General features: G+C 36.9%; 1 protein-coding gene across 2 annotated transcripts; it reads right to left on the minus strand.

Moving 5' to 3' along the window:
- Window positions 2,764-45,258, minus strand: LOC109822646 (putative nitric oxide synthase). Of its 2 annotated transcripts, XM_020388880.1 has the most exons (13): window positions 44,840-45,250; window positions 42,841-43,026; window positions 39,464-39,550; window positions 39,279-39,358; window positions 38,160-38,241; window positions 37,026-37,046; window positions 35,941-35,986; window positions 24,672-24,790; window positions 19,938-20,051; window positions 19,738-19,836; window positions 19,574-19,663; window positions 18,501-18,607; window positions 2,764-3,232 (listed from the first exon to the last, which is right to left on the minus strand). In XM_020388880.1, the coding sequence occupies exons 1-13, from the start codon at window positions 44,939-44,941 to the stop codon at window positions 2,989-2,991; spliced, it is 1,377 nt and encodes a 458-aa protein (XP_020244469.1). In that variant the 5' UTR covers window positions 44,942-45,250; the 3' UTR covers window positions 2,764-2,988. The 2 variants fall into 2 exon arrangements, with proteins under 2 accessions (XP_020244469.1, XP_020244474.1); XM_020388885.1 differs by lacking the exon at window positions 18,501-18,607 and having other exon boundaries at window positions 3,089-3,232; window positions 44,840-45,258.

Genomic DNA, 72,089 nt, shown 5'->3' on the forward strand with positions numbered 1-72,089 from the left:
TTATCGGAATCATCGCCTTTCGCAACATTCACCTCATTGGCCTTCGGACCCTTTTTCTTGCCATTATCCTTCTCCTTGAGCTTCGGGCAGTGTCTCTTCCAATGTCCCTGTTCCTTGCAGAATGCACATTGGTTCTTTGCGAACTGGTGACGACCTCTAGACTTTGACATTCCTCTATTACCACCTTTCGGATATGGACTTCTACCTCTCGTCGACAAGGCCTCACCTGAAGTACTAGCACAAGAAGTCTCCTTGTCCTTTCTCCTTAAATCATAATTCGCCAATGCATTAGTAACTTTACTAAAGCTGATAGAAGATCTCCCGTTCAACAAAGTGAGCACAAATGTGTCATACTCCTCATCCAGTAAGGAGCCTAATAAGATAATAGTCTTTTACTCATCTGATATCTTCTCATCAACATTCGCCAAGTCCGACAAAAACTTCGTATAGTTGTTCACATGAGCCGCAAGCGAGGTACCTTTGGATATCTAAAATCTGAATAATCTTTGCAGCAAATGCAATCTGTTCTCAACACTTTTTGTAAGATACTTGTTGTTGAGAATTTCACACATCTTCATTGCAGACGTCACCCCAATCACATCATATTTTAGCTCCTGTTCCAAACAGGACCTGATCACCCCACAAGTGTTCCTATTCATCTTTTCCCATATCTCCTCTTCATATTTTGGTGGTCTCTTGTGGACCATGATGGTTTCCTCCAAGTTTTGAGCATTGAGCGCATCTTGTATGTCGCTCATCCACAAACCAAAGTTGATTTTACCGTCATATTTCACCACACTAATTTTGGTGTTCTGAAAACCAACTTAAACTGTACTCGCCATTAACTTGCTGCTTTCACCTTCTTCTCCCACTGCAAACTAACTCTAAGTTGTAGAGAAAGAATCAAACTTTGATAGAAATTAAGAATTACCCAACTGAACCCTAGATCGGATTCCAAATAGATCTCCTGTCCACACGAGGAAAGCGAAATCTCCAACGGTAACTCCTAATGCTATCTCCACTAAAACCTAGAACTTCAAGAACCAAGCTTCACACAAGAATCTTCCTCCACCTAATTTCAAAACCCTAGCTCTGAAATCTAGGCTCTGATACCACTTATTACGCGCAGCGAAAATTTCGGCAGCACTTCAGCGGTACAACAAGAGAGTCAGGTCGTAATATGAATTCATGTTTCACCAAGAAAACAAGAACCTTAAGCAAAATATCTCAACCAAGTGAGATATCAGCTCTTCCTCTCATCAGTTCTAGGACTGACCTGTCGAGGAAACCTAAATAAGCTATTACAAATCACACAAATAGCGAGACAATCAATTTTACGTGGTTCGGTAAATTGCCTACGTCCACGGGGAGAGGATGGGGAGATTTTACTAAATCAAAGAGAATACAAAGGGTTACAATCTCACAAAACTCACAAACTAACCCTCAACCAAAGATCTCAACTTGCTCACAATATCTCCCTTTCAAAATGCTCAAAAGTCTCTCTAATCTCTGATTACAACTCTCCTCTGTCTTTTGATGATTGATTCTAATCTCCATATATATAGAAAACTAAAACCAAAACAGATTAGGAATCCTAAAACAAAAAAACAAAACAAATTAGGAATCCTAATAACCTCATGTTACCAAAATAAATTAGGAATCCTAATAACCTCATGTTACCAAAATAGATTAGGAATCCTAATAGATTAGGAATATTGCTATCTAACAATGACTTTTACTCAATTGACATGACGGACATGAAGAACATGAAGAGGTGTCATTACACTTATCGTAGCTTATATTAGCTTTATTAAAAGCTTTAAATACGATAGGCATAGATGCATGACTAAATCGGCGATGCTATATGGTTAAATTATCGACTGAAGCAAGCAGAGTCCTTAAAGGTGGACTGTGATGAGGTAAGAACTGCTATAAGCCATGATTAAGTACCATCCTATATTAAGGTCTTTAAAAATTTTATTTAAAATAAGTAAAAAACGTTTCTGGTGAAAATTCAGAATAACAAGATTATCTTTTGTGAACTTAGAAATGGAAAGTAAATTGCCAGAAATAGAAAGCACATAAAGAATATTTTCGAGAAGAAAGGGACTCGAGAGAGAGTTAAGAACAAATGAGCTAGTGCTTTTAATTGTCAGACCTGATCCGTCTCATATTGAAACTTGTTCGGTTTCAATACAAGTAGATGACATTTGTAGTTTAGATGGATCAGCTGTCCTGATGTGTCGCCCCGAAGTCAAGCAACCAATTATAATTAGTGACCGAAGCCATGTGAGCCAGAGGAGGAGATGGATTGAATCGATTGTAGGAAGCAACCGCCGAGTGCCTCACTTTGCCACAAACTTGGCATTTAAGGTGACGTCCCATCAAAGATCAGTTTGATGCAGAGCAAGATTAACAGTTGCTTGAAGAGATGACACGATGAGAGATCGGAAATAGACTTCTTGACCAAGAAGGAGAACATGCAACTCTTCTACATAGAGAAGAGGATCGGCACGAGTATAGATGGCTGTACAAAATTCCGCGCATTCCTAACCAATTCCACCAAGCACAAAAGTGAGTTGATTTGCAAGCAACTTTGGGTTTCCAGTTATTTTCACATAAGAGTACTCGAGTACCTTAATATCCAAAACATAATAGCTCAGAATAATCTGAACGGCCAGCACAAGGCACAATCTCAGAAGCAAAAAAAAAAAAAAAGGAGAAAAAGAAGCAAAATAATCATCTTATGTAGAATTTTTAGAATGCAAGTTCCCAAATATTGGACAACCCAAGAATAAGTTCTTTACAAATGTTCCGATCTTTTACATTACCCAGCTCTTCCTAATCAGTAAGTAGATGACTAGCTCACAGAATCACAATGGCGAACTTTCCGTAAAAGGTCTTTTTGAGTATATAATAGATGCTACTGAACAGTAAATAATCATAACAAAATTGGATGTACATTCAAGTGTAGAGCTAAAACAAGCACTAGTGATACCATTTAGGTCTCAATTCTTCCTCCTCCTCGGTCAATTCTTGATATTGGTACCACTCTAAACCTGCTTTACCAACAGGTAGTGGAGGCCGGACAAAGATCTCAACTGGCTTTGGCACATGCACTGCCAACTGCAGCTCCCCTATACATTCAGGATTACTTCCATCCAAGGTCTCAAGGCCAAAAGGCTCGATAGCTATCCAACCCAGCCCAGATATTGCGATGTCACAAGCTGGCCTGTTCATGAAGAAAAGGATTAAAAAAAAAGGATATACTTCGCAAAAGTACCACAAACCTAATTTTATTAGAGAAACAAACCAAAGTTTAAAATATTACATACTATCAGAAAATTTTATGATAGTTTTATGATAATACCCGGAAGTTTATCATAATTATCTGACAATAACATAAAGTTCATGGTAATCTAGTTACTCTAAATATTCCTGGAATTTGTAAAAATAAATGGTATTTAATTCATGGGTATTTTCTAAAAGTTTGTGTTATTGTTTACTGATTTAAAAGTTTATGATATTTTTTAAATAATATTTAATTCGTGGGCATTTATGGTATTTTGTCCAAAACTCATAATAGTAGTTCATGGTAGCTTTTGAAATTTACCCTAAAAAAGAAGCAACACATAAATTTCAATATTTATGTACTTTAATTCTTTATGACATTGTCCACATTTTTATTGTGATGTCAATTTTGTAATACTACTGCAGTAGGCTTCTCTTGATTTAACTAGAAGCATAATCCAGGAAAACAGCATATTATATGTGAATGCATATCATGACAAATATATGTTAGTTAAATTTTTATTTTTTAAAACGAATAATTTTACTTGGTTCACTTTTATAATTCCTTTTGACAAGAAAGCACCCTGAAGAATAATTCTGTAAGATATGTAAGATATTGAAATCGGTTGATTTGGCCCTTCTTCTTCAGGTCTACTCATCTACCTGATTTGACATTAACTTAGAATAACAACAACACAACATGTCAACAACCAATCGTTTACCCTAAATGTTTGGGTTTGGCTATAAATCATGTCCTGTGGATCTGACTATATTTTATGTTGTCTGTTGGCTACCTAACGCAACCCTTCACCTTTACCTTGACTTAGGACAGGAAGCACTAGCTATGAAGCGCTACATTGGCAAAGTTTGACATCAACTTAGAATACCATGAACAATTATAGCTAGCATGTGTGCTTTCCAACTCATCTTTGAGATAGAACTTCCATTTGGATTGTATAAAGATGATAAGCCTCTCAAGAATATCACTTTTTCACATTTTATTATTTTTCTGAGAAATGCGAGCTTTTGAAAAATAAAAGTCAAGTCAAATGTACATGGACCCTTACTTGTCACGTCTCGAGCTCACGAGCCTGTTGGCACAATGTAAGCCATGGGACCCACAAAGTGCAACACATAGTTTAGCTGCCAAAATTAGCTAGCCAATGTTACACTTAGTTCTCAAAACTCATCATTTAAACCATTCAATCACTCAATCAATGTCTGACGTGAGACTAAATCTTGGTGTATCACAATGACCCCACCTTAATTTCGTGATGTTCTCGCCGTGACATGACAATTGGTCAGCTCTGATATCACCATCAGGCAATGAGGACTCAAGAGGTGGCTCCTACTAGTTTCTAGAGGTGGCTCACACTGCACTCACGCGGTGTGACACTTAATCCCCCATAGCCCTTGGCCGCACATTTCAAGCTGGTTAACTATTTTGATACTATTTATCACCAACCATGTGTGCGTCCTTTCAACAGATAGATTGCATAAGACATTTTTTTTCTCCATCAGGATACTTCATATATGTGAAGATTTTTTCATCTTCATGATCCAGTCTTCAACTACCATAGGATCAACACTTCCTTCAAAGGTAGGCAGTGTCAGCGTCTTGAACTTCGCTATACCAGTTTGTAGACGATGATGATCATTGTCTTGAGGTTCTTGTTGTTGATTAATTTATTGTTGTTGATTTTGCATCATATTGGATATAGCATAGCATTAGCACCCATCTGATTCACCCCAAACCACGTCCATTCTTGCCTCTAACAATTGTCCTAATGTTTAGTTCAAATCACACTCCTATGTTCAGGGATTCCTAGTCATCTAGTCATAAACCAACAAACCATATATTAGTTATCACTAAAGACTTTTCTTAAAAAAACTTATTTCTAATCACTACTAAAGACTTCTAAACTAAGGACTTCTAAACCTTGGCTAAAACCACAACTTATCACTCTTCCAAATGCGCAACATAATTTGAGATGTATGACAATGGCAACATGTGCAAAAGCACATTCCAAGCCTATGGTGCAATTCTATATTTCAAATAAAATCATTTAAAGAAACTATGTTCATATAGATGTCTCATATCAAAGCTACATCATAACAAGGTCACTCTAACGTGTCAAAAGACTCTTATTACATAACATAAAAGCGACTAAGATAACAACTAGAAACTCTCTGCATTAAAAAACTCTAATAGATCCTTCTCATGTCTCCAAAACTCCAAGCTATAGATAAAATTGTCTAATTTTCATCTAAAAAAGATTAAAAATAACAGGGTGAGTTTATACCCAGTGAGTAGAGAACTCATCATTATTGGATTGGACAAGTTAAAAAAAATATCAATACTAACTTAAGTAAGCTACAATTAAGAATGATTTAAAAAGCATATAACATATTTCTCCAATTTTCATCTAAAAAAGATTTAAAATAACAGGATGAGTTTATACTCAGTGAGCAGAGAACTTATTGTTAGTGGATCAGACAAGTTTTAAAAAAATATCAATACTAACTTAAGTAAGCTACAATTAAGAATGATTTAAAAATCATAAAAGATATTTCACAAAAGAAGTTTTCATGTATTGCATAAGATAATAAGAAAAACAAGTTTAAGAAAAAATTACAAATTGAGTACTAAATACTTTTAAAATGTAAATATCAATCTAAATTTACATTTGTAAAACATCATCAGTTGTCACACTAAGGCTATGAAAATTATAGCCCAATAGCATGGAAATGCGCATTGATCACTATAAGTCAACCCATAAATAAAATGTATCTAGCACTACCATAGATTGTCTAAAGGTTACTTCACAGTTTGCCAAAAAGGTCACTTAACACAGGTCGGTACATTCAATACCATATGATAGACTTAAACAAATCACTTTCCTCCATAGTAGACATCTGAGGATTTTTAACATTTCAAACAAGGTTTTAAATATCGGCCGACATGTCCGACATGTCGGCCGACATATCGGCCGACATATCGGTTTGAGGGCTTGACCGACACGACATGGACGTTTTCAACTCGTATATCGGTTTTCAGGGCCAAGTCAGAAAAATCATGGTCATATCGGGCATATCGGCCTATTTTTTAGGTTTGAAAAATCGACCGATATGGTACTTTTTTTAAAAATCTGTTTTTTGTTATCGGGTTTGGGTTTAGTGATAAATACCCAAACTCGTTTGACTCGTTCTCATGTTTAAGGGTTCCTTATGAACCCAATAGAAAGAATTTATGAACCCAAATGGCCAAATCCATATATTATTTACTTTTTTATATATTTAGTCTATAGAATTTATAAAGTATGCTTATATTGAATTTATGAATGCTTAGATTACATTTAGGACATGATATTATACATAGGCGCACTACCCGATATGACAATCCGATATTTTTAGTCAATGTCCCCCGATATATCCCCGATTTCCGCTATCCGATATGGATTTTAGCCATCCGACATGAACCCGACATCCGATATTTAAAACTTTGATTTCAAAGAATTCAATAGGGAAGACATTCTCAATAAAACACTACACCTGCAATATTCATATTTTTTCAAGATTATCAATAGTGGATAGCGTCGCATAGCGGTGAGATACCGCTAAGGTTATTGGGGCTATTTCGGAAAAATAACAGCAAAAAACACAAACTCAAATAGCAATCTAATTTAAATATGTATAAATATTTTAAAAAAAGAAAAATTAAAGAAATTTTTAGGACATCTAGAAGTACATGTTTTGATGATTTAAAGAGATCATAAGCATGAAATAAACATGTACCCATCACACAATACCGAAAATAACTGGAGGGGTCGAAGAGTCATCTTTGAGATGAGATGAGCAGTTAAGAGGACTATAGGAGCTCACAGCGAGAGGAGGTAAGAGGTGTTGTGGCAGTGAAAGGAGGTGGTGAGGAAGGAGGCAGGGGCGACGGGAGGCGGCGGGTAGGATTTTTTTTAGAGTTAGATCGCAAGGAGACTCCGGAGAGAAAAAACATCGGGTAGGTTAATTTAATGACTTAAAACATCGGGTCTTTCGGGTGCGGGTAGGTTAATTTAAAAAAATAAACCTAAAACCGCTTTTAAATAGTACTCAAAAAACGGATTTTACCTGCAATCGCCCGTTATTCATTGCTATAGGATGCTATTGGCCACTTTTGTGAGCAAAAAGTGCACTCTCCCCAACACGTCACCACTATTAGGTGATAGTGTTGCGGAAGAGGTCGCTAACACACTAGCGGCGCTATGTATAACAGTGCATTTTTCTTATATTCACAAAAGAAATGTTAAAAGTGTAGATATAAGAATATCTACTAACAGAATGAACTTATCAAGAAATGACATTTGAACAATAACTTTTAAAAATATGTTTGAAAACGTATTTTTCAATAATCTGCATTTTTAATTAATATTTATCTTGTTAAAATAAATAACCATTAGTGCCACGTTCTTTTATCAATTTTTCCATATTATGACTTCCATCTTTGTTAAAATAAATAACCATTAGTGTCACATTCTTTTATCAATTTTATCCAATGGACTATTACCTGTATAATAGTTTGATATTAAGGGAAACATTCATGGCATCATCATATGTTGTTGTGGAGACCAAACTATATGAGGATGTTATTTCTTGATCTATAATGAAAGTGTGGAAGGCAATGTAGACGAGGAGCTTGAGTCCATACGGAAGAATGAAGTTATGGACATGGTGTATCTTCCAGTTGAATGCAAGACCATTGAAAATAAATAGATTTTCAAGGTCAACCAAGATGGGACAATCAAGTGATGCAGAGCTAGGTTGATGGCGAAAGACTACACTCTAAGTTCTAGGGTGGACTATAAGTAGACGCTTTCTCCAGTGGTGAGAAACGACTCTGTTCGCATAAAATCGACTCTTGTAGCGCATTGATCTTGAACTAGTTCAGATGGACACTAAAACAGCTTTTGTAAAAAACAACTCACCCTATTATCTCCTAAGTTAATGGCCATTAACCCACATTTAATGGCCACTAACTCTCTCTCTCTCTCTCACCCTATAAGAATAGTGGAGATTACTTATTTTTGGGAGCTTAATTTGAAGCTTGATCATCTTCATAATATAAGAGAGAGAGAGAGATCAGAGATAGGGTTTTGGCTAAACATCGACAAACTTAGAGCTTCGGCAATTCTCTAAAATCAACAGAAAGACTTATCGTCTTGGTCGGATCATCAACAGAGCACAAGAATGACACTTCATCAGCACACAAAAAAGAAAACTTCTTATAAATTTTTCTTTATTTCTAAAGTCTTGAGATTGTAGTCTTCTATTTTTGTTATCAATTTCAAAGACACAAAATAGGATGACGACTTTGCTGGGGACTTTTTTCTCTACCGAAAAGGAAATATTGTCGCTGTTCGACACTAAGACATTAGAGTCTATTGTTGAATCGCTGGTCAATGAATTTGACCAAGTGAAGTTTGAGGAATTCATTTTCTTTGAGAAATCACTTAAGCCCACTACTAGGAACTATTGTAAGATCCATCCTAACGCAAAGATGGACTCAGAACTGACCTCACCCACAGCAAGGTCAACTTCGCCGACAATAGTCTTGGCTTCACTAGAAACCAGACCGTCATATCAAATGAAGGTCGAGACGTTCATACGTCTCTTAATTTTGGACTTCAGTCGACAACTCCTCTTGGGGTTCGCTTCGAAGCTTCTCACGATGCTCACCATGCTTTTCTAAAACAAATATAGGAATTGGGGTTTTCTCCATCTAAAATTCCGCGATGGAAAATTATCACCATTAGAGATTCTTGATCTCAATCGTAAGCACTAACTTGTGATGAAGACTCAATTGACCACGCTAGTCGTAGGTCGAAACAACGTCATCATAGGTGATGTTCATTTTCTGAAAGCCAAGTAGGTAAAGTTGCTCTGAAGAAGAGTGATCGCCGTTTTAGCATAGTTGAAACTCCTTCTGATCTGCTCTTGGCCTTTTGCTTGGCACTAGGAAGAGAAAATCAAGGAGTTCCTTTCTCTGAAGAAAGCGTGTCTATATTAGCATTGCACAATCCTAAAGGAATTTACCACGGAAGTTTAAACGAATTGCCAATGCAACTCTCCAGTTGTAAAAGAATCGGTGTACAACCACCTTAGACTAGTTCCAAAGTCTTCAAAAGCTATGAATAAATGGCGACAACGCTCCCAAAAGAACAAAAGAAATCTCCAAGAGTTCATGATCAATATGACTAGTGTAACCAGAGAGGAAGAAGAAGAGGATAGTCCTTCTAATCTAAGATATTCTCCTGTCATACAGAGTATACTCCTAGAGATAGACGATGTGTTTCATCATACCAGGTCACGGCAAAGGGATAATAATCCCTTTCGATTTTTCTCTCCTAAGAATACATCCTCCACGAGTTTGGACACAAGAGGATCAACCTTCTGCCAAAGACACTAACTCTGTCATAGCGTCCAATGCAACTCCTAGCTCAAGTCAAGAATGGGGATAGATTGTATACATGGCGGACTGAGAGGCTAATGGTGACCTTCTTTGTAAATAGAAAAGCTTAGAATAAAGCATCTGGCGAGTGCTTCGAGTAAATTGAAGGCATGCTTCAACAATTACTGCGAGCCTCTTAACCCCTAGGGACACTTCAAAAGGAAAACAACCAACTTATGTTTCCTTGAAGAAAGAGACATCGTATTAAGAGGATACTCTTTCCTCTTATTCAAAACCTAAAGCATCTAGTTTGCCAAAGGTGAAATACAAGGCAAAGATCCTTGAAGATCTCCAGAATCAGCTTAACGCTTTCACACAGCGAACGAAGTTGAAGAAAATACCATGTCCTATTGAGAGTGACTCAATTCTTTATCCAATGAAGTTCAAGCTACTAATATCTCATACATTTGATGGCAAAGGATCGACAAACTAGCACATCTATTATTTTTATCTGCAAACGTGAAATATAGTAGGGAATGATACCATCAAGGCACGACTCCTCATTAGCACTCACAAGGGAGTAGTCTCTGATTAGTTCTAGAACCTGACTGAAGGTCTACTAACTCATGGGTGGTACAATAAAACATTGAAGCCACCATCTGCTAGACTCTTAAGTTTCATTTCGATAAAACATATTGGCTCAACTGGCCTACATCCTAGCTCATACAACGTTGCACGAACTTCTACGTTTTTCCAAGGATACAAGAGAAGGTTTGAGGGAAGCATTGACGGATAGTGAGGTATTTCTCACCTATATGCCCGAGCATCCGTAGGTAGACGATCAAAGGCAGTGCTACGAGAGTTGTAAGCAGAAGCTTTGCATCGTTTTCACGCTCACCGATATGCTTATCAATGATTATCATTATAATCGACCCCTCTACCACACAAGGTATGTTAGGTCAACTAAAGTTGAGCAAATCCATATCGATCTAGGATTTACCTTAAGCAGTATCCTTTGGAGGCTCCTTAGCTTCCTTAGTATACCACGATACAAGTTGTCAAGAATGACCACTGTCATCTTTGAATTCAATTTTAGCAATAGCTGGTCACTAGGTAAAATTCGTCTCAGGTGCCAGCTTGGTGACTTAAAGACAGAGGTAACATGCTACGTCATTAACATAAAAATATCTTATAATCTACTTTTAGGATGACTATGGATCTATTCTAATATAATCGTCTCATCGACACTTCATCGTGCTTCAAGTATGTTGATGAGTAGCGGGTGGTCAAAAAAGTCTATGCCAATAAGCATCCCTATAAAAGAGTGGAGAACTATTTCATTGACTTCCTCCTTTATTATGAAACGCACACAATCAAGGTAGTCATTCCAGATGATCTCAATAATAGTAATGAAGCGGATAGTGAAACTGACCAGGACAAAGATTCCATCGAGAGATGAGAGCCCCTTGGAATCATCGTAGAATATCTTTGCACCGACTAGTCTGTCGAAATTAAGGCGAGTGGGTTTTTAATAATAATATAAAATTTACTTATGATTGTTCTTCCGCCTCTGAGCATGAGAACTCAGAGGCTGATGGTTTGCTTTTTAGAATAGCTTTAGAATTGTCTTTATATATGCCCGTAAAGGAGTCTTATTCGACTCATCAATAGCTGGGTAGCTCAAAATAGACATCTTCATCATTCCAACCAAGGGAAGTATTCAAAAAGCTGTCATCTTTGGAAAAATCGAACCGTCGCATTCGTTAGCCTCAGATGATGAAGTTCAAGGGACACCCGAATTTTATCATTACAGTAAGCAGTCTCATCACATAACCGAAAAAATGGATTATGATTTCACCATAACGCAAGGGTTGAATTTTGACCAAGGACCACGAGTTCTACAGATCCTCTACATACCGAAAGGGGAAGTATTAATTACTAAAATTGTACTAAACACGGGCTTGGATATATCTCCCTAGAATCCAACATGAAGGCTGAACCAAGGCTTGAGAATTTACCAAGTCATTCTTCAAATACATTTGATTAGTATTCTGATGTTAGCATCGGCATCATGTTCGAAGAGTTGATGGTCAATATGGCTTCATATAGCCAAATCTTCGACAACTCAGAAAATGATCCTCGAGCAAGACACCTGAAAGCCTAATGGGAGTCGTGTTTTGAGCCACGGGAGCCACCAACCGAAGATAAAATAATCCAAATCAACATGGGTAATAAGACTAATGTCAAATTCATCTTCATGAACAAAAGCTTATCACCAGCTAGAAAAGATAAAACTCATCTCTTTTATTTGAGAATATGGTGACGTCTTTGCTTGGAAATATGAAGATATGCCCGAGTTAGATCCAAACATAGTCGTGCATCATCTCCACAATGACCCTAGCATTAAGCTGGTCAAATAATAACAACATTTCCATCCCTAACTGATACACCAGATTGATATAGAAATCTGTAAATTCATCGAATGCGACTTCATCCATAAAGAACAACATTGAAACTGGGTGGCAAACATTATCATCACGACAATGAAAAATGGGAAGATCCAAATTTACATTGATTTATGAGATCTAAATTTGGTTTTTCCTATAGACAAATTCCCTCTTCCTATCATGGATGTCATGATTGGAATACGCGTGAGTTCAAGAGGATGTCATTCATAGATAGCTTCTCCAACTATAACCAAATCAAGATGCTTCTAGGAGATGAGAAACATACATCATTTTGGATGCCAATTGGAGTGTACTACTATGCGATGATGCCCTTCCGCTTAAAGAATGTCGGAGCTACCTACCAACACGCGTTGAGTACAATCTTTTGAGAACACCTGCATAAAATAGTCAAATGCTACATTGATGACCTAGCAATCAAGAGCTGTCGTAACGAGGATCACCTAAACGATTTGAGAATGGTATTTAAGATTATGCGCAAACATCAACACAGGATGAACCCAGCTAAGTCCTTCTTAAGGGTATCACTGGATAAATTTATGGGGTTTATGATCACCTGCAAAGCAATACATAGTGGCCCATAGAAACTCAAAGCAATCCAGAAGATGTCACCTTTGTAAAACCTCAAAATGTCAGCCTACATCCACAGATTTGTAGCTAATCTATTCGGAAAATGTCAATCCACTAAAAGGTTGTTGAAGAAAGGTGTTCCATTTATTTGGGACGATGTCTGTCAAAAAGTCTTCAAGCAATCAAAGAATATATCATCAAGCCACTTATTCTAGCTGCTCTGGTGTTAGGCACACTATTCCTGATCTATGTCAGGGCCACAGACCACTCTCTTAGAGCACTTCTTGCTCAAAAGAATAATGATGATCACGAATAAGCCATCTATTATTTGAGCGAAACTATGATCACTGCCAACCATCGCTATAATCAGGCTGAAAAAAAGTATCTAGCTCGTCTTTGCCATCCAGAAGATGTGACACTACTAACCGGCCAATCTATCTATGTCATTTCAAAAGTTAACCATTTGCAATTACTCATGACAAAGTTAGGATCTTTGAACTCCTGGCTTGTGAAATGGCCCATACTGCTCTTTTAGTATGATATGACATTCGCATCTCAAAAAGCAATTAAAGGATATAAGCAATTGAAGATTTCCTCCCAGATCATTCCTTCCCTAAGTCTTCCAAGCTTTATGAGGACATTCCAGATGAGGAATTTGAGTCAAATCTCTCATCAGACCACAAAATATGTTAATGTTACTTTGACGGCACATCATGACGGGAACATGAAAGAGCTATCATTGTAGATGTAGGGGTAGTGCTAATTGCTCTCTATAGTCATGTCCTTCCCTGAGCTTATTCATTGATCGAACCATATTCTAATAATGTGGCTAAGTACAATGCCCTCATAATTGGCCTACAACTCGCTCAAGATATGGGCGTAAAGTATCTTAAGGCTTATGGCGATTCCAAACTAATTTTCAACCCGATTAAGGGTGAATATGAGATTTGGCATAATAATCTCTTACCCTATCATAAAGCGACATTAAAGCTCCCTCATTCTTTTAAATGCTTCTATATTAATTATATAGCTTGCCTCAAGAACACTTATGTCGATGCCTTGGTGTCAGTCATAGCCACTTCAACCTTTTCTTCCAAGTCTACTAAGCACAATACGGTAGCCAATCATCAACTATGTTGTACAAAGTAGATCTTAGAAGCCAATAAGATCCATACTACACTTGGGGGTTTCAAACGCAATGATTAGCGTTACCTTGTTGTTGACTACGCCTTTTATGGCATACTACCTGATAATCCAAAATAAGTAATCTCTATCCAAGGAAGAGCTCCCTGCTTATTTTATGACTTTACCACACAAATATTACACTACAGATTATTTGATGGTACTAATTAGATGTCTGTCATCAAACAAAGCTCGAGAAGCACTTAAAGAAACCCACGATGACACATATGGGGCTCATCAACGTGAACCCAAACTCCAAGATCGACTATGATGTCTAGGCTATTATTAGCTAACAATGATTATAGACACAATAGCCTATGCTAAGTGATGTCGTGCATGTCATTTCTATGCAGACTTCTTACACCAAACCCTAAAAAAACTACATCCAATCGTCATCTCATAGCTATTCGAGATGTGGGGAATGGACATCATCGGGCCGATTAGCCTACCGTCGACCAAAGCCCACTAAGTAATCTTTGTCATCAATGATTATTTCTCCAAGTGGGCCAAAGTCATTCCATTCAAAGAAGTTAAAACATCCAATGTGGTTAAATTCCTAAAACACCACATCACCTATCGATTTGGCATCCCTCGAAGAATTGTCCATGATAATGGGCCTCAATTTATTAGCCAACCATTCTTCAAATTCTATAATAAATTTAAAATTCAAGATGTGGCTTCTATAGCATACAACCTGACTACTAATAGTCTGGCCAGAGCATTCAATAAGACTGTCAAACAATGGTTCGCACTCCCAAGCTCTATGCCCTTCTCCTTGGTATATGAATGTGAAGCTATGATACCACTGAGATTCAAAGCTCAACAACAAATCGAGATGTACTAGTTTCGGATATCAAGACTTTAGTAAGAGAGTCAAACAACGATTCTTTAAAGGAGACCTGGGCTTAGCTATCCATGGACCCATGATCATGACACACAAGACTAAAGATAAATTTTATCCATAATGAAAAAGCCTATTTGTAGTAAAGACAGACTACTCAAATGGGCCACCTGATCGACCCAAATAGTAATAGGCTCATGATACCAATCAATAGATTTTTTTTAAAAAAATATTAGCCTTGAATTTTGCCTTTTTCATCTCTCCATAGAGTTATCAATTACGTTTAAAATTTTCCCCAGCAAGTCATCAAGTTCACACCACGTCTATTTGACTATATGTATCTTTTGACACTGTCATATTAATGTTACACATCTCAATAGTTTGCATTTCTTTGGATTCAACTAGTTAACACTACACCTCTATCAATCCCTCTCTCTAAAATTCGTCGGTTAGGAATACACCTCTATTGATGCTTCATACCATTAAGTTGTCATTACACTTCAAAACGATAGTTCTCCCTTAGACTCCCTTGAATCTGACTAGCTAACACTACACCTCTATCAGTCATTTCGTTTGACACGTTAACACTATACCTCCATCAAACTCCTTAGTACTATTATGTTAAACAATATACCTCTGAATGGTACCCATTCTACAAATCTAGTATGTAAACATCACACCTCTATCAGTTTATCTCATCAACTCGTTAACATTACACATTCGACGACTCCTCTCTTTCTATTGATGAATTGAGTCCCACAACTCGCTCACTTTAAGAGTTTGTTAACAATTCTAAACTTCGTATGATATATATTAGCATTACATTTCTATCATCTGACTTCAAAATCAAAAGCAATTTTTTGTTGCTACTAAAAAGAGAGAAATTATCACAAATAGTTTAGTTCAAAAAAATGTAACATGAAGATAGGCTAAGATATTGGTAGATTAAAGACCTAATGCTCTTAATACATTTGGCCATTCTAGCTTTGCATGTATTGATGGCCGCCTCAATAGCTTGTTCTCCCAAAGCCTCCAGACTAGCTGGAACTGCTTGAGCTTCAAATGCATCCAATCGAGCTTGCTTCATCCTAAAACATGTTGTTCTTTGAGCTCGCTTATTAGCTAATTTCACAGAACTGGCCTTGAGCTCTTCATTTTGCTTCTGACCTGCCTCTAATGTGGACTATGCCTGAGCTATAGTAGTCTCAGCCTCATCAATGGTGGCCTGCCTGCTAGAAGCAGCAGTAGATATTTTAGGGTTTTTGCCATCGATGGCGACAAGGTGAATGGTCAATTCTTTTAGATTTTGGTTGACCTCTTCTATCTCCTTTCAAGCCATCTCGTTGAGCTTGTGGCAGTGCACCATCAACGTTGGAACTCGACATCTACAATAGCAGTGACATTAGCCTCATAAAGAATTTGCAACTCCAAAAAGCAGAGTTCCACTCGATCAATCATCGTCTAATAAGGCTAGGCGCATTTTGCTCCAGCAGCTCACTCTGCAACAAGTGTTTGGTACGGGCGGATAAAACCTTACCATTAGCCAGAGCCCTCTTAATACTTAAAAAGCCTCATCATGTTCTCAATCAAAAAGTGGATCTCCGACTCAGCTGAATCATCAGAGTCCGGAGATAAAAGAATCTCAATCGTCACTTGCCTCGATGAGCTCGCTTTAGTTGCAATGGCCAAGGCCTCAATCATGGTAGGAGAAGCAGCTGAAACAGTCAAAAGTTAGCCCTCGGCTAGCCTAAAGAGTGAAGCAAGCAAACCTAACATGCTTGAAACATCAAAGAGCGTAGGCAAAGCTTGAGTTGGCACAACTAATGGCTCAGAAGCCATATGACCATCGCTATAGTTATAGTTGTGATCGCAGACTCGTCACTAACGACAGCAATTTTAGCTTTGGCCAACTTCTCAACCATAGTTGAAGATCCGCTCACTTGTTCAACTTGAGGTTCAAGTTCAACGTTGGCCCGGTTTAGCTTCTATGGGGAGCTCAAAAGTCATTGCATCCCCAGCAAACTCAAGCTTTGTCAAGTCCTCAATGGAAATTGAAGGATCAACAATGGAAAAAGGTGCAAAAGTCATAGTCATGAAAGACTTCTGATTTAAGTTCAATACTTGCAAAAGGAAAGAGATAGGGCTCAATATAGCACTCTGTCTCGGTCAATCGAGTGACGAGATGCCTAGGCCTAATATTTACTAGCCAGTTGAAACAATCGCTGGTTAAACTAGTAAACCCCTCAGCTCCAAGACTATACTCAAACTCATCACCAAATTTAGTCCCGATGATGTCAGGGAAGTAGCAATAGTGGTTGTATTGGTCCTTACTCTGTACAATTTGATGAATCCCCATGGCATACTTAACTATCCATTTTGAGGTCTCGTATCGCTGTAGTAACGAGACCCCCTCCTAACGTTTGGTGGCAACTGACATAAGAGAAGACCAGTAGAGTACGTACCATACCATTTGATAGATATATTATAGGTCTATCCTTGAATAGGGCACCTCCATCTTCAAATAGCCCTCCTTCTATTACTTCTTCTTCGAAGAGGTAAACTTCCATATTTTGTTAACTAGACGATTGAATTACTGCTGAGAGGTGTTCCCTCTTCTTCTACTACTTCTTCTTTTGATTTTTAGATACGGAATGAACTTCTGTAATTAGCAACTATAATTCAATATAATTTTACACCTTGTTATCATCAACATGAAGCTTTTTCTTTTATGCTTTACAATGAAATACTACACTTCTCCGGAAATTAATTGGAATAAGATGTCTTTGAAATTGTATTTGAAGTGATATAGAAGTTTCTCTTGGCTGAGATTGTATTCGCAGAAATTGCTTGGACCATCCAACTTAAATGGGTTCATTGGGTCATTCAGGTCAGGTAAGGGTAACCTATTTGATAAATGAATCGGGTCAGTTTTGACCCCGCCCAACCCGTTTGCCAACCCTAGCTATATGTACTTGTACTATAAAGTGTGTATACTCAATACATATAAGAGAATAGGGGGACTCTGCAACACACTGAAACAGCAGAGAATCTCCATTCAACACATTGACGTTAACACACAATGCGTACAAATAGTGCCGATAAAAAATATAGGCATTAAATGGCAACCCTCTACAGTCTAGAGGGTGTATTTGCAATTAACCCTTTCTACAATGAACGTTAAGGCCCTTCTGATCTTAAGGTTCCCCACATGATCCGTTGTGGTATAAGTGTTAGGGGCTCAGTAGGAAAACAAACACAGTCAACAAAATGATCTTGCTTATATAAAGCAAAACGGTTGGATAGCCTAAGGTACCTAAGCTCCTATTTGTCTAAGGCGTTTTAATCACTTGTTAGCATGTTTGCCATAACAAGAGCACTATCCCTAGTCCTGAACAGTTGCCAAATGGTTGGGTAGTAAGCCAATAAACCAAAACACAAAGACTAACAGAAGTGAATTGTATAAAGTTACAGGTTCCCACTTGCTTTAGTAAAAGGCTCAGGAAGCTCGATACTAGCCTTGATCCTTGTGATGGTTTGTTCACCACTCCTCGGGTTCACTATGGATCAGTCCAACATTCGTTTGATGGTATTTAGTAATTTATGTTTTTCCCATCTTGCCATGCAGGCCCAATAAAATTTTCCGTGAACTGCTAATGTTTCATAGGGTCAAATTGTTAAAAAAGTATTAACTGAAACAGAAGAATACTACCTCTTTTCATATTCATAATTTATCTGCAACTTGCGTACTGCTAGGAGTCCTAGCCAGCTTTCTCTTTGTCTACTAGTGGGCGGCGTCAATGTGGCTCCAACCTCTTTCTAAAGACCAGGAGGCCAAAAAAAAGTAAGACTAAAAGAAATTAAGGTAAAGAAATGAAACTAGCGTGCATTGCCAGACTGAGAATTGAACCTGTGATATGACATATGATAAAACAGAAAATTTAGTATTACATAAATATACTGGTGATTTCATCTTTCTTTTGACTAATATGCAATTTACTTTATTTGTAACTGACCTACATAAAGTCAATGTGATGAATTCAGGAGCAGAGCAGAGCAAACTGATTCATGAGCAGAGCAGGGTAGCCACAAATATAATCATACACTAAGAGTATCAGTTTTCATCCCTAGACTAACGGCTGAAACAGACTGATTCACCTTTTTCCTTCCAGAGCTGTTTACCGCATAGCATACTTTCTTAAGGACACAATAAATGCGTTCATAAGGATAGAAGACTACAAGGAAATTCAATTACCCACGGTCATAATATTGCTAACTATTCGTTGATTAATAAGTAAAACATGCATATCTCTCTTGTTTTGCACCAGCATAAGATCAACCAGCTGCCCTCTTTTTTTATTTGAAATCTTCTTCAGGTATGTATTGGCAAAATTCTATAATATAATTTATATGGATTACTAGTCAAAATCTGATGGCAGAATCATTTTACTAAAATTAAAATATATCCTCCTAATCATCACCACTTTAAAGTTTTAATTGATTGGGAATATCGTGTCTGGAGAACCAGCGGTAGCCAAACTGCATGTTGCCTTAGCTCTAGAATGAATTTCACAATGGCTGCTTCCAAGAGGAGCTTAACATCATCAACCACTGAAAATTCTGGAAGAAACTACCACCTAATGTGAAAAAAAAAGATTGCATCCCTGATTATATGTGCCATTTCAGTTTCTCTATATACCATACAGAATCTATTTGTGCGTGGACAGGCTTCAAGGAAAATGAGAAAGAAAGCTTAATTCAAGTATATCATAATAATATTATTACCTGATAAAACTTGTCAGCTTCAACAGTCTGAACTGTGGAGATCTTTAACTTACGAGGTCCATAAAAGGTCAAACGTGTACGTGGAGGAACCTGAAAAAAATGCATGGTTAGACGTAATGCAAAGAGGCTAACCAGTAAACATAGACGTTGATAACTTGGAAGACCTGTAGGAGATCAATCCGGACAAGGCCACCCCAGAAAATCGAGAACCCATTCAAACCAATGGCATGTGGACTATCCACTGTATTCTTAGCTGAAACTGCCTGTAAATTATCAAAAATTATGAGAAAGCAAATTAAAACAAAAGACTTTGTGTTTAGAATCTAATAAATAAAAGAAAATGGGGGAAAACAAACTAACATACAGGGAATGATTGCCCTCTGAGACGGCTTTGAGGTGCAAGAATAGGAAGATCTTCAGAGTGAACAACTGCTGCCTGTCTGTGATGAAGGTGCACTCCTGGTGTGTCAAACAATTTCTGCAATATTATATTTAACATCAGTTAAATGATATAGCAAAGAAAAAGTCGTATAATCAAATAAAAGTATTTAAATCTTGAAAAAGAGTCAAAACAATGATAGTAAACAAAGAAAATGCAGGAATCATCAAAATAGTAATTAAAAAAATTCGAAATCATGTCTTCTATCGTCATACAGTCATTAAGTATAATAAAGAAAATATGTTGGAATGAATATAGTAATAATCAGAACTGAACCCTATATGAAAGAAAGTCAAGAACTGGCTATATGAAACAATTGAAAAGCAGGGCAATCCTGTTGTATGCAAGATGTCATATCTCAAGAAAACACTTATAGTGAGAGCTTTTGATTTCACAGAACAGCCAACAATGTAAGCATGAGTAGACGGGGGACCAGGATATAGGGTGTAGAAAAACAATCACAATTTCGTAGAGTCGTGATTATTGGATCTCAAACAAATCAGTATAAGCCTAGATTCAAACAGTTAATTAATCATGTTTAGGTATAGGAACACAAATTGGGCAAGGACTGAATGCTGATTAAGTGCCACAATGTTAACAAGAACGGCAGGAAGGGCTCAGATTTGAAGCAAACCAAATAGACAAGAGAACTAGGTGGATATGAAAGTGGGGACTATATGTTGCAAACGAATTCAAAGATGCAAAGATTCAATAGGAGCTCGAGCCAAAGATGCATTATATGGAACATGGTGTAAAACAAAAAGACCAAAAAGGTTCAAAAAATCACCAAAAACATCCACAATCAAGTGCTAATAAGAAGTGGCTTAAAACATCAACTGCTTCAAACTTTCGAGAATAAAAAATGATCTTCTCTTCGTTGAAAGGTCCTTTGCTTCACTCAAGCACTTCAGCTCAATTAGTGACAAATACTATGTATCTCCCCATTGTAAATAAAGAGAAATTGGTGGTTTGCTCGAAAGGCCTTATATATTGCCAGGTGTCCCCCCCAATATTTAATTTGGGTTTTTTATATATATCAGTTAACAATTAACAAAAAATTATCAACTATCTACCAAACCTAATTTCATTCCTTTCAATTTCTGTATATATAGCATTTTGGCAAAAAAATTCAATTTTTAAGATCATTTATCTATCAACTAACTTTGCATGTCTTTCTATCCAATTTTAATTCGTATAGATATGATTCATGGATTTTATATTTTCCTGCCTTTTAATTAAATTTCGATTCAATTTAGTTCTCATAAAATACCCTTATCCCACCGGGCTTACTGTGGTAATTAAAAATAGAGAATTTTGGAACAGTTAGAATTCAGTTCCCAAATTCTAAAATACCCTTGATATTATACCGAATTTCTTTTACTTTCACCTAAATTTTCATAGCATGTTTTTATTTTATATTTTCTTATTGTCCAGTTTAAACTTTTTAACATTTTCACACAATTTTTTGGAGAAACAATCATATACCACATTGATTTTCTCTTTTATTTGTTTAACTGGTGAAAAAGATAGAACTCACAAATCATATCTCATCTCAATAGAAAACAGGTGATTAATTATGTTCAATATAACATTCACTTTAATAAATATAATATGAAAGTTATCGCAATTTTTTTTTTCTAAAAGTTCTACTTATTTTACATTTTCCCCATAAACCATTGGTTGTTTCAACGTAAATAATATTATGACTTTTTTTTTCTTGGGTTCTCATAGTGTATGCTTTATCCTTATTTTAAAATTTTGACCTATAAAGATTTTAGACCTATAATGGATTTCTTAGATTTTTGGATGAGTAGAGCAAATCAAAGTGGGAGGGAGTTCACTGTAATATTTTTAGAAAATCCAAAAAATAGGAAAATGAAATTAATTGAATGGTAAAGGATCAAAATACTCATCTTATGTTGTAGCGTGTGTATATATATATATACACCACAACAACACACCACAACACAACACACACCACACCATATGACATTCATTATAATATATTATTACACAATATACATCTAATGTTATGATATGTGGTTGTGTGTGTGTGTGTTTGTGTGTTGTGTGTGTGTGTGTGTAGATATATATATTATATATATATATATATATATATATTATTGAATTTTTATATTATTATATATATTATATTTACTACTCTAATAATACATATATATCATTACATACACACATATAATATCTATATATGTAGTATATTGTTTGTATATGTTTATATATATATTATTATATATATTATATTATATTATATATATATTTAATATTTATGTATTTTGTATATGTATATTTTACTACATAACTATAATAATGTTAGATACATATATTATAATTATATTATTATAATTATATATATTATTTATAATATATTATTAATTATATATTCTATATTTTAAATATATATTATATATTATATATATAATGAAATTCCATGTTTGGAGCACCAAAAATCAATAGGAAATTTATCATAACCATTAGTACAAGAGTTATAATTTCCAAACTAATGCCCTAACCACTAATGAATGGTACAGATCACCCCATTATATATGAATGGTCAATAAATTTTAAAAAAAATAATTAAGAAAGATAAAAATAACTCTCCTTTTCTTCCGCCCATTTTTTATTTTTTATCACCTTAAAAAGTGGAAAAACACTTTTTTATTAGAGCACCAAAAAACAATTTATATTAACTTCTATATGGAATTAACAAACCTCAACAAATTCTCAATTATTTAATTTATACCATCTTTGTGGAATTAAACAGCCTCAATAATTTTCCACAATGTGTTACATACACGCCTTTGTTTCTACTTTTTTTATGAAGTAAATAAAAAAACTACTATGCATGTTTTTAGAAATAATCATATTGGATGGTTTAGTTAGGTAAGACCACATTTTTTTAAGAACTAAAGAAGTTCTATGTTTTATTTAATTCATAACAAATTTTCAAATCAATAGTTTACGAAGACATTGTCAAAGGAATACCTCACAGTCAGCGAGAACTCACACTTCCTCTATGGACCGCCGGGTGCGGCAAGGGGATCTCCTATGCTTTATTTTAGGAGAAAATAGTTATTAAGTTAACAAATTTTTTATTCAAAATTTGAAATTTCAAGCTATATGTGGCATTATTTTGAGGTGGGCCTAGTGATTAAGGTAACTAATTTTGAATTTCAAATTTGAAATTTCATATTATACATGACCTTTGTTTTCTCTCCTAACGAGATCAATGTATTATCAATTTTAAGATTACGTATTTCATAACGGTTAGAATTAATATAAAATTATAATCATTTTGATCCTCACCATAACTTCGGAGTTTTGATGTAATGGTTAGAGGAACTAAATTTAAGATAGTATCAGAGCAACCCAGGTTCAAATCCCACCGACCACGAATTAAATACGGATTTTCGAAAAATTGACACCGACCCATAAAAAAAAGGACGCTCAACCTGCGGGGGCATGGTAGAATTAATATAAAACTATAAACTTTGATCCTCACCATAACTTCAGAGTTTTGGTGTAATAGTTAGAGGAACTAAATTTAAGAATAATGATTAACAATTATCTTGAAACTCATTAAAACAACTACCTTTACATCAACCGAATCATGCAATTTATAAATATTTGAAAAAACACAAAAATTAGACTCACCCGTGAAATCACAAGCATAACACTTGCTGTAGGTGTTGTGATTCAATGCAAAAATTAGATCAGTCACCTCACACCTACTACCAGATTTCTCAAGGCAAACTCCGAAACATTGGATACTACCTAGCCTATAATCTGGGAACTTATACATCAAAAATCTTAGAACTGATCGCATCATTCTCTTACTATAGAAGAAGTCAATGCACAGAAATATAGGACAAATTTTCAAAACAATCTCATTTGCAATTTTATTCCCAAAAAACGACCCCTTTAATTTTTATTTGTAAAAACCGTCGATGTTTACAAAAAAGTTCCAAAACTTCATGGGAGTTGAACTCCCGTGAAGTTTAGCAGTTTTTAATTAAGTTGCTAAACTTCACGAGAGTTGAACTCCCGTAAAGTTTCATAATTCAAAAACAAATTTTTTGAACTGTGAAACTTCACGGGAGTTGAACTCCCGTGAAGTTTAGCAGTTTAATTAAAAGCTGCTAAACTTCAAGGGAGTTCAACTCCCGTGAAGTTTCGGAACTTTTTTTGTAAAAACCGACCTGGTTTCAGCGTTGAGATTTAAACCAGGTCGGTTTTTACAAATAAGAGAGATATGGGTTGTTTTTTGGGAATAAATTTGCAAAAGAGTTTGTTTTGAAAATTTGTCCTAGAAATATGACCTAACAATTACCACATTCAATACTATGGCCATCGATTCGCCAACTAACTCACATACTATGCTTAGCCAACTCCAAACATATGTAGTAGAAGCTTTATTGATGATGATGTTTGACAATAATGACATCCACAGTAACTTACCAATATCATGAGTGTGTGGACACACATGATGAAGGAACCTTAGCAATATTCAAGGGTAATAGAAAAAACAGCAACCCACTAAACAGACTTAGCACTCAAACATCAGACTGCTGGGGCTAGTAACAAGACTGAAACTCTGAAGAAATTAGCACAATGTCACATAGAAAAACTTTAGAAACATACTCCTCCTCCTTGAAAAGCTTCAATTTGAATAGGACCAAGTGTTGTTCCTGGAACAGCAGACTGTATTGGTTTGTACTTCTGAGCAGCAGCAGCCACAGGATCTTTGCTAGCCATCATCTCTGCATTAAGATTCAATCAGTCACTTATTAAACGAAATGATTTCATTTCTTACAAAGAGAAGAACTGGGGGGAAAAACTAGTGTAAGTTTGTAAAGAACACATCACAGTGATGACGGTAAACTTAAACTTGTCGATTAACCTCATAGATCATGTACTATACCTCTTAAACACCTAATATACCTCTTAAACACATGCAGAAAAATCAACATTTTAGGATGCTTCAAGCCATGTATCCCGCTATTTATAGCTTTTCATTCTGTAAGTTTTTGAATGGACAACAAGGAGCATTGAGACCATTTGATTTTCCATTTTTTTGCAGTGTAAATGACTCAGATCGCCGACCACACAATTTAAGATAAAGGCTTTGTTGTCACTCTGTTGGAAATGACTTGGATCATGATCGAGCAGACTTTCAATTGTAGCCTCTTGGAATTGAACTTGAACTGTAGAGTATGCCATTCAGATCCTTCCAGAAGTACCCAAGCCAATTCCAGTCCATGTTTTCATTTGAAAATTAATATGACCTAAAACTGTTGAGATATGCAATTTGTATAAAGATAGGGGCTTGGATGTAAGATGTAACACCTTATATAGGCCCAAGAGGTCAATGAAAAAAAAGACGCAGATTTCATTTCTCCCCAAAATTTCAATTTGGTATCAGAGCTTTCTAACCCTAACCCTAGAGCCGCCTCCACCCACCTGGCCACCACCTCCGCCTGGACAGCGCCGGCGGACCTAAGGATGCCCTAGATCCGGTGGCCTCCGCCCTCCACGCTCAAGATCGCGTCCGCTTCTCTGCCGTCGCCGGCATTAGTTCCCTCTGTCGCCGTCGTTGTCGAGTCCTCGCCGAGTCCGAGTCGCCGAGTCCTCATCAGCGAGTCCTCGAAATTTTAAGAGATCCAAGGTCCTCATCCCAATCCAAACATGCTTCTCGGGTATCGTGGGCGGAGCCATGGCTGGAGGCTGGAGGGCGGATCGGGAGGATGAGGGTTCTTGATCAGGTTCTGGTTCCTTTTTTTTTTGATAAAATATTGATAACAAAGAACAGAAAAAAATAAAAACAAAAAAAAATGTGATCAGAGCACAAACAAAGTCTGAGCTTGTTTAGATAAATGAAGTGGAAAGTTTGAAGAAGTGAAAAGTTAAAAGAAGTGGAAAGTTAAAAGAAGTGGAAAGTCTGAGCTTGTTTAGATAAATGACTGGACACTGAGAGCCTAAAGTTTAGGTAAATTGGTTCATTTACAATCATCTGTCCGACCAGGGTTCGTGATCGGAGTCGGATCGATGACGACGGAGGAGGGGAGTGGCAGCACGAATCCACTAGCTGAGGTGATGTCAAAGCTAAGTCATGATGATGTAATGGTTCTGATGCGAGCATTCAAGATGTTAGCGAGTGAGAGCAAGCCGAAGCAGAAGGTTGAGTTGCCACCGATCGATATGAAACTCGAGAGTACAACCACTTATCTAAGCTGGTCGCGTCGAGTGAGGTACACTCCTGAAGGGAAGGGTCAAGAGGGGTACCTGACTAGAGAGGAGAAGCCGGGTTAGAATGCACCTGAGAGAGCTGAGTGGAATTCGACTCACATGTAGGTATATATCTGGCTCTTGAACTCACTGACTTCGCCTATTGCGTCCACAGTGGATGGCATAGCGAAGGTGCAGGATGTCTGGGAGAAGCTGAGGAGAACCTACGATGGTGTTGGGAACAACCTGCGGGTGTACCAGATCAAGAGGGAGATCTCGACTTTGGTACAGGGGGAGAGGGCTGTGCAGGAGTATGCCATAGAGCTGGATCGCTTATAGTTGGATCAGGACCACTTCAGGGTCCGACGACGATGTTGCACTGACTCTGTGTGTTCTGAGATTGAAATAGAGGACAAGGTTATGCTGTTCCTCCAGGGCCTGGCCCCGGTATTTGAGCAGAGGGTTGCTATGCTACTGGCTCAGACGAGGATTCCCTCACTTGAGGAAGCAGTCTCAGCCATGATACAGGAGGAGAGTCGGATTAGGCAACAGGTTGGGCCAGCTGGACTTCCAGGAGTGAAGTCAGCGCTTGCAGTCTCCAACTCAGGTAACACAGGGTACATGGGCGAGACTCGACAGTGCTATAACTATGATGAGGTAGGTCACCTGAAGCAAGCTTGTCCTAAGCTACCAAAGGAGCGAGATACAGGTGGAAGGGCGCATGTTGGGGGTCGTGGTCGAGGCAGAGCTGGTAGGAGAGGTGGAAGAGGAGGTTACCAAGCACATTTGATGGTAGCAGAGGGAGAGAGTAAGGAGACTGTGGCCTTTACCGAAGAGGATCATGAGTTTTTGGAGGCATTGAAGAGGAAGCAGAAAGCAACAAGTGAGGAGAAGAGTGGGGTAGATGATGCATCCACCTCGTCTTCATCCAGGGGTAACTTTGCTTCCTTTGCTCGCTCAACCACAGGTACTTGTGATACACTTGCTCTTGCCTCTATATCTATCACTACATCACCAGATTGGATAGTTGATTCTGGTGCATCTCGTCATGTGACTGGTGCTGCTAGGGAGTTTTCTTCCTATACTCACCTAGCACTACCAGAGAGCATTCAGATAGCTGACGGTACAGCCCAGCCCGTGATTGGTAAGGGCACAGTAAAATGTACCAGCACTTTGACTTTGTCTAATGTCTTGCATGCTCATTTTCCTGTAAATCTCTTATCCATAAGTGTCATTATATCACAACTAAAATGTGTCGCTTTGTTTGATATTCCTAAGGTGATCTTTCAAGAGAAGGGGACAGGCAGGCAACTTGGGACTGGCACATGGCATAGTGGCTTGTGGTACCTAGATAGAGGGTATGGACTTGACCCTCTCATCTATTGTAGAGGGAGCTGGAGGAGTTGGGAGGAGTGTGGAGGACTTGTTGCTGCTCCATCATAGGCGCTTGAGTCATCCTGCTTCCTACCATAAAATCTCTAGAAAACCGAGTGATCTTTCTGTGCTCGATGAAGATCAAAGGACAATTGCTGCAAAATATCTGAATTAAGCCCAACAAAATTGCTTCAAGCCATAAAGGGATTTTTTTTCAACCAGCAAACTATGTCGCACTCCCCCTGAGCAACAAAACCGAGTGATTGCTTCATATAAACCTCCTCATCAAGAATATCATTGAGGACTGCAATCTTAACTTCCAACTAATGTAGTGGCAAATGATAGCGAGCGAGAAGCGAAATAAGGAATGCGAACAGATGTCATCTTAAGTACAAGAAAGAATTTATCAATATAATCAATGTCGTAGATCTATATATATCCATTCACAACTAATCGATCTTTGAGGTGAGCTAGAGAGTTATCTAGGTTTAATTTAATAATATAAGCTCATTTACAGCTAACCGCTTTCTTCCCTGATGATAGTGAAATAAGATCTCAAGTCTAATTTCGCTTGAAGGTTATCATCTCTTCTTGCATTGCAGCCGTCTACCCTGAGTTAGAAGGAGCTTCTGACAAATTCTTAGGAATCGGGTGAGAATCCAAAGAAGATATGAAAGAATAACATGAAGATGATGAAGAGTAAAAGACATAGTTACAGAACAACGAGAACAAGATCTCTTACTCTTTTAGAGGGCAATGGGAAGATCATCAGTAGGCTAAGCATTTGGTTGTATGGTCATATTTTGTCTTGTTAGTATATCAGACTCTTGGGTGGATTTGGACGATAACTCACGCTACGGAGCAGTATATCCTGTATAACCCTGAACTAATTCTGTAAACTTAGATGGTAGATCAGTTTGTACAGCAGTCTTCAAAGGAACATCGACAGCGCTTTCCTGAATAATAAGGTAGTCATAATCATCAGGAGAGTCTAAAGAGTTATCAAAGGCAAAATGACTGATTTGTTCTCAAAGAAGGTAACATCGACTAAAATAATATAGCAATTTAAGGAGGGGCAATAATATTTGTACTCTTTTGAGTCATAAATATCCAAGAAAAATACCTCTAAGAGATTTCAAATCTAATTTCGTTTGATGACTATGATTGTGAATAAAGCATAAGGACCTAAAGATCTTGAGAGATAAATGAAAAGCATCTTCAACTGGATATCAAAGAATAATTTGATAGATAACAAAGAGTAAGAGACACAATATGTAAGAAGATAGTGATAGCAAGATCTATTACCCTTTCAGAGGGCAATGGGAAGATCATCAGTAAGCTAAGCATGTGGCTTTATAGTCACATTTTGCCTTGCTAGTATATTTGGCTCTTGAGTGGATTTAGATGATAGCTCAGGTTGCTGAACAATATGTACTGCATAAATCTGAACTGATTCCATAAACTTGGATGGTAGATCAATTTGTACAGCAGTCTTCGAAGAAATATTGACAGCGCTTTCTTGAACAATAAGGTAGTCATAATCATCAGGAGGGTCTAAGGAGTTATTAAAGCCAACATGTCCGGGTTTTTTCTCAAAGAAAGTAACATTGGCTGAAATAATATACCGATTTAAGGAGGGGCAATAAAATCTATACCCCTTTTGAGTCCTAAAATATATAAAAAGTACCCCCTAAGAGATTTTGAATCTAATTTCGTCCGTTGACTATGATTGTGAATAAAGCATAAGGACCCAAAGATCTTAGGAGGTATATGAAAAGCATCTTCAACTGGATATAAAATAATAATATGATAAAGATAACAAAAAGTAAGAGACATATTGTCTAAGAAGATACCGAGAATAAGATCTTTTACCCTTTCGGAGGGCAATGGTAAGATCATTAGTAGGCTAAGCATTTGGCTATATGGTCACATTTTGCCTTGCTAATATATTAGATTCTTGGGTGGATTTGGACGATGCCTCAGGTTGCGGAGCAGTACATCTTACATAAAGCTGAACTGGTTTCGCAAACTTGAATGGTAGATCAATTCGTACAGCAGTCTTCGAAGGAACATTGACAGTGATTTTTTGAACAATAAAATAGTCATAATCATTAGGAAGGTCTAAGGAGTTGTCAAAGTCAACATGTCCTAGTTTGTCTCAAAGAAGGTAACATCACTAAAATAATAGACCGATTTAAGGAGGGGCACTAACCTATGTACCCTTTTTGAATCCTAAAATATCCAAGAAAAATACTCTTAAGCCATGTTACATGGGTACTTCCTACCTGACACGTACCCGTACCTATACCCGCACTCAAACCTCTTGAACACTTCTCAAATATATGTATATGTTTATTCAGGCTTATGCTCAATTACATAATATGTGGTTTAATATAAAACACTCTTCATACACTTCTTGGATGTATATTCTACACTTAACATCTATTTCTTATATATTGATCTTATATAAATGAAAAAATAATATTGATCATATGTAAATTATTAATTTTAATACACAAATATACATACCATATATACATAGCCGTGTCAAATTTATCGTGTTTCGTACCTGTACCCATGCAACCTAGCCCCTAAGAGATTTTGAATCTAATTTCGTTCGTTGACTATGTGAATAAAGCATAGGGACCCAAAGATCTTTGGAGGTAAATGAAAAGTGTCTATAGGTAGATATAAATGGGAGATTGGAGTTTTGTTTTGTAAGACAGGTGAGTGTAATCTATTTATCAGATAGCAAGCTATCAAAATGGCATCCCTTAAAAATATTTTGAGACTTGACGATGGAATAACAAGGTCCTAGCAATTTCCAACAAGTGTTTGTTCTTGTGCTCAGTCACCCCCATTTTGTTAGGGTGTGTAAGTACAAGACCACTTATGTAAAATTCTATTTTTCCAAATATTTTGTGAAAGAGCTATCAAAATATTCATTAGTGTTATTTATTATTAAAATTTAAATGGTATTATGAAGTTGGCTTTTAACCTCAGTACAGAAAATTTTAAAAATAAAAAAACACTTCAAAACGACTTTTCAGGAAATAAATCCAAGTCATGCGAGAAAAGTCATTCACAAAACTAACAAAATTTTAAAACCCGAGTTTGGATGGAACAGAACATGTACTGCATACATCTGAATGCACTAAATCAAACAGGTTACTAACACTCTTATTGACATGACTTGGGTAAGACACCAGTTGATGTTTTCCAATTTGACATGATTCACAATCGAAGGACTCGACATGATTCAAATTCTGAAACCAAATTTTTAAGAATCGAAAGAGGGGAATGACCAAACCGATAATGTGCATCAAAGGCTGATGTGGAGCTAATACAGGTCAACTGGGCTAGGACAAAGTCCAGCTCATATAAGTCGTTCCACTCATGTCTAGTGTCAATCGTCTTCCTCGTCCTAAGTGCCTAAAAATTAGTGTAGAAAAAAATATTACCAGCCAATTTAATGCTTTAGTAATCCTACTGACAGATAAGAGATTAAATAAAAAGCGAGGAAGATATTGCACAGATGAAAGTAAAATAGTACTAATATTGGTAGATCCAACACATTTCATAGTTGTAGTGGATCCATAAGCCAATACTACTGAAGAAAAGGAGGTGATAGGTGTGCACGAGAAAAATATACCTCGAGTTCCAATCATATGATTAGTTACCCTTGAATCTATACCCCAAGTAAAGGATGATGACGATGTAAGACAAGCAATGGGTTTACCTGACGGGCAAGTGTAGCTGTAGTATAAGAGAATTGTGTCTCCTTAAATTGCTGGAATAACTGGAGTTGAAATTGCTCAAGTTGGTTGCGGGTATTATCATCTATGGGACTCTCTTCTGTAGTCACATGTGCACTCCGAAGTTGTTTTCCATATAGCTAAGGACAATAGAATTTTATATGATCTGACTCCTTACAGTAATGACAATGGATAGAGAAACAAGATGAACCCTCCTCTACAACTCCTTGTGAACTATCACCTCGTCCCCTACGTGCTCCAAAGCGTCCTCCACATCCACCACAGCGGCCTCCACTACGACCAAAACCTCGACTGATCAACTGTCTAATTTGTGTGGTAAGAGCAGACTTGTTGGCAGATCTGCTACTGTACTTACTGGCGTTGCCTGCAATACTGATCTCAAGAAGCAATATGTCTCTACTAAAGAGCATATAGCAAAACTTCCAATAACCTATGATTGTGTTGAGTTATAAGTGTAGAATAGAATCAAGAAAGATGAATATCATCAGTTGATCTCACTAGTCTTGCATATTCTGAACATCCCCGTAATTAGGAATTCTGTCTCAACTCCTCTGCAAGGTGATTGAAGTTGTCATAGTGCTCCTTACAAGTCTGACTCTGCTCGTACACCTTGCTCCGAAATAATTTTTGAATGACATCATACTCTAGATTGGTATGCCCATAGTCTGAGTACAATTGCATTAAGAACCTCCACACTTGTTTCACTATATTATAATGAATTGCTAGCTGAAGAATATGTGGTTCAATGATGTTCCAAATTTAATGAAGTAGACCAGCGTCATCCTGTTTCTAGCAGGCAATAACTGGTAGGGGATTATCTGTAAGATAATGATCCTTTTCTTGACCTTAAACATAAACTCGAACAAGTTGCTTCCAAAGTGGGTAATTAGACTCATTCAATTTCTAGTCAGTGATCTTGCTAGAGAGCACCTCCGTGTGGGTCTTCGTCTCAACTCTCTCGTCCATTGAAATAGTAGTCACCGGAGGACGCCATTGACACAAATAAGATTCTTCAACTAGTAATCTCCCAGCAAATAACTATCAAACCTCACCCAACAATAAATCAATCTCTAATAACCAAATCATCAACAAGTAATCACCCTTACAACAAGCAATCAATCGACCAAGTAAAATCATGCTACAAGGTTGATTTCGTTAAGGAAAAAAATAACTTATCGCTTATCTTAAAGAGATTTTTCACGACTAATCGTTAAGATAAAGCTAAATAATTAGACTGATTGAGTTGGTTAAGCCAAATGATTATTTTAAGATCTATGAAGATCAAATTGGTTAAGCCAAATAATTAGCTTAAGTTTTATGAAGATCTAGTTAGTTAAGCCAAATGATTAGCATGATCGAACTAGGTTTGCTTTGTGTGAACAGTACCGCGTGAACAGTGTCCCTTATGAAAAGTCACCCACGGATAAGTGCCCTTGATGAGCAGTAGCATGGTTAGAAGTGGTGTCAGCTAGGGTTGGTAGCTGAGAGCAGAGGGTTAGGGTTTGATAGTGGTGAGTGTCAGCTGGGGTTTAAGAGGAGTAGAATGTGACAGCTGGGATTTGAGAGGGGTAGAATGTGACAGCTGCGAGAGGGGTAGAAAGCTAGGGTTTGAGAAGGTGGCGACTAGGATTTAAAAAATTAAAGAGAGGAGAGAGAGGGTGGCTCTAATACCATGTTAATGTGAAGCAATAAAGAGATTATTAGCTCTCCCTTAAATGTTATTAATAGTGCTTTGGGAAACAGAGGAGTTTGTACACAATCAATGTAGGACTAAATAATAAGGAATAAACAACTCTTTCAACAACCTTCAATCCACATTCAAAGCTACCACTCTTCTGTATATCCAATCAGAAATAACATAAAAACTATAATAGGAAAAACTAGCTAAAAGGAGAGAATAGAAAACATAAGATATCAGCTTAAGCAGGACAGGATTTGGGAGAGGAATTGATAAGATATTCACAAGTGGCGCCTAGAACTACATAATCTACTAGTGGCACACAAAACAAGACTGCCTCATGGATACCCAATAACCAAACACTCAAAGATGCAGCGGTGATAATTTTGGTCTGACTAAGATAAAAGAGAACAATCACCAACATGTAGCACCTGAAAATGTCGCACTTAAATAATCTTATACACCCTCATAGATGTCTCTATCTTTGCATATAATGTCCCCATATCACATCCATATAAAATAATAGATCAATTGATTCTTAAATTGGTGGATTCAGGATCCATAGTATAGAAAATAGCGAAATTAGGTTAGCAAAATCTTTTGACTCCTACAACCACAGCCACATCCATATCGATTATCAATAAAATGCATGGTTTATACCCTATGCTACATGGGCATGAGTATGGGTACCAGTACGGGTACGAGTACAGGTATGGGACACGGCAAATTTGTAAAAGGTAGGGTATAAGGACACGGCTTTATAAATATTTATATACATATATATTATATACTAGAAATAATAATTTATATGAGAACAAGGATGAGAATTAAAATTCCTACAAAAATAAGTTTTTTTATGAAATATTTATATACATATATATTATATACTAGAAATAATAATTTATATGAGAACAAGGATGAGAATTAAAATTCCTACAAAAATAAGTTTTTTTTATTTTGTGCATCATAAATTGAAAAATAACTAGTTTTTGAACTAGACATGCAAACAACGCTTCAAAATCATAGTTCAAAACTTGACTTTGTCCAATGAGTCTCAAGAAGTGGATGTGTAGGTTATATGTTAGAAATTGTATGACTAGTGTTTTAAATTGAAACATGTATTGTATAATTGAGTATATGCCCAAATAAATATATACATATATGCAAGGAACGCAAGGAGTTTGGGTACGGGTACGGTTTCAGATTAAAAATACCCAGGTAAAATAGTTTACACCTCAACATCCGGTTAGTCCCAGTTAACAAGAAATATAGAATAAAAAGAAATAAACTTTCACTAATAATTTCTCATATATCAAAATTTTAAATTAATTATTTTGGTTAATTACAGAACCCTCCACACACCCCGAACTTTGGGGGAGTTGCACTAAACCCCCCTCAACTTTTCCTGCTCTACTAAACCCTCCAGACCTTTAGGAGTTATTGTACATAACCCCCTAAACTCTTTCATTCCACTAAATTTCACTAGAAAATTATCATTTAATCTCCAAATTAACACAATTAATTCTAACATCTCATGCGGCAAGCATATGGCAAGAAAGATGAAAATAATCTCTTAGAACCTATGTAGCATGGACACGGCTCCGACACGGCCATCCGACACGCCGACACGAGACATCCTAAAAAATACATAGGATACGTGTGTTCGACACGTGTGTCCGACACGGACACGACACGACACGGCTTCATGTTATGCGTATCCGTGCTTCATAGCTTAGAACCAAAAGGTTACCTATTTTTCCTTTTTATTAAAAGGGTATATTTTAGGACTAAGAAAGAATTTTCATCCTTTTTTTCCTATTGGCATGTGTTTACCCAATGACATGTTAGAGTTGATGAAGCAAATGAGGATACAACAAGAAATTTTCAGGTAAAATTTAGTAGAATAAAAAAGTTTAAGGGGTTATGTGCAATAACTCCTGAAGTTTAGGGGAGTTAGTGGAATAAAAAAAGTTGAGGGGGTTTAATGCAACTCCTCCCATGTTCAGGGGAGGTTTTTATGTTCAGAGGAGTCTGTAATCACTGTTTTAAAAAGCCTCCGCCTAGGTGTACGCCTAGGCCTCGGCAGTAGCTTAGCCGCCTAACTAGCGCCTAGCACCTAGGCGGTACTTATACTGCCCACCTAGATTTTATGAGTATTTAGGAAAGTATTGCCCGTTTATGTGGACTGCATCCTTTAGGCCTTGATCGTATTTTCTGTGTTGCAGCCTTCACATCCTTCAACCTCCTTTAAACTCCTTTAACCTCCAAATATGAACATCTCAACTACCTCCTCTGACTTTCAGCAAAACTTTCTCGATCACCACTTAAATCAAGAAAGAAATCCATCTAGACACCAGTTTAGCGCTTAAGCTATCTATAATATTAACATTTACTATCAATTATTGTAATTAAAAAATAAAAAAAATCTCCTAGGCTCTAGGCGACGGGTCCAACGCCTAAGCCTCCTAGCGCTTTCTATAACCTTGTTAGTTATTATTTTAGCTATTTAGCATTTAGTATGCATGATTTATTGTGGATCTATGATTGCTATCTATTTTTTTTACAAATTTATATGAAGTTAATACATATTTTTATCAATTATTATAATCAAATAATAATTAATTTTAAAAATAGTCAAACACCTAGGCGTCGCCTAAGCGTATGCCTAGGCGTCTAGACGCTGGCTCAAACGTCTAGTCTGCCTAGCACCTTCTGTAACATTGTCTCTAACTAACCCTAATTATTACACATTCACCTGACAAACTGAATATACACTGAATATACATTGAGGCAAAGAAAAAAGAATTTGATCATCATTAAGATAAGGGTTATGATTTGTTAAGTACTGTAGACTTACTAAGCAGTGCATTGATGAATGCAGATTTTCCAACATTTGCTGCCCCCTGTAATACGATTGAAAGCATATTAAACATCAAGGTTAGAGAAAACCAAGCGAAAGGAAACGAAAAAAGTCTAGTTGATGATATAAATGGAAAAAATTAACCGATGAATTGCAAAAGTGCAGATACACATGAGTGCCCATATCAATGGTGAACGTATACAAATAATAAGTATTGCTTATCACCATAGGATTAGATAAAGAATCTGCATCATCGTTAGCTTTTATTACGCGAGTTATGAACAAACTTTAGAATCCTGAGGATAAATGAAAATGTATTATGAACTAATGATAAAGATACCTTAAGCGTGCATAATCGTAGCATAGCTACTTTGAATTCAAACACAAAAAGGTGAGCATGTATTTTTTTTTTCTTGCAACTCGTTGCCTTGTGTTATAGATAACTGAAACAATTATTGTTTCAGTCTATAAATAAGTATTTTAGAGTGCTTTAAGTTAGTTTAGGATTGTGCATGCTTGCTACTACAGAAAGTCATATCACAAACAAGTAATACTTATTTTAACACTGGTCAGAGGAGGGAAAGCTAAGGAGGTTAAATAGCATAAGAGGATACCTAGAGTTATTTATGTAAGTGCTAAATTAAATGTGTAAGACTTTATTTTCTTAAAATAATAGTAACCTGTTATCTGTATTTTTAAGAGTCATGGGATAAATTGTTAGAGATTATTGAGTTATTTGAGGAAACATTAAGATGCGTATTTGATGTCTAATTTCACCTTGAGAAGCATGCATTAAAGTCTGACACTTGGATGTAAAGTGACCACTAATTCCTACAAGTATCTAAAGTGTCACTTCTATTGTAGATCTAAAACTTTTGATTTATATTCCTTATTACCTTAAAAACCAAGATACACTATTCCATGAAAGAAAATATTTCAACTGTGACAATTATGCTTATTTCCCCGTGCCCAATCTAGATCCCCGACTCATCTGGATGGGTAAGATATTAGAAACCGAAGGATACTTGAATATGAAACTTCGCAAAGATTCATTTCCAATATTTTCACAAAGAAACACTTACCAGTATATACACATCCCGTCCCTGCACAAATAAAAAAGGAGGAATTATCATCAGCTCACAATTTCAGATCGTTCAATAGGTAAATAATTAGTTATCTCTCATATGTATAGGACTCCACTAGTAACCCTACATATACGGTGTGAGGTGGGCCAGACTTCCAAGAAATCAAAATCAGCTTAGGCATTAAAAAAACACTATAGTACATTCATGTCATGCTAAATATAGCATTTCAAATACTTGAGGTACAGTAGATATACACAAAATGCCACCACACGTATTGCAGTTACAATCATGAATATGATACACAAGAAAACAACCTACTATCTTGTGGCAAAAAGAATTTACATAAATAAACAATGAAATGTCATATGAACCCACTCCAAACATGTTTCAATAGCTTTCTGAATTTTTAAATTAAAAAAACATGAAATATCATATGACCCTCATCCTAACATGTTTCAATATTATTCCGAGTGTTCAAATTATAAGGAATTACGAGAAACACAGATATACTGCATCTGGAAGTATTAAATCATCTACTGCAATTAGAATTTCATGATGAAAATTAGACAAGTTTGGCCACTATATTAAGTAGAACAAGCTTAAGGGAAGAATCTTATTTACCTGTTGTGAGATAATAATACTCTATGAACATCAATCATGACAAGTTTGGCCACTATTTCAAATTATATGTTTCAATGATACTTCTTTTCAGAGAATTTAATCTCATAATATCATGCAGTAGTATGTTATGGTTAGACACGAATATATCACAATGACTTCTTTTTTGTCCAAAATAGAACAATAAACTGGAAGGAAATTTTTTTGAAATAAACCATTAAACACATGTGCCTGCATTGAGAAGTGAAAAAATGCCTTTCTAATTTACCGGATCATAAAGAAGTAGAAGAAAGTGTCAAGTTGAAATTTGAAACTAATAAATAGTGAATGTATTGGGAAATATGACATGACTCAAAGATATGATACAGCCTCATGTATTGAGAAATATGACATGACTCAAAATGTGATACAAACTCGCATTCAGAAGTAAACGAAGTCATTGCATAGGACATGTAACTAACCATGAGACTCGAGATATGACCAACTTAACAAGAAAAGGCATATGAGACAGACCTTTTTCTCCTTTTGTATTTCTGAGATGACCCCAACAATACCGACCAAAGATTTTGAACTAGTAAGGTGGACACTGATAACACTGAAAGAGAAAACCATGTCTTAAAATGGAAACTTTGTGCATTTGAGTGTAAGATGAAATTCAATAACAGCTAAATACAAAAATAAACAATTTATTTTCAACCTGTAAATTAGCAAATAATTTCTCGATGCAAATACCGGATATTTGTACAAATAATGCAAACTTAGTGTCAGTGTCTCCTCCCCTTGAAATATTTTGTAACGCATTGGTTTCAGGTCATATACCACAAGATCACAAAAGAATATGATCATGTAGATTACTAGGTCTATTGTTCAAAAAGACGGAGTAAGAACAATAACTGACTAGAGGAAAAGATCCAAACCAAAATTCACACACCATCATTCATCATTACAAATAGTTTTGCATTCCCTAAGGTAATGGGGTTGACTTGGATCACAATTCAAAGCCAAAAAACTCCACAACATTATTGGACAAGACTTTCAGCCATCTACCCAATCAGAAGGATTAAATAACCAACTCCGCAGGTCAAGAAATTTAAGCTAACACAACCAAGGAGAAAGCCTATGAAGTCTCCTTTGAGTAAAAATGTGAATCACACCTGATGCATTGAGCCTCTCAAGGTTATCTCACCTTCGTGATAAATGACAGATATCAATTTTGTCAAAAATCTAGGATAAATATCAAATAAGCTAGTTGATAGGGAAAATTAGATGATCTAGTAGACTGCAACAGAAGGCCTCGGCCTCGCAGGACGAATACACATAACGATATAAAGTTGATTAGCACAAAGTCGCAGAAATGAGGCAACAAACCACACACGACAGATATAGCCCATTAAATACACTAACACAAAAATAGTACAACTGCTCAGGGAACATAAACATAAGCTAAATCATAAATATGCAGTGAAATTAGTAAAACTTAAATATTCATTGAATGTAAAGAACATGTGCATATTACTAATGGTGTGATCTAGACATGCATTAAAAAATACAAAAGCACGAGCTACATGAAATGCATGTGTGCACACACCAACAAAACAAAAAAAAAACATAAGCAGAAATGTAAATTATTACTTGAGCTTCTTCTTCATAGTAGCCTCCACCACCCAATCACCTACACAATTCAGATCTGTACTTTTGGGGAGGAGATCAACCTTAAGAGGATAAGAGAATTAGTTGATCACTTACTAATTGGTTGTAGAAAGGAACTAAAATTCACAGCAGCAAGTGAAAGGAGGTTGCATCAGGTGGACTATCACCTTAGTTACAACCAATATAATCGGATTAGAACCAGCAAGATCACGTACTCGTGCCAAAAAGCTGCCATTGAAGTCAACGATATCAACCTACATGAATCCAGCGATGAATATAAAAGATGGCAAAATTAGAATCATGCTAATTTTTTCATACTAAGTAACAACAAAGCATTCAATTGACCAGCAAATACCACATTAACCTTCCTAGTGAAAATACAGCCTGACTCATTACATTAATCTTCTCATACTAAAATCTCTCATCAGTGTTAAATATGTACTAAGCAAGTAGCTTCTAAATCCAGACTAGAGAACATTAGCACGAACAAGTGGACTGAAACTACATACTTTTTAAAGCAAAAGTACTTTTATTTTGACCTCAATTGGGAAATGTTGCTCATTCAGTGATTACTCTGCTTGAAAAGAAGAAAAAACTGTGAAGGCTTGTTTTGTAGGCCATGACTTCTATCAGCTTGGATCCAGGTAGAATCCATACTTCAGAGACAAGAAAACCAGTGAGAAATCACTATTCTCACTCAACAATTCTTTACAATTTCTCTAATTTCTGATTTCTATTGTCGGGCATATATCCGTTTTGAGCAGGAGACAAGAGTTCCTAGTAAGCTCTGGTGCCGGTCTTCTCGGGGGTTCTTACCGCTAGGTGTGGTCGCATTGAACTGTGAAGGCTGAAACTATTGCTCTAGGGTAACGATCACACAATTATCCCTTTCTCATGCCTGCATTTCTAACTTTATTTAAATTCACTTTTTTTATTATTTTAGACTTTTTTTTTACAGTGGCTTTTGTAACAATCTAGAACAACAATTTATAAAGTTTAATTGTTGCATTTTTTATTTTTATTTTTTAAGCTTATGCTGTCAATTTTAATCTCTGCTTGAACCTTGGGTTTTTTGTTGCATTTGCTACTGTCGCACATGGTTTTCACCACTTATGAAACAGTATTTGTGGCCTCTATGTATTGTTTCATGTCATTCACTTGCGTGTACAAGGCTTGTATCTAAGATAATAATCTTTTGCTTAGTAGTATATGATCACTTTTGTTGTTAGCCTTTTAGCTCCCATCCGTATGCTAAACAATATTTAATTATAAGCTCTGCTCTTTTTTTCTTTTTTTTTTGTTGATTTACTGTTGCATTTTTTGGTGACCTCTGTCTTCGATAAATCTAGTGTGGCCAAACTAAAGGAAAAGTTTATATCAGTTTCAAAGACCACTAATCAATCTCTGTGTTAATAATTGTATTATGTTCATACTTGTTTCTTATCCTTATCTAGTAGTCTAAGCTCTTTGGTAGCATATTATGATCGTTTTACTATTCTTCGCTTACCTCCTGCTTCATGTATGCTAGTATACTGCTACTACCCATTTGTTAGTTTGTTGGCCATTAGAAGTTTATAGAAAGTTTCAATTTGTGAAGTTAGATATTTGTGTTCTTGCTGTTATATAATTATTTCTTTGTTGCTTATAAGATTAGGTTAGTAAATTCTTAAACAAATATCTCTGTGCCCTTATTTCTGGAACATTTTAGAACTGTAATAGTTTATTTACTTTGTGAACTTTAATCTCTGCTCATAGCATTCCTTTGTATTTGCCAATTAAGTGATCCTACATGCTTCGTGTATGTTAAACTATAAATACAAGTTTTGATAATAGTTAATTATTGTTTCTTGTATCTACTAGTTAGAAAGTCAAGATCTCCTGTTGGCTGTTGCATCTTTATAATAATATCTTTTATTAATCGATGTTGTCTTCAATTCGGTGCTCATATTTTCCTGCTATCTGATGCTTATAGCCATTTTGATTATAATCTTGAGTTGCTTACTTTACAGTGCATAGAGTCCATCTCTATTGTTACAACGGAATTCTTAGTCCTCTTTCTAACAAATTATATGATATTAATTATTTATTAATTTTATTAAAAGGATGCAAAAGAATTGCAGGAAGCACTAGAGTCTGTGTACAGTTCAGATGATGCTAGTATAGAACGTTTCTCCTCCTCTCAGATGATGCCGGTATAGAATGTTTCTCCTCCTCCAATAAGTTTGTTATGGTAGATAGTAAACTCATCAGTGACCAGCTCTATGAATTTCAAGACTACATTGTATAATTGAGTACATATTGTAATAAATGCATGCATATATTCAAGAAGTGTCCATGAAGTTTGTATACGGGAAAATAGCAGGTACGTGTCCGGTACAGGTACGGCTTCATTATAGAAGTACCTAGGTAACATAGGTTAGAATAGAAAAAGAAAACATTGAGTTTCTTTTCTATTCAAATTCAATTGTTTTGCATATACAAATTTCTTGAGGGATGTAAGTGCATATACCTATATTTCTTTACATATATCTTGCAAACTCTTCACAAATCTTTTGATCTTTCTATTACTCAACAAAAATGTGATATAATCACGTATTAATTTTTTTTCATATATCTTACAATTTTCACTTTTTTCTGTTTTCTTTTCACTTTTTTCTGTTTTCTTTTCACTTTTTTCTCTCTCCCGATAATTTTTCTCCATTCCTTTTTTCCCTCCGCAAGCGAGTCCCCTAGCGACGATTACTCAACGGGAAAAAGATTTACAATCCTATAAAAAGGGATCTCTGGAAGACTAAAGAAGAAAAGAAAATCAGTGTGCAATCTCTGATCTCTCTCAACAATCCTCTACAATATCTGTAATTTCGATTTTACATTGTCGAGAAAAGATCCGTTTGAGCAAGATACCAAAGTTTGCAATAAGCTCTAGCGCCGTTCTTCTTGGGGGGCTCTTATTGCTAGGTGTGATCGCATCAAATCGTCTCTGCGAAGGCGGTGACTATTATTCTAGGGCAATGATCATAGGATCACCACTTTCTCAGGCTACAGTTCTAGCTTTATTTAAATTCAATTTTGTTTATTATTAGAATTTTGTTTTTTTTTAGCATTTCTCGTAACAGATCGAGCAGAACAAAAACTAAGACTAAGCAATAATGAAGAAAAAATGTTTCCGCTATATACCTCAAAGAGCAAACAAGCCTATATAACAAAACCTTGACTGACAATATGAAAGGTATAAAGTTCTATAGTTTATCTAAATAGATGAAATTTATTTTTTCTCTAGTTCAATCTCAAACATTCATCAATATTTCCAAACAAGAGAAATCCATTAGAAGAAAAAAAAAAGGATGGTTTATGCAATTAGATTCTCAAACTGCCATTTGATATCCTAGGAAAGCTTATAAGTTAAGTAACAATGCATGATGCACATGCAACTCGTCATGGGATTTCAAGGGTCTGAGCTAGAGCAAATAAAAAATTACAAATCATGAATCTTAAATTACTTAGAGAAACTACAACGCCATAGCTAGAAGATAGGTAGACATACGAGCTTAACTATCAGCACTTTCTCATGCCTCAGGTGAGAAAGCTTTTCACGAAGCTCTTCTGCTGATATGAACTGCATACCACCAGAGTAACCACCATGTCCACCAACAGCAGTTATCATTCGGCCATGTGACAACAATTTGCACCTTCGACAAAGGACAGTTTTCAATTGGTGATGCCTCTTCTTCTGTTCCCAAGAACATGCAACAAACATCAAATGCAAAGTTATAAATAGATTAAGTGATGAAGATGAAGTCACCAATGATCCAATAATTAACTTGGAAAAGAAAATGCCACTTAATATTGGATGATTTTACCTCTGCATATCATAGGGACAAATTTAACATCATAAACCAAAGAATATATTAAGGCACAAAATGTGATGCTCTTCAAGAATAGATAATACAAGAAGTCATCATTAACAAAAATTACCGAGAACAATGTTAAATAAAAGAATCAAATAGGTACAACACAATCAAGATTTCTACCATGACCCCCCACCCCCCCAAGCAATTCGCAATCGCATTGCCTGACACTTGTTCTCACAACCTTCAATACATGATAAGTATCATAGTACTAAACTGTCATCCAAAGTCAGTTGTCTCACAAACAAGATATTTAACAAATTGGTTTCCATAGGACCATAGATACTCTGGAAAAAAAAAATTTTGATGCTCGTACCTCTCATATTATTAAAATTTAAATAAAAATTAATTTCTTATCATCTATAACCTTCTCAAATTATTATTCATGCTTAGCCTTTTGCAGCGTTGCAAACTACTGCTTTGCATAATAGATTGCGCTCGTGATATTAATTCAAATTTTCAATTTTAATTTGTGAAAAAAAAAATATCACTTAAAAGAGGATTGCATCCACCAATTCGTTATTTGGCTATAATGTTGATAGCATGTTTCATTTAGTCCACATGGATAAGCTTTCCCAATGTTATATTAAACGTTGGGCGCTTATAGGCGTCGGACTTGGTGCCCAGCGCTTAGTCGTCTTAGCGGGTGCCTAAGCGGTTTCTGGATGTTTTTTTTCTTTCTTTATTTAAGTGGTGGTCGATGAGGTTTTGCTGAAAGCCGGAAGAGGTAGTGGAGGTGCTCATATTTGAAGGTTAATGGAGTTTGGAGACGTGTAGGCTACGACACATAAAATCATAATTAATGCCTACAGGGTGTAATCCAGGTAAGCAGACAATGCTTCCCTAAACGCTCGTAAAATCTAGATGGACAGTCTAAATACCACCTAGACGCTAGGCGCTAGTTAGACGACCTAGGTATCGCCTAGGCCTAGGCGTACACCTAAGCAGACTAGGCGGAGGTTTTTTAAAACAGTGAGCTTTCCCAATCCCCAATTCCCTATGCTGTGAGTTTTTCATATCTCAGTGCATGTGCTACGGGCACAAGAATGACATCTAGCTCAACCTTTCCGGTTAATAGTAGACCCTCGAAATAAAGGATAAAAGAGGGAGAACGAATAAGATGGTTTGTGTATGTGTGTCAAATTTAAAAGGTGCGCTAATTAGGATAAGTAATAGGATCATAGTCAATGGAGCATTGACAGCCAGTGATATGTGTAAACAAAATACGGAAGCTATTAAAAAGGATATAAACGAAAACTGACATTGAATAGAGCTGAATGAAAGAAAATGAATTCACGCAGACAATCCCAAAAGAGAATTATCAATTATGTTACCGTTTTTTCCATCCCTACAGTGATATAGCACCCACAAATTAATAAAGGCTACAAATTTCCAACAATCAAAAACAAGTCGGCAGCATAATGTGACAACATTACACAAATTTGAGTTTATTGATCTCTTTTTCCTAAACAATACTACTCAACAACTAAACCATTCATGAAATCCACCAACAATATATGATCATATAGAACAAGACCTTACCCCCCACAAATCAAGATAATTCATAATTTACCCCTCAATACTACCACATTGAGTTGAATACCCCCAAAATTAGGAATTCCAAGAAAACCTCACCAGCTCGTAAGTCTCAAGGTCGACATAACCTGGTGCATCCAATTCCACCGTCTGAAGCGGCGCACCGCAGCCGTAGCAGCAAGCTACAGAAGTAGAGGCCATGGCTCCTAGCCTCCTCTTCTTCTTCCTCCTTCTCTCTTGAGTACGACTTAGCGGCGGATTTCGAGTTGTGGCGATCGAGGAAGAGATCGCCGCGAGTGGGGGCGGCGGCGCCGGTGCCCTCGGGCACGGCGACGGTCGTGGTTGGAGGAGCGGCAGGAGATTGGAGAGGTTCTTTTCGGAGGAATTAGGGTTAGGTTAGGGTTAGGGTTTTGTGAGTGAAGGAAAGAGAGGGACGAAGAGGAAAGGGAGAGGTAGTAGGGGTTCGGGAGCCATGGTGGTGCCGAGCTTGAGGGGATGGGTGAGTGAGTGAGGGGGGTGAGGGATAACGGAATATTTTATAGCACGTAAGTTGTGCGTGATTTCAGGCAGGATATGGTTTTGAGCTTAGGGACTGTTCCTTTCGCAAAAAAATTTGGGAAATCAAAAAATAGGAAACCTATTTCTTATAATAATTGTTTTGAGGTTGTTTGGTTGGTTTAAAAAAGAAGGAAATTATAGAATAGGAGATGAGATTATATGAGTTGTCACCTTATTATTGGATGATGTGAGTGATTTTTTTAAAAAAAATTGTTTTGAGGTTGTTTGGTTGGTTAAAAAAATAAGGAAATGAATTGGAGGTATATTATTGGATGATGTTTTGAGGTTGTTTGTATTTGGTTCATTTTTAAAAATAAGAAAATAGATGAGATGAGATGAGTTGGAGGTATATTATTGGATGATGTGACACATACTTACGAAAATCAATTTCTTGTTTTTTTTTTTGAGGAAATAGATGGAAATGAAGGTTTAATGAGATGAGATGAGTTGTCACAATATTATTGGATGATGTGTGTGATTTTTAAAAATAGGATAAGATGAGATGTGATGAGTTGGATGATGTGACACATTTCTTGTGTTTGGTTTATTTTTAAATGTAAGAAATGATATGAAATGAGATGAGTTGGAAGATAAAAATAATATTTTATTGGATGTTGTGGGTGAGTTTTAGGGATGGAAATGGATAAAAATATTATTTTATTGATTTTCATGTACCGATTTTCTTTTCTTGGTTTTTAGGAAACCAACCAAACGGACCCTTAGGCCCGTTTGGATCCGGTATTTTGAAGGGGGGAGGAGGGGATAAGATGTGATTTTGGGGGAAAGCTGTCAAAAAACTGACAAATTGATAGTTTTTCCCCTCTTTTTCCCTTCAAAATACCTGATCCAAACAGCCACTTATGAGGCCTAGAAAATATTAGCAGCGCGCTTGATGATGAGAATACGCTGCATTTGCGTAAAGTGACATGGATAAAATTATTGGAAGTACTTATCTATTATTATTATTATTATTATTATTATTATTATTATTATTACCCTTTAAAAGAGGGAGTTCATGAAAAACTTTACCTTCCCCAAAATAGCCCTCCACCAAATTTAGTTACTAAACGTATCCTGAATTCATAAACCACTTTACTCTTTCATCGGTTACGCCTATATCCTCCTCCTTTCAATTCATCGGTTACGCCCTAATCCTTACACTTCATCGGTTACGTCGTCTCCCCCGATCTTCCGTTACCTCCCTCGACTTTTAAAGATGAAGATGAATTCTTAGTTTTTTCAGTCATCATCACCATTCTACCTCCATCATCATCAACGCTTCACCGTTCTTCTCAAATTTTGGGAATTAGTTAGACTCTTTGCTTCGTTTTGTTTTAATTTTAAAGATTTAAAGAATAATTTCATTTAATTTGGTTCTAATTAGCCAGCATCTAATTTTTTTTCTATTTCAACTATAGGTCAAGTGTTTTCCGATCTAGGGCTTGCTTCAAGTGTTCTAATTAATCCTGTGTCAATTTCATCAGGTAAAAATTCTATTTTACGTATCCATCTGATGCACATTTAGGCCAATGATGATCATTATTACATTGGTGTATCTTTTTGTTGTTGTAATTGATTGTATTTGCTCCATTCATTTCTGCCTTTCTCTCTACATTGAGGTATTGGCTATCTGGTAATATTTGTGAGCTACATTGGGGTGGGGGGGGTTAGCCTGTGGTTTAGATGTATAATTAAAGCCTGAGTTTTCAAGATGCTTCACATGAGATTGGAGCAAACAGAAAAATTAGGTGGAATATATACATATAAGATGAAATTGCAAACCCCCTTTACTGCTGGTTTAAGAGTCAATACACGATTTACATTATAGTACATATAAGATGAAATTGCAAACCCCCTTTACTGCTGGTTTAAGAGTCAATACACGATTTACATTATAACTCTTACTTTGCTTTTTTCTGGTGGAATGTATCTTAACTATTCAAGATCGATGCTTCCATGATCCCTAACCAGCCGATTGAGGAAGTCTTGGAAAGAGGTAATCATAATTAGATTAACCATGTTCTGGAAAAACAAATAACTGTAAACTGATTTTGATGACAATCTGTAGCTAGAAATGGTAACCATAATCTATTAGAAGTATTTTTGCTATTCCATACTAAAAGGATGGCAGTGACCACAAGTTACATGAATAAATTGCAATTCAATATGGGTATAAATATATACTCGAAATTGATTTTGTTTGATTAATGAACTGAATCCTCCTCCATTAGACTCATCAAGATTTAACTTCTATTTAGGACATTTTTCTAGGCTTACCTTGATTCGTTCTGCCAGCTTGTTGTTCATGCCTCCTGCAGATTCAAGATATATATCTCAAAGCAACAATCAAGATATTAAGGCTATATCAAAGACAAGATTTCTAAGATCAAAAAGATGAAGTTAATCAAGTCACTTCGCACTTCAAGAAGAAAATATACTTTACAAGAGTGATGTAATTTTGTCTTTTTTTTAGAATCTTTGTACAAGCCTTGATTACACACACAACACACTAATCACTTAGAAAATCATAGAAAATATTCTAAGTATAATCATAAGTCTAATTAACGAATGAATAACATTTTAATCTATTGAAAATATGTATAACATAGTTTCTGGCCGACCGAATGAATAACATTTTAATCTATTGAAAATATGTATAACATAGTTTCTGGCCGACCAAAGAAATGTCTGATCGACCAGATATAATAACTGTCTGATCGACCAGATATAATAACCAGAAACAGAGATTCAGAAAAATCTCTGTCTGGTCGACCAGATATAGACCTGGTCGACCAGAGGCTCCAGACTCGGACAGACATTTTTTAAAAAGTCTGTCTGGTCGACCAGGCCTCAATATGGTCGACCAGACAGTGCTTCTAACAGCTATATTTTTCAAATGAATATGAACGTTTTGTGAACGTTTTTGGTAGTTATTTTTGAATATTTTTGAACGAAAATTATACCTATAAATAGGTGCTAAGTTCTGAAATTTGATCTATCAATTCCTTTACATAAACTTGAGTTTTTCTTGACTTCTTAAGATCATTTTGAAGAGAAAAAACTGAGTGAAATTTTCACTTGATTAAAACTCCATTACTCTAGAACAAAAACCATTCCTATAGCCTATTGTAAGTCACTCACATCTACACATCAAGGCTTATAGGAAGATAAAGAGTTGTACCATTTTGTTTCAGTTTGATAATCTCTTGAAAGAAGAGATTGTTGTGGAATTGGCAATTGAAGATTGTCAAGGTTGTACGGTTTGCTTGCGGGTTGCAAGTGCTTGCGGTTTTGCAAGTGGAAATAGTGGAGAAATCTCAAGCGAGGCTTGGGGACTGGATGTAGGTCTGGAGGACCGAACCAGTATAAATCCTTGTGTTTGCGTATGCAATTTTCTGTGATTGTCTACACATTGGTTTGATCTTTCTTACTCTTTGTGATATTATTTTATTGAAATTTAAAGTTTCCGCATTAAATTTCATAAACACTATTCAACCCCCTTTCTAGTGTTTGAGTGCCATTGCAGCGATCCCACAATTGGTATCAGAGCAGGTTGATCAAGAATAACAATGGCTACATCATCTACATCACAGTTCAAGGAAGGACATTCTACTCAAAGACCACCACTTTTCGATGGTTCCAACTACAACTACTGGAAGTGTAGGATGAAGATCTACCTTCAATCGTTAGGATTCGATCTCTGGAGCATAGTGGAGTCTAATTACAACAAGCCTACTACTCCATACTCTGAATGGACATTGGTGGAAAGGACAAATGCGAATCTTGACGCCAAGGCAATGAATGCATTGTTTTGCGCAATGGATAAGAATGAATTCAACCGCGTGTCTACTTCCAACACTGCACATCAAATCTGGCACACACTTGAGGTAACCCACGAAGGAACTTCTAAGGTTAAAGACTCAAAAATTTCTGTTTTAGTGCACAGGTTTGAAATGTTCAAGATGAAAGACAACGAGACAATTGGTGAAATGTTCACAAGGTTCACCGACATCATCAACTCCCTAATTGCGTTAGGAAAGGACTATACACAAGTGGAGATGGTTAGGAAAATCCTCCGGGCTCTTACTTCGGATTGGGAAAAGAAGACTACCGCAATAGAGGAAGCCAACGACCTCTCCACATTGACAGTAGAAAATTTGATAGGGAATTTGATGGCATACGAGGTGCAACTTGAAGATCGGAAAAAGGATAATGAAGATAAGAACAAGAAGGTTCTTGCTTTCCAAGCATCTACTGATGATGAGGATTCCGATGACGAAGAAGAGTTTGAAATAATCACACGCAAATTCAGAAAATTCTTGAAGAAAGGTAAGTTCTCTTCTAGTAAATTCAAAGATACTAACAAAGTCACTTGTTTTGGTTGTAATAAGCCAGGACACTACAAGAAAGATTGTCCCCTACAACAAAAGTTAAAGTCGAAGTCTTCTAACAATTTCAACGGGTTCACAAAGAACAAGAATGAACAAGTGAAGAACAAAAAGAAGAAGGCTTTGTCGATAACATGGGATGATAGTGACCAGTCATCTTCAGATGAAGAAGAGGAAAAAGAAGATCATCAAGCGAATATGTGCTTTATGGCAAATGAATCTGATGATGATCAAGTAAGTAATCATGATGAGTTACTTGACGCATTTAACGAATTATTTTTGAAATACAAGCAACTAAATTCTTCTTTTAAAATATTAAAAAATAAAAATGAAAATTTGAATAACACTTTAGTCTCTCTTTATGCTTCACAAATAGAAGATCTTAAAGAGAAGAATAAAGAGTTATTTTCTGAAAATTACAAGTTATCTAGTAACAATCAACTTCTTAAAAAGGAATGTGATTTCTTTAAAGTTCGTATTTCTAATTTGAATGATAATGTTAATAGTCTTAAAACCAAATATGAAACTATATCAATGAATGTAGGTAAATTTAACAAAGGAAAAGAGAATCTAGATAATCTACTTTCTTATCAATTACCTGCTAAGAGTAAACAAGGATTAGGATATGTTTCTAACCCCAGTAATGAGAAAAATATACTCTTCTATGCAAAAGAAAAATCATGCTTATTTATATTCTAAATTTGTGAAAAGTAATTATCATGCACATAGTGATACATCTATGCATGCTAGTTCTAAGGTATTTTCACATAATAATAGAAAAATGCATATGAAGAAAGTTGCATGTAAGAATATTTTAAAATCCAACTACATTTGGGTTCCTAAAAATGCATGTTTAAGTGATAGAAAGATATACTTATCAAATTACAAAAAGGATATTTGTGATTCTAAAAACTATCTTTCATACAATGTAGGTAAACCAAATTCTTATTGGGTTTGGTTTCCTAAATGCTAATCTCATGGACCCAAAAGTTAAAGGGTACCAAAACATATTTCTTTTATTTTGCAGGTACCTAATAAAAGGGAAACATGGATTTTAGATAGTGGCTGTTCCAAGCACATGACCGGGAACAAGAACTATTTTTTTCCATACAATTTAAAGATGGAGGAACTGTTACCTTCGGTGACAACAACAAGGGTCAAGTGGTAGGAATTGGAACGGACGGTATGAACTCTAAAACTCTTATTAATAATATATTTGATATGTTTGCTTTTGCTAGTTATTAATGAACAAATATGTTTGCTTTTGCTTAATGAATTTTATTTTTAGCAAATATTCTTGTTATTTATCTTGGTTAACATAAGAGAAATGTTTCATAAATATTTGAACTCATATTTTAGTTCTTCTAACCAATTCTTAAATAACTAGTTGATGGTTAATCTCTAATAACTACTTTCATGATTATAAAATAGAGAAATATTTCTTCTTAAACAACATAATACATTTAATATGACTCCCATAGAAAACTTAATTTTCATTGCAAGCTTATGTCTTCCTATTTGGATGGGAGATGTAATGGACTATGTGCATAATCTTGAAGATTTATTTGAAGTTTTAGGTCATGTTGAAGAAATATTAGGTTGTATTGAAGAAATGTATTAATTGTTTCATTATTTATTATTATCTCCCTTTCTATTCTTCTTTTTGTTAATGACAAAGGGGGAGATATATTAGAATATTGAAATATTGACAACTATTGCAATATTGAATATTGACATGTATGCATTGTTATACAATATTAAGATTACTAATAAGTGCTATTTTTTTGTGTGTTAAATTAACATGTATGCATTGTTGCAGGGGGAGTAAGTATGTTTAATTAAAGTTTTTCAATATTATTTGTCATCATCAAAAAGGGGGAGATTGTTGGGAACATGGTTGATGTTACAATATCTCTTGTATTTTGATGATAACAAATCATTGTTTATCTAACATATTTTACTGCAGATTCAAGATATACATCTCAAAGAAACAATCAAGATATTAAGGCTATATCAAAGACAAGATTTCAAAGATCAAAAAGATGAAGTTAATCAAGTCACTTCGCGCTTCAAGAAGAAAATATACTTTACAAGAGTGATGTAATTTTGTCTTTTCTTTTAGAATCTTTGTACAAGCCTTGATCACACACACAACACACTAATCACTTAGAAAATCATAGAAAATATTCTAAGTATAATCCTAAGTCTAATCAACGAATGAATAACATTTTAAACTATTGAAAATATGTATAACATAGTTTCTGGCCGACCAAAGAAATGTCTGATCGACCAGATATAATAACCAGAAACAGAGATTCAGAAAAATCTCTGTCTGGTCGACCAGATATGGACCTGGTCGACCAGAGGCTCCAGACTCGGACAAACATTTTCCAAAAAGTCTGTCTGGTCGACCAGGCCTCAATATGGTCGACCAGATAGTGCTTCCAATAGCTATATTTTTCAAATGAATATGAACATTTTGTGAACGTTTTTGGCAGTTATTTTTGAATATTTTTGAACGAAAATTATACCTATAAATAGGTGCTAAGTTCTGAAATTTGATCTATCAATTCCTTTACATAAACTTGAGTTTTTCTTGACTTCTTAAGATCATTTTGAAGAGAAAAACTGCATGAAAATTTCAGTTTTGTTCTTGATAAAAGTTCCATTACTCTAGAACAAAAACCATCCCTATAGCCTATTGTAAGTCACTCACATCTACACATCAAGGCTTATAGGAAGAGAAAGAGTTGTACCATTTTGTTTCAGTTTGATAATCTCTTGAAAGAAGAGATTGTTGTGGCATTGGCAATTGAAGATTGTCAAGGTTGTACGGTTTGCTTGCGGGTTGCAAGTGCTTGCGGTTTTGCAAGTGGAAATAGTGGAGAAATCTCAAGCGAGGCTTGGGGACTGGATGTAGGTCTGGAGGACCGAACCAGTATAAATCCTTGTGTTTGCGTATGCAATTTTCTGTGATTGTCTACACATTGGTTTGATATTTCTTACTCTTTGTGATATTATTTTATTAAAATTTAAAGTTTCTGCATTAGATTTCATAAACACTATTCAACCCCCTTTCTAGTGTTTGAGTGCCATTGCAGCGATCCCACAGATTTAACTTATATTTAGGACATTTTTCTAGGCTTACCTTGATTCGTTCTGCCAGCTTGTTGTTCATGCCTCTTTCTCGGATAGTATTCGATATTTCATCGACATCTGCATTCCTTAATGCCTCATAGTCCAGTGAGTCCATTGTGTCATTGCTTCGTTCTTTTTTCGCACCATCATTTTCTACCTCTTTTCGCAGATTATCCCAGTCATCGGTCCTCTTCTCACTCTCAATTTTCCCTTCTTAATCTTTGATTCATTGTTCATGGTTCCATATGAAAGCTTCTGAGATGTGTCTTTTCTTAAATTTGACTCAGTTACACCTCCAGCACCTAAATTGTTCCCCTTATTGTCATTGTTTAAATTTGAAGAAGATTGACGAGTTTCAACTGCTTGCTGAGGTCTTGCCATATGAACTTCTGCTTGTCTTTCTCTTTGTTGAAACACAAGTTCATTCTCTTCTTGTTGATTTAAACATAAACAAGAAATATTTGTCTTTGAAGAGAACTCATTTTGACAACAACAATGTATCTCATTTTGAAATTTAAACATAAACAAGAAATATTTGTCTTTGAAGAGAACTCATTTTGACAACAACAATGTATCTCATTTTGAAGAGGCCTCATTCCTCCAAATGAATCAGCATGAGAGGCAACATTAGCATTGGTTGAACTTCCTGTATACGTAGCATATTGAATGCTCATTGACTCATTTATAATCCTTTGATTTAATTCAAAAGCAGCTGGAGGTAAATAAGACTGGCTATATTCATTTATAAAAACATTAGATAACTCTGTTCTCAAAGATGAGCTCGAAAAATTCTGATAACCATAAGATGATGGAGCACCAAACAAACTCAAGAAATCATGTTCTGATGAGTGGAAAAGAGAATTAGAAGTGTCGGTGCAAGGACTTGAATCATGGAGATAAGGTCCATTTGTAACTGGTGGACTCTTGTCAATTCGTATGGATGCTGACCAATCAATCAAACTCTTGTGTGTTGCCGATAATATGCTTTCGTTGCCGGTAGCTTTCAAGTCATTCAACACTTTTCCATCTACCATATCTAGAAGCTCTCTGAATGAACTGACACCACTGCCCCTACCTATAGGCTATAATTAGCAACTCGTCACCTTCAGAGTTCATAACTAGAATCGGTTTGAGCTGTTTAGATGTCTGATCTGGATATTTTGAAGAATTTTGAGATGAAGCTAAAGAATTCTGTGATGAAACAACATCGTCTGAAGAATTTCTGTCATCACCTTCAACTGCAGTGAAAGTAATGACAGAGCCTAAAACGCTGTCCGGTGATAGTGGCAAGCATAAAGATAGTTATTGGTGTCCATTTGAGTGTAATCACCTGCTCGTCTAGAAATCATATGCTCATTACTTATTAGCCAACTGTAGGTTTTCAGCAAGATAGATTTTACCTCTAGAGGCTTAGAATTCCATAGAGTTGATTCTGGTTGCAGGTTTGTTTCATTTGTTTGTTCCATACCTATCACGAGCAACACTATAAATTTAGTGCATGACTCGAGTCTATGTTCCTAGATTGAGATGACATTTATAAAGAGTTAATATGCACGTATAGTAACGTGGATCTATATACATTCCAAGCTGACTGCCTGGAATTAGCCGAAGTCAAAATATTAGCTATGATAGATTGTCATGAAATATTTACAGGATTAAGGATTTGTAGGTTGATGATTCTCCAATCTATCAAAATAAATATTAATATTTTTTATAAATTTATAATTTATATAACTTCATCATATATTATGGACGTTAAAATTTTGAATTGAAACAGGAATACAGACACTTTTTGTTTTTACTATGCATGCTTTTATTTAGTTTAAATTTTATTTTTTAGACCGAAGCACATTAAAAAGCTTAGTGTGATATTTGGATATGTGAATTTCTTAGATTTTAGATAAATTTAGGTATGACAATTGTATATGTATATGTTCTTAGATTTTAAATAAAATTAGATATGATATTTGGATATGTGAATGATTTGAATTTTGAGATTTTTGCATTTATCACCACTACATATCAATTTTTAATTAATATATTCTTGAATTGGGTTGGTGATTCCTGATGACCAAGAGTGATTAGGATTCTTAAATTTTTCTATTTTGTTTTATGTTACAGTATTAAGTATTTGGAGGTTGCTGATTCTCCTATTTATCCAGGTAAATATTAATATTTTTAATAAAATTATTTTGGTTTATTGGATTATATATCTTTTATGATTGCATTGAAATAAAAAGCACAGACTTTGTTTTTGATATGCATGCTTTTATTTAGTTTAAATTTAAATATATGTTAAATGCTAAACTTTCAATTCTAAAGAGATGTTTTTAGCATCCTCAAGGCATCATCATTTGGGCATTTCCTCAAGGTAGTAATAATAAAGGAAAGGTTAGAATGTGCTGATAACTAACCTCTTATGGGGTTGCTACAGTTGTTTGGGCATTTCCTGCCCTTTGTTCATGCTTTCTTTTACTGCGAGAACTGTGTCTAGACCAATATCTGCCTCATTTTGAAGGATGCTTCTCTGCGGGATCTTGATTGTTTGATAACTTGCAACTGCACTCGCAAAAATTTTTTAAAATTGATTTAAATGTAGACTACTATTGATATAATATGTAGGTTAATTGCAAAATGACATGCAATAGTGAATCTCTGACTCTGACCACCTTAAAAGAATACTCAAGATACATATACCCATTCTAAGGTTTTAAGTTAAAGTTTGCATATGCGGATAATTACTAAAGATCAGATCCTATTTGCTGACTTCTGAAGTGCTTAAAATTATCATAACTCCACCCAGTTACGCTTTAAGATGTTCTTTTGCTTGACTGCATTCTCAATACGTAAATTGTGATATAGGCAGCAATCAACATAGGAGGGATAGTCCTTAATGCTTTGGCTATTGAGCATTTCATCGTGAGGCATTCTTCTGAACCACAAATGTAAGTAAAGCACGTGAGCACTGAGTATTTTGGTTAAACACGATGTTCTTTCTCCCCTATCGTCATTCTCTTATTGTCGATTACTGACTGTGCTACAAGGGAACAATTGAAGAGAAAGAAAGACTTTTGCGACGTGTCTACGACCTTGAATACCCTGAACCAAACGTGACATTTGCACTTTGCCGAGGCTCCTGGTCTTCACCCGTAGTAAGTAAATCATTCCTCATTCTTGAATAGTACATCATTAATATTTTGAAATTTATTTGAATTTCATTGATTTAAATGTAGGTGGGCTATCCTCGCTACGTCCAAGCAGGCTGCCAGCAAGCGAAGCAACATAATTTAAGGGATTGTGTATCTATATTTGAATTTTAGAAAATGTATGACACAATGTCAGGAGGTCCAGTCAAAAGATGTACAAGCAAATAATTGACATGTACATGACTCAAAAGGTTTATTCTAATCTTTCTCTCATAAACTTCCTCATTTTCATTACTTACTAATTCTGATTGTACTGTGCATGTTTTTGTACTAACCATTTAGCGAAGTCCTGGTTTCTTTGCTCATATTTTGTGTACAGATATGATTGACTATTTTGTTTATGTTACATAAACAAATAATGCTTGTGCATATGCAATAGGTAAAATTCAGTAGTATGGTTGTCAATATCTTATAACTTGTAATATGTATATATGTTGATCCATACACACCCGTACATATTATACATCCAAGTAAATAAGAGGCCAAGAAATGGATTTATTCTTCTAACCTGAATATCAACTTGGATAATGATTGCCCTCTTTAAAAAATAGTTGCTAATCTGTGTCTAAGACAATCAACATGCAAATATTTTATGAATTGGGTTCTTTTTTAGTCCATTTGTTCCCTAAAAGACTGCTTAGTGCTTCTACTGAGAACACTCTTGCTTTTTTAGTGTGCGATGAGAAGTTCTTTTCTGAATTGGCAAGGGAGGCTTCAGAGGTAGCAGGATATTTCAGCTCAAGAGTAAGACGTCTGCTCCATCTCCATGTTGCTCCTGGAGATATTCAGAGATATATGTGGAAACTAAGTCATTGCTTCACAGAGATGATCATGAAGTCATGGTTCAAGAAGGAAGGCTTTTACTTGATTATGTTACCATGAATGCTATTGCTATTCAAAAGATATTAAAGAAGTATGCCAAAGTAAGTAATTAAACACTTATTGTGTTCCAGATATCTATTGTGTAAATTCTTACGTTATAAATTTAATATATGGCAGGTACATGGATCTGTTACTGGCAGAAATTTTAAGACTGAAATGCATGATAAGAGGATTGAACTTTTGCAGTCACCTTGACTAATTAAACTAGGTGCATTTTATGTAAACTTTACGGGGTCGAACATTGGAGAACCTGGAGAATTTTTCTTATAATTCTCTTGTGATTTAAGTGGTACACAACCTGTAATGTCTATAAACTTTTCTAACTCCATTAAGTATGAGTACAGTCTTACATGTGCTGTTTGCCTGGTAAGATATTTGCTTCCATTCTTCATAATGTTAGATGTTTACTGTTCTGTGCTTTATCTAATTTAAGAAAAAGATTAAAGTATTCCATTTCCATAGTCCAAATATTCAATAATTTTGAAATGCAGGCCTATTTGTAAGAGGATTTTCCCGTCCTTCTCTTTTCTAAAACCACATTTGTTACTTCACTACTTCTCTGTAAATTTCTTTTGATGATGAATTTAACTTTTTTTCCGAGGGATATGATGAATATCCTCAGGTTCCATGCATAAAGTAATAGTTGGCAAATACTTATGTCGATAACAATCTAAAAGCCTAACTTGTTGATGGTTGGACTGGAAATTTTCTGTTCGATTTGATATCAAATTTGCATTCAAGGTTTAATTTTGAGATTATGTCTATATGTTTGATCCATTGCTTACATTCAATAATTTAATAACAATATTTCTCAAAAAAAATTAAACATTTATAATAAATGATAAAAAATTTACCACGTGCATTGTACGTGTATAAAACCTAGTATTTGATAAAAGAAAGGGAAGTCAAACATAGGCTCCATGAACCATTATAGCCCCCCTCCCCCCGACGAGAAACCACCTTAAAAATAGACTAGTTATATAGAAACTACATTTCAATTTTAATTTATGCATAATCCACCTTTAAAGTCGGTTTATGTTGCAATCAATCACCTCCTAGTTAAATTCTACCCTAAAACCCAACAATACCCTTTAAAAAACTCACATTCCACACATGTGACTCATTTTGCTAATTTTTAGGTCTTGTTAGGATACAAGGCACATACTTTGAACATGGTTTGATAGGTTATACTTATAAATTCTAGAGCTAATATCTAGTTATTTATTCTTTTCATGAATGGAAGATTTACTTGGATAATAGATTATGCATTCTTTTAGTGATTTGATAATCTATGCTTAGTAAATCTAAAGTAAAATATGATAAAAAGAGAGTAGTTCATAAATCCTAAATAAGATTAATTAGTGGATTCAATTGTAGATTCCTCATTTCTCTACATGTTTATCCTCACTCTCTCCAGATTTGATTTCTCTTTTCATGACTTTATTTTGTCCCCATTTCTAATTCTTTTCTTGATTCCATTTCTTTTTTTCCCCTCTTTGTTATCTTTTCTTTTTATTTGTTTCCTTCTTATCTCCTTCTTCTCTCTTGTTTTTATTTATTTATTTTGTGACAATTCCCTAACTATATACTCTATTTCACTTTTCTTTATCCACACATTTTTAGAACCAATTATAGAAATTCTAAATACGCACCTTCCTTGTGAGTTCGACATCTAAATTCTATACTATAACTTGGTAGTTGTTCTCTTGCAACTTTTGTGCAAGTTTATATGCTAATCAAGCTTGGGCGCTGTTGCCAACGAAGGTGTTTGTAGTTAAAATTTTCTATTTTAGTTCTTTGATTTGTGTATTTTCTTGTGAAATACTAAATTAGAAGATAGAAGATTAAAAAATAAGATTTGCTTGAAAAGGTAAGTCATTTTTCTAGTATTTTTAATTACACCTTGTACTTTAGGCTTTTTACATTAGAGACAATTAGGAACTAATAAAACACAAGAACAAAAAATTTTCTCTTGCCGATCCTAATAAATTCACCCTCCACTTGAACAACTACTAATAAGATAACAAATTCAAGCAAGAGTTCTCTTCCTAAAATTTATTTGATTGTTGACCTTAATTAAAAAATAAAAGATTTTGCAAGGATAATGCGATGAATTATAAACTTGAATTGACCAAAAATTGTTTTCATATTCAAAAATTTCAAAAACGTGTTTATCAAAACCAAGACATAAAAAAATGAAAATATTAAAAATCTTGGTTTAAAAGGATTTTGGCATCCTAGCATTCTTGGTGCCGAAAGATTTAGGGACATGACCCCTATCATTAAATCTCAAAGCCCTAGGGTTATCATCTAATTTGGGCGCATTTAGTGCATGAACACGGTCAAAGTAAAAATTATGTAAATGACATTTTCGATTACAATAAGTGCAATAAAAAGGTTTAAATAATTTGTTATGACCAAGTTGCGGTCCACGAAAATCATTTGTAAAAATAGGTTTTTCTTTAAAATTATTTTACAAATGGGAAACTCTTTTTAAATCAAAATAAAATTTGATCAAATCTATCATAAACATCACACTTAAATTTTTGTGCTCTAATAAAATCATTTAGCAAAGGTGAAGTCTTTTTCAAATCAAAGCAAAAATTTGCCAAATGGCCAAAATGACCACAATGATCATATTTAAACACATGAGCATGCTTATGATGAACTTTATGAGTGTGTGCATGTACATGTGTGTGTGATGAAGAAGCCTTATGAGATGTATAAGAAGCATTAATATTAACATTTTTAGATTTTTATGCATCATAGCAAAATTTAGATAAATGACCTTTACGATCACAAATAGAGCATTTGTAAACTTTGCTATACATGTGTGCATGATGAGAGGATGATTTTAACTTATATTTGGCATACATATCTGTAGGCTGTCTAAAAATCATAATAGATAGTCGATCCCTGTCAAACCTCAACCAACAGTCTTAACTAAGAAAGTCACAATCAGACGATTTTCATGTCAACAAATGAAAACTGCAAATAGAGGACTTTTTCACATAGATCGAGAGGAGTTACAATACAATGACCCTTCCGATGACTAACGAAAACTCTTTTCAGTGGCATTTACCATCAACTGTAAGAGTTACAATCTGACGACTTTCATACCTCAAAACAACTAAAGCGAAGATTACTGAATAATGGTCTTTGCAATGCTTTACAGAAAAGGTTACAAGTTATTAGCCCCTTCTAAACACAGAATTCACCTTTGCGTTTTAGTTTTTGAAACGCAGGTGATCCCTGCATTTTCGACCATCAGCAAATGAAACGCAAGTGGCTCGTGCGTTTTAAATCTCCAACATATATCCAACTAAGCATCTCAAGTCTAAAACGTAGAGTTAGGACTTAAAACGCAAGCGACCCCTGCGTTTTCAATTCTCACCAAGAACCCAACTCTACGTCTCAAGTATAAGACGCAGAGTTAAGGCCAGTAACGTTGATTTAAGCGTTTGACTTGTTCAAATACAAGATGAACGGCCTCAGAACCGTTTATCCCACGTTTTGAGGGATTCTCGCCTACGTTGGAACAGATTTAGGGGTTGGTTACACCCCTTATCCCCCTATAAATAACCACATTACTCAACTAGGTAGGGAGGTTGGATTTTTTTAGATCGGATCATCCACGAGATCACTTAGAGGAAATTTCTTAGCAACAAGAAGATCTTGGAGCATCCACTAGCAACAAAGGGTCTGGATACTTAGCTTATTAACCGATTATTCGGTTTAAACAACTCTTTTTCACAGAGTTTGACACTCGTTCTGAGTTATAAAACTAGTTTAAGAGTTCTTAATCAAGCTTGCCATGCAAGTTAGTTGTTCCAGCAAGACAAGACGCTTGAATCAATAACGGAGAGCGAATTCGACGCGAGCATTCGAAGGAGGCACTTCATCGCCATCGTGAAGAACCCAAAATTAAACAAATGGGAGAATTCAGATCCATTCTCTTCTCTTTTGTAATAAAAAATCCAAATTATAATTGAGATTGAGAGATTTGTAAACATTCTTTTTCTAAGCGGTTAGAGAGAATAAAATCAAACACATTCTTTAATTTTTATTTCACAAATTTTACACCAAACAAAAGATGAAGACTCTGCTGGGGACAAGCTTCTCTAATGAAGAAGTGGTAGCGCAATCCGATGTTCATCTCACTGGAATAACTGTTGAAACTCTCGTGGTAGAGTTTGATCAAGCCAAGTATGAGGAAGTCATCTCCTCTGGATAGTTTAGCCCTAAGGCTAGACGCAATGTCTGCAAGATCTCTAAAGAGATCAAAGCTCCAATTATTGCTGAAATGCCAAAGAAAGCCCTCTCATTTGGCCAAGATTCATCAGACAGCCCCTCCTCTAAAGGAGTGTGCTTAGCCTCTGCCGAACTCGTTCAACGAGTTAAAACCTCCATACCCGCGCCAACACGGTATATAACGGGTCATAAAAGGTCTATAGTGGAGGAAGATCCAACCAACGCCAACGACGTCACTGTCAAGGCTTTAAAACAAGCCATGAAGAACGCCACTCGATGAAGGAGAAGATCCATACAGCGAGCACACTTGTGAAACAACCGATCCTTCGCCCAACGTGAAGATCACGTTTTTGAGTCTCTGCCAGAGTGCGGTGTTTCTACCTCTGAACGCACACTTCGTGGTAACAAACTCAATTATGAGCCTCGCGTAATACAACTTAAACGCGACCCTCAGTGGTGTGTTGTTCATCCAAAATGAAATCCTCAGAAAAGTGTTTCTAAACGCACACTTCATGAGTGCGCTCAATCAAAACATGACCCTCAAAGGTCTGTTTCACCAACTAAATGCCCTTAGGGGTGCGTTCAATCAAAATATGACCCTCAAATGTCTATTTTACCAACTAAACGCAACCCTCAGGGGTGCATTCAATCAAAACATGATGCTCAAGGGTATGTTTCACCAACCAAACGCAACCCTTAGGGGTGCGTTCAATCAAAACATGACCCTTAGAGGTCCATTTTATCAACTAAACATAGGCCTCGGCCTAGTGTTCATAGATCCAAACACCAAGGCCTGACAAGTGACAACGTCATCACAAGAAGAAGATTTCTGAAGCTGAATATCTTGAAGTCACTATTAACGTGATCGGCCGAGAGAAGGCCTCAGCTCCCAGTTCTGAAGAATCAGAAAGAAGCCATTCCCCGACTATCCAGGAAATCTGTGATGAGTTTGAAGGAATATATCAGCGCACTTAGACTCGCACAGGAGCTATCCGCCCAGTTAACTATAAAAGATTAGCCAAGGGGATTGTTATAGATGATGAATATTCAGCAATTGCAGATTCTTAATCCTCAAGCTCCATCGTAGCACGTGAGACTCCCACTTATATGACTGGAAGCTCTGATGACTTAGCTAAGAGGGTTGACGAGCAGCACGTCATGCCCAGGCATAGCAAGAAACACTTCTCCAAGTGAAAGAGATGTTGGCCCAGCTCCTTACAGAAAGAGGCCAAAAAGCCTGAATCGAGGACAATTTCAAAGGGAAAACAGAAGGCACATGAGAATTCGGAACGTGAAACTCACAACCTAGAGTCTTCATCTGAAAATGAGAAGGAGATGGAAAGAAAACCGAATCCTTAATCATCTAAGGTCGATGAACTAGAGGCACGCCTCAACGCAATCACCAACAGAAGCGAGCTTCATGAAGAAGGGGTAGTATGACCTTATCCTACCGAATGGGATATAGTTCCCTACCCACCAAAATTTAAGGCCCCAACTCTACAACCTTTCGATGGTACATGATCGTAAAATCAACACATCTACTACTTCAAGTCATAGTCCGGAGATGTGGTAACAATAAACTGCAACTTCCTGAGATCAGGAAACCAGATGAGGTAGGAAAAGTCGACGACCCTAATTACTACCATTATCACAGGTTTTTGGGACATCCTACCAGAAAATGTTATGTTTTCAAGTATATCCTACAAAATTTGGTGAATGCTAATGTACTTACACTGAAGCCCGAGCAGAATACTGTATCCACTAATTTGATAGCGGTCCAGTTTGGTAATTTTCCTCTAACGACAGCTGCAGATAGAGTTGCCCCCATCCATAAAGGATAAATGCACATGAAAAACACTGATTTGCATGGTCAACAGGACCGAGGGTTGGTACCCCTCACTACCTCCAAAGGGGAGATTATGTGGGTCCATCCTGATCTGGTTGAAGATCAACAATGGATGAATACCTCGTCCAAAAAGAAAGGAGATAAGGTTAAATCATCCAACATGATTATCCCCTCCATTAATGAGAATGATGATCATCTTAAACCTCTTACAGATTCAGAAGAAGAGAGGATCGATCTTGCAGCATACCCAGGAGGCAACCCTGACACCTGGTCAGGAAAAGCTTGCCTGAAAGACTATAATCAGAATACTCAAAAAGTAGAAGAACAGCACCAAGATGCTAGGGGCTTTGTTCCTCAAAAGTCAATTGACAAAGGAAAGCAGAGAGAAACCCGGTACAATAAGAACCTTTCTCAGAAACCCGGGGAATCGAGCACTCTTTTCTGATTTGACGTCCTAGCGCAATTGGCCAACATACCGGCCAGGATTACCCGGTACGAGCTCCTACGGCTATCTAAAACCACCAAGGAAGCTCTAATCGAGGCTTTAACGAACATGAAAAGCTCCATCACGCCTATTACTCAGACTTCTGAAGCTTCTGAAGCCCAATCTTTCCTGCAATGTCTACAAGCAGCAAGAAGTATATCATGCATATCATTCACTCAGGATGATATGCAGGTAAAACACAAGCATGACAGACCTTTGTACTACACAGGGTACATCGGGTCTTCAGAAATCAGTCGTGTCCAAGTTGACCCGGGCTTAGCACTTAGCATCATGCCTTACAAGGTCATGCAAATCTTAGGGATTCCCATGCATCAGTTGAACACCACCCAAACCACTATCTTCGGTTTTAATGCCAACAGTACTCGACCTCTAGGGAAGATCAAGCTCAGGTGTCAAATCAGAGATCTCAAGTCGGAGGTGACTTGTTACATTATAGATGCGGACACGTCCTATAATTTATTGTTAGGGCGGCCATGGATTTATGTAAACCGTATTGTCCCGTCTACCCTACATCAGGTCATGAAGTATGCTAATAATGAGGAGGAAGTCCGAACCCTGATTGCGGAAAAGTACCCTTTCAGAGGGGTAGAAAATTTCCACACAGATTTTGTCTTCTACCCGGAATCTCTGGAGAAAGAAGATGTTCACAATGGTAACAAAGCTAACATCGAGCCAGATCTTGAAGAAGACTATCCATAGGAGTTTAACTTCAATGTAATGGGTCAAGTTGAGAACAATAATAATGTACCGAGTGAGGGCGAGTGGTGCATTAATGAAGACTTTATTTTGGCGTACTTGTTAATAATGTACCGAGTGAGGGCGAGTGGTGCATTAATGAAGACTTTATTTTGGCGTACTTGTCTGATGAGTCATCTAAAAAGTGGTGCATTAATGAAGACTTTATTTTGGCGTACTTGTCTGATGAGTCATCTAAAAATGAACAAATACATAATGATACTAATGCAGGTACCTACCCATGGCACACATTTGGCATCGAGACCTCCCTAACATTGCCAATTAAGTCATCCTTTATGTCAGATGAAGAAGTAGAAGACACCCAGAAGGCTTTCTTCAAAGTCCCATTGTAGGCTGTCTAAAAATCATAATAGATAGCTGTTCCCCATCAAGCTTTAACAACGAAAGTTACAATCAGATGGCTTTGATATCAACAAACGAAAGCTACAAACAAAGGACTTTTCACATAGATCGAGAAGAGTTACAAATCAACAACACTTCTGACAGCTGATGAAAACTCTATTCAGTAGCCTTCATAACCAACTGTGAGAGTTACAATCTGACGACTTTCACACCCCATAACAAGCAAAGATCAATGAGCATTAGCCTTTGCCTCTCCCAAATGCAAAGTCCACCTCTGTGTTTCTCAAACTCAAAATGCACGTGGCCTGTGCATTCTTCAGCAGACATTCAACTCTACGACGCAGAGTTAAAACTCAAAATGCACGTAGACTGTGCGTTCTTCAGCAAACACTCAATCCTGCGTCTCAAACTCAAGACGCAGAGTTGAGATTCAGCACACAAGCGGCCTGTGCGTCTCCAATTTCCAGAATGCATGTGGCCTGTGCGTTTCCAATCTCTAGTAGAGATTTAACTCTGCGTCTCAAGTCCTAGGCGCAGAGTTAATGTCCAGAACGCCAATTTAGGTGTTTGACTTGTTCAAACATAAGCTGAACGGTCTCACAACCGTTTATCCCACGTTCTGAGGGATTTTTGCCCACTTAGGAGCGGATTTAGGGGTTGGTTACACCCCTTATCCCCTATAAATAACCACATTACTCAACTGAGTAAGGGGTTGATGGGTTTTGGCAGCTAAACCTCACAGGGTTGAAGATTTGGAGATCGAAACCGCATAAGGTGAGATTCTTGGGCGGAGAGGGCGAATTTTTCTAAAGATCAAAGAACTGCTTGGCAGTTAATGAATCAAATCTCAGAAAATCTCTTCACCAACGGCAGATCTACTTGGCTATTAACCGAATTTTCGGTTCTAACAACTCTGTTACAGAGTTTCAACTCATTCTGAGTTTTGAAACTCGTTAAGAGTTCTTAATTAAACTTGCAATGCGGGTTAATTACATCAATCGATCATTCGGTTTTCAACAACTCCTTTCAGAGTTTCCAACTCATTCTGAGTTCTTAAACTCGTTAAGAGTTCTCAATCAAACTTATCATACAAGTTAATTGTTCTCGTGAGATAGGACGATCGGATCATCAACGGAGAGCGAATTCGACACGAACATTCGAAGGAGGCACTCCATCGCTACCAAGAAGAACCTAGTTTTAAACAAAGGGGAGAATCAAGTTTATTCTCCTCTCTTTTATAATCAGGAAATCCAATTGTAATTAAGATCGAAGGAATACAAATCAATTTTTCTTTCGTTTCTTTTACTTTGAATTTTTCCACAAACAAAAGATGGCGACTCCGCTGGGGAAGAGCTTCTCTGACGAAGAAGTGGTGGCGCAATCCGACGTCCACCTCACTAGAACCACCATCGAAACTCTCGTCGTAGAGTTCGACCAAGCCAAATACGAGGAAGCCCTCTCCTCTGGATCGCTTAGCCCTAAGTCTAGGCGCGACACCCACAAGATCTCTAAGGAGGTCTTAACTACCACTGAGACGCCAAAGAAAGCCCTCTCCTTTGGCCAAGACCTTAAACTCGCTCAGTGAGTTGAAGACTCCACACCCGTATCAACACGACGTGTAATAGGTCATAAGAGACCTATGACGGAGGATAATCCAACCAACGCCAACGACGCTGTGGCCAAGGCGTTGAAACATGCCAAGAAAAATGTTGCTCGGCGAAGGAGAAGATCCATACGGCGAACATACTTGCGGAATAGCCGAGCTATCGCCCAACACGAAGATTGCATTTCTGAGCCTTTGCTTGAACCGTGCACTTCTGCTCCAGAACGCACACTTTGTGGCAATGAACCCAATTATGAGCCTCGGGTAATCCAACTTAAACGCGACCCTCAGTGGCGCGTTGTTCAATCTAGACGCACACCTCACGGGTGCGTCTCAAAATCAAAACGTGACCTTCAAAGGCACGTTCAATCATCTAAACGCGCACCACAAGTGTGCGTTCAATCAAAACAAGACCCACAGGGGTCTGTTCAGTTAACTAAACGCACACCACAAGTGTGCTTTCAATCAAAACACGACCCTCAGGGGTCTATTTCTTCATCTGAACGCACACCACAAGTGTACGTTCAATCAAAACAAGACCCGCAGGGGTCTGTTCAATCACCCAAACGCACACCACAAGTGTGCTTTCGATCAAAACATGACCCTCAAGGGTCTGCTTCATCACCAAAACGCACACCACAAGTGTGCGTTCAATAAGAACAAGACCCACAGGGATCTGTTTCATCAGTTCAACACAAGCCTCAGCCTAGTGTTTATAAACCTAAACGCGACCTTCGCGTTCCTTCTCAAGAACACATCTTGGTCTGTCAGGTTCAAGAGAGTCGACATGGATTTAAGGTTCTTGTCCAACCCACCCAGAGGCAGGGGGTTCCATCTCTACCCTCAGGAGATTCTCCTCAAGTCTCTGACTTGCGTGAGCTACTATCAAGAGGAAGACCAACACAACAAGTGGCTCATTCATGCCAATGTGAGCGGCTTATTTCTATAGTTCTTTCGGAATGTCACTGTTGTACATCTGAACCTCGACAATCCGTGTTCAACAGATTGACGAATGTCGTTAAACCTGCCAAATGACAACGTCACCACAAAAAGAAGGCCTCTGAGATCGAATATCCCGAGGTCACTATCAACATGATTGGTAGAGGAAAAGCCTCGCATCCCCATTCTGATGAGTCACAAAGAAGTCATTCCCCGACTGTTCGGAAAATTTATGATGAATTCGAAGGAGTATACCGGCATACTCGGACTCGGACAGGAGCTATCCGTTCGGTTGACTATAAAAAGTTAGCCAAGGGGATTACGTTGAGTGATGAACATTCGACAATTGCCGAGTCTTAATCTTCAAGCTCCGTTGTGGCACAAAAGACTTCCGTTTATATGACTGGAAACCCTGAAGACCTAGCCAAAAGAGTGGATCATGTCATGCTCCAGGCGCAGCAAGAAACCCTTCTTCAGATGAAGGATATGTTGGCCCAGCTTCTGGCTGAAAAAGGCCAAAAACCTGAGTCTTCTCGGAGGACTACGTTAAAGGGAAAGCAAAAAGCGACCGAATATTCAGATCGTGAGACTCACAACCTGGAATCCTCTTCTAAAAATGAGAAGGAGATAGAAAAATAGCTGCATCCTCAGTCCTCTAAGGTGGATGAACTAGAAGCTCGCCTTATCATGCGAAAAAGGAGTGATGCGGCCTTATCCTGCTGAGTGGGGCACAACTCCATACCCACCAAAGTTTAAGGCTCCAACCTTGCAACCCTTTGATGGCACAGGCTCGCCAAATCAGCACATCTACTACTTCAAGTCTCAGACTTGAGATGTGGTGGCAAATGACGTCATCCTGACTCGGCTGTTCATCGGCACTCTTAAGGGTGTCGCTTTCGAGTGGTTTATGAAATTGCATGATGGATCCATTCAGAAATGGGTAGATTTGGAAAGGCTTTTCTTAGCTAGGTTCTTTGAGGACGATACAGAAGTCTCAGTCCCAACTCTTCTCGCCACCAAGCAGAGGAAGGGAGAATCTATCAAGACCTATGTGGAGAGATTCCGCAGCATGTCATTGCGATGCCCTTCAGGTATGACCCAAATCAACTTTGGTTGAAACTTGCAGGCACAACTTGCAGACTCAGCTCCTTGCTCAGATGGGGGTAGCGGAGTGTCGCTCCTGGAGACAATTGGTGTCACAAGGAGAACAAGCCGAAGAGATTGTTGCTCGAGTTAAAGCCAAAGAAGCTACACAACCCAAGCCGCAACAACAATGCAACCAACACAATGCCCAGCGATCTAAGGGAAAGGAGACTTTGGCGGCTGACGCCAACATGCGAGCGCTACCACCTGCTAAGCAGGGAAAGTCACCAAATCAGCAAAAAGCGCCCAAGCAGTACTCATTTAAAGAGGAGCATGTGGACACATTGTTCCAGTTACTTCGGAAGAACAACAAGCTGCAGCTGCCCGAAATTAGGAAACCGGATGAAGCAGGGAAAGTGGATGACCCTAATTATTGCCGCTATTATAGGTTCCTAGGACATCCTACCAGAAGGTGCTACGTCTTTAAAGATATCCTGCAAAATTTAGTGACTGCTAACGTGCTCACTTTAAAGCCCGAGCAAAAGACCGTATCCACCAATATGATAGAGGTCCAATTCGATGACTTTCCTCCTGTAGCGACTGCAGATAGCGTTGTCCCCATTTGTAAAGGAGAAATACGCTTAAAAAACACTGACTTATACAGTCAGGAGGATAGGGGGTTAGTACCCTTTACTACCTCAAAGGGAGAGATCATGTGGGTCTACCCTGATCTGGTGGGAGACCAATAGTGGACGGACACCTCGTCCAAGAAGAAAGGAGGCAAGGCTAAGTCTTCCAACATGATTAGCCCCTCCGTTACTGAGAACGACGACCACCTCAAACCTCTTACCGATTCAGAAGAAGAGAGGATTGCCCTGGCAGCATACCCAGGAGACAACCCTGGCACTCGGTCAGGAAAGACTTATTTGAAAGACTACAACCAAAATGCTCAAGAAGCTGAAGAACAGCCCCAAGACGCTAGGGGTTCTGTACCAAAAAAGCCGGTCGATAAAGGAAAACAAAAAGAGCTCCGGTTTAATAAAAATCTTCACCAGGAACTCAGGGAGTCGAGCGCTCCCTTCCAATTCAATGTCATGGCGCAGCTGGCCAATATACCAGCCAGGATTACTCTATATGAGCTCATGAGGTTATTCAAAACTACCAAGGAAGCTCTAATCGAAGCCGTAAAGAACACGGAGAGTTTTATCACTCAAATCACTCCGATTTCTGAAGCTTCTGAAGGCCAATCCTGCCGGCAATGTCTGCAAGCAGGAAGGAGTTTACCTTGCATATCATTTACTCAGGAAGATATGCAGGTTAAACACAAACATGACAGACCTCTGTACTACACAGGGTACATTGGGTCGTCAGAAATCAGTCGTGTCCAAGTTAACCCGGGCTCAGCACTCAGCATCATGCCCTATAGGGTTATGCAGGTATTAGGGATTCCTATGCACCGGTTGAACACCACCCAGACCACTATCTTCGGTTTCAAAGCTAACAGCACTCGACCCCTAGGAAAGATCAAACTCAGATGTCAGATCGGAGATCTTAAGTCTGAGGTGACCTGTTATATCATAGATGCAGACACGTCTTACAATCTATTGTTAGGACGACCATGGATACATGCAAACCGCATTGTCTTGTCTGCCCTGCATCAGGTCATGAAGTATGCTAATGATGAGGGAGAAGTTCGAACCCTGATTACAGAAAAATATCCTTTCCGAGGGGTAAAAAACTTTTACACCGACTCTGTCTTCTACCTAGAATCCTAGGAGAAAGAAGATGTTGACAGTGGCAATGAAGCTGATATCGAACCAGATCTTAAAGAAGATTGTCCATGGGAATTAAACTTCAATATAATGGGTCAGGATGAGAGCAATAATAATGTACCGAGTGAGGGCGAATGGTGCATTAATGAGGATTTTATTTTGGCGTACTTGTCTGATGTGTCCTCTAAAAATAAACAAATAGAGAATAATCATAATGCAGGTACTAACCCGTGGCACACATTGTGTGCAGAAGCATCCCTCACATTACCAATTAAATCATCCTTCACTTCAGATGACGGAGTAGAAGATGCACAGAAGACTTTTTTCAAAGTCCCATCCAAAAGGAAAGGGCAGAAGCCGATCTGTTTTGGTAAAGTTAAACCCAAACAACTCAAACGAGGAAGTTCAGAGGAAGATGACGGAGTTCCCCAATTCCATTACCACGAACCCAATTCTATACATTTAATGAAATGAATGGGATATACTTTAACGAAAAACAGGGTTTAAACTTTAGGAAAGGAAGGCGAACACCAATTCGAATGTCTCTAACCCCCGAAGGAAAACCCCCGGATTATTATCAAAAAACCGGAAGAGGCTTGGGTTATGTCACAACTCCCTCTATCTCAGAAAATGAAATCAGTAATTACTTACGTCAGGACTATTCATCTGAAACATCATTGTGGGAATCCGACATCAGTGTCGGACCCTTCTTCAAAAGTTTGACCGTGAACATGGTTTCAACTAGTCATCCAGATGCAAACGCAGGGGGTGACGAAGAATTGATCGAATCAACCAATGACCCATGGATCAAACGCCTTAACATATTGTGGGATATGCGTTTCAAACAACACGAACCGCCTACTGAAGATAACGTAATCCAGGTCAACATGGGGGACGAATCTGATCCTAAACCAATTTTCAAAAGCGAAAGCTTATCATCATCCGAGAAAGAGGACCTTATATCTCTCATCCGAGAATATATAGATGTCTTCGCTTGGAATTACAAAGATATGCCTGGTCTTGACTCGAAAGTGGCCACGCATCGTCTCAACATTGATCCAGATGCAAAACCCGTTAAACAACAACAACACCGGTTTTGTCCAGAGATCATGGAAGCAATTGAGTTTGAAATTAAAAATCTTATAGACTCAGGTTTTGTTAGGGAAGAGCAACACCCGGACTGGGTAGCCAACATTGTTCCAGTCCCTAAAAAGAACGGTAAGTTCTGAATATGTATCAACTTTCGTGACCTTAATGCAGCTTATCCAAAAGACGAGTTTCCTCTTCCCATCACTGATGTCATGATCGATAATACATGCGGATATGAAAGGATGTCTTTCATGGATGGATTCTCCGTATACAATCAAATCAAGATGTATCCTAAAGACGAAAAGCATACTGCATTCAGAACCCCATTAGGGGTGTATTGCTATACAGTGATACCCTTCGGCCTGAAAAACGCGGGCGTAACTTATCAACGCGCAATGAACGCCATCTTCCATGAACATCTACGTAAGAAGATCGAGTGCTACATTGACGACATAGCAGTGAAAAGCCAACATAAAAGGAATCATCTTACAGACTTGAAGACAATGTTCGACATCATATGAGCACATCAACTGAAGATGAACCCGACAAAATCATTCCTGGGGGTATCAAGAGGAAAATTCTTAGGATTTATCGTCACATCCAGGGGAATCTCTCTGGATCCGGAAAAAGTGCGTGCTATCCAAGATATGCCACCTCCGAAGAATCTCAAAGAACTTAGAGGCTTGCAAGGTAGACTGGCCTGCATTCGGAGATTCATATCCAATCTTTCGGGGCGCTGCCAACCTTTCGCTAAGGTCATGAAGAAAGGAGTATCCTTTGTTTGGGATGAAGGATGCCAAAAAGCATTCGAGGAGATTAAGAGCTATCTCACTCAACCGCCAGTTCTCGTGGCCCTAATATCAGGAAAACCATTCCTGTTGTATGTGAGAGCCATGTGACATTCTCTTGGAGCCTTGTTAGCCCAGAACGACGATCAAGGTCAAGAGAAAGCTATTTATTACTTAAGCAGAACCATGATGGGAGCCGAGCA

Source organism: Asparagus officinalis, chromosome 1, assembly GCF_001876935.1.
Source record: "Asparagus officinalis chromosome 1, Aspof.V1, whole genome shotgun sequence".
Taxonomy (NCBI): domain Eukaryota; kingdom Viridiplantae; phylum Streptophyta; class Magnoliopsida; order Asparagales; family Asparagaceae; genus Asparagus; species Asparagus officinalis.

Coding starts and splice junctions, on each gene's coding strand:
- LOC109822646 (XM_020388880.1), bottom strand. CDS start 44,941: ATGGCCTCTACTTCTGTAGCTTGCTGCTACGGCTGCGGTGCGCCGCTT. Junction 35,987..37,025: donor GACGGGATGTGTATATACTG/GTAAGTGTTTCT, acceptor ATCGTATTACAG/GGGGCAGCAAATGTTGGAAA. Junction 19,837..19,937: donor TCAGAGGGCAATCATTCCCT/GTATGTTAGTTT, acceptor GATAATTTACAG/GCAGTTTCAGCTAAGAATAC.